This window comes from Lactuca saligna, chromosome 8, assembly GCF_052625555.1.
Source record: "Lactuca saligna cultivar CGN05327 chromosome 8, ASM5262555v1, whole genome shotgun sequence".
NCBI lineage: Eukaryota > Viridiplantae > Streptophyta > Magnoliopsida > Asterales > Asteraceae > Lactuca > Lactuca saligna.
The window spans coordinates 171,277,269-171,338,216 of NC_136424.1; the positions used below are offsets into that span (position 1 = coordinate 171,277,269).

The following is a 60,948-nucleotide window of genomic DNA, read 5'->3' on the forward strand; positions in this document are numbered from 1 at the left end:
AAATAGGATCTAATTTCACCTTATCTAGTGTATAGATCAAAAATGGTGAGAACAAGAAGTGGAGTTGGAAATGCTGATGAAAACAGGAATCAACCGCCTGTAATTCAACAAGTACCTGTTGTTGCTGCTGCACCTGAGCCGATAACAATGGCTGGTGTACAAATAATGATTCAAACGATGTTGGATTGTCAGATGGAAGAAACAAGACGCCTGCTTAGGCAGAATCGTGAAGAACCGTCAATTCAAGTGGAAGAGCCCGAGGAGAATGGACGGCAGTCTGAAGGAGAAAACTTTAGTGGGATCATTGGTCAAGACAACCCACCCGTGGTTAGGCGCAATAACCAGTAAGGAGGAAATGATGGGTGTCGGTGTAAGTACAAGGATTTCATCGCATCCAAACCACCATGTCTATCTGGAAGCACGACGCCGGTGCAAATTTGGGTCTCCGAAATGGAGACTATGTTTGAAAGTTGCAAATGCAGCAACAGGCAGAAAACCGCTCTTGCAATCCCTCTGCTAAAATCTGGGGTGTTGAGTTGGTGGAAGTTGTTAGCTGACTCTATGCCCAAGGGAGAAGCAAGCAAAATGTCTTGGGAAGACTTTGTGGAACAACTAAAAATGCAATACTGCTCCGAGCAGGACCTTCTGGAAATCAGTAATGAGTTTCAAAATTTGAAGAAAGGGAAATTGAGCGTTACTGAATACGCTGCAAGTTTCACAGAAAAGATGAAGTTTATCCCATATTTGGTACCTACAGAACTCTTTAAGGTCAACAAGTTTTCCCTTGGACTACTGGCAGACTATAGTCCAATGGTTAAGCAAGCAACCACATTGAAGGCCGCCATCTGGGCTGCTAGAAATGTTGAGACCCAGATCAGGGAAAAAGGTCTGGAAAGGTCAGAGGTGGGTGAAAAGAGGAAAATCGATGGATCTTCAGGGTCCAGCAATAAAAGTAAATTCTCGAAATTTGGTTCGATAGGAAGTGGAAGAAAGGTAGAGGCGAAATGGTGCGACAAGTGCAAGAAAAAGCATCATGGTAAGTGTGGCGGGGAAACCATGTGCTTCAAATGTGGAAAGCCAGGGCATTATGCCAACGACTGCACCCTCACCAATAATGTTTGTTATGGTTGTGGTGAGGAAGGGCACATCTCGAGAGATTGTCCAAAGAAGAAGGAGGCAGCAAAACCCAACATCCCGCCAAAGCCGAAGGCGAGAGCATTCCAAATGACACTAGAAGTTGCTAAAGATGAAGCTGATGTCGCTTCAGGTACCTTTCTCGTTAACAAATTTCCTGCCCAAATTTTATTTGATTCTGGAGCCAACTACTCCTATATATCGCATGAATTTGGTAGAAAACTAGCTTTGCCTGTTGTTAGACTAGATAATGCTTTATTAGTCGAAGTTGCTAGTGGCAAGTTTGTACTTGTTAGCCATCGTATGAAAAACATCTTAATTGATCTGCATGGGAATAAGTTCCATGAGGAATTATTGCCTATCGAACTTAATGGTTTCGACATCGTTTTGGGAATGGATTGGCTTAGCGCCAATGATGCCGAAATTTTATGCAAGAAGAAAATAGTGAAAGTGAACCCGCCTGGGAAGGAATCGTTTATGGTGTATGGAGATAAACGCAAAGTAAATTCTGGAATCATTTCTCTAATGAAAGCCAGAAAATGTTTGACCAAGGGGTGTACATCATACTTAGCATTTGTGATCGATGCTAAGAAGGAAAAGAATGTGATGCAGAATATTCCCATTGTGTGTGATTATCCGGAAGTATTTCCCGAAGATCTTCCTGGATTACCGCCCGATCGGCAAGTAGAATTTTGTATCGACTTGTTGCCCAGAACAACGCCAATTGCAAAAGCACCTTATCGATTAGCACCGACGGAGATGAAGGAGTTGATGATGCAACTTCAGGAGTTATTGGACAAAGGTTTCATTAGACCTAGTTCATCACCCTGGGGAGCTCCGGTGTTATTCCTAAAGAAGAAAGATGGAAGCATGAGGATGTGCATTGATTACCGAGAGCTGAATAAGACAACAATAAAGAATAGATATCCGTTGTCGAGGACTGATGACCTATTCGATCAACTACAAGGTTCAAGTTATTTTTCAAAGATCGACCTAAGGTCAGGATATCATCAGCTTAAGGTGAAAGAGCAGGATATAGAGAAGACTGCATTCAGAACGTGATATGGACACTATGAGTTCTTGGTTATGTCATTTGGACTGACTAATGATCCAGCAGCATTCATGGATTTAATGAACAGAGTTTGTAACCCGTCCCTTGATAAATCTGTGATAGTGTTCATAGATGACATTCTGATTTACTCAAAGATCCAAGAGGAGCATGGCAGACACTTGCGAGAAGTGTTGGAAGTCTTGAAGAAGGAGAAGGTGTATGCAAAGTTCTCCAAATGTGATCTTTGGATTCGTGAAGTCGAATTTTTGGGTCACGTGGTCAACCAAGAAGGGATAATGGTTGATCCAGCGAAGATCGAAGCTGTAATGAAGTGGGAACAACCGAAAAGTCCCACGGAGATCCGAAGCTTTTTAGGATTAGCCGGATATTACCGAAGGAGCTACTTATGCTTGGAGCTACTTTGATCCACAAAGGAGCTACTTATGCTTGGAGTGATAAGCATAAAGAAGCACTCGAGAAGCTAAAGAAGAAACTATGCGAGGCACCGATACTTTCTCTACCTGATGGAGTTGAAGATTTCACTGTTTATAGCGATGCGTCTGGTGTTGGATTGGGTTGCGTTTTGACCCAAAGAGATAAGGTGATCGCGTATGCGTCTCGACAGCTAAAAGAGCATGAAAAGAACTACCCGACTCATGATTTGGAGTTGGCAGCAGTAGTTTTCGCTCTGAAAATATGGACGCATTACCTCTATGGCACGAAGTGCAAACTTTTTATTGATCATAAGAGTCTCCAATATCTTTTTGGTCAGAAGGAATTGAATATGAGACAACGACGCTGGTTGGAATTACTTAAGGACTACGATTGTGAGATACTTTACCACCCTGGTAAAGCTAATGTTGTTGCTGATGCTCTCAGTCGGAAAGTCAATCTTGAAAGGAAAAGGCCAAGAGCGTTGAGAATTGAAGTTGTCTCGACAATTTTGGAAAGTATAAAGAAAGCTCAAAGCGAAGCTTCTGAGAAGAATGACCGAAAGGAGGAACGTTTGGGCAAAACGTTGGTGTTCGGTATAAACAGTCATGGACTGAAGGTGTTCCAAGATCGGATTTGGATACCTAAAACAGGAGGAGTCGGAGATCTTCTGATGGAAGAAGCTCACAAAACCATGTACTCGATTCATCCCGGTAGCACAAAAATGTATAGGGACCTGAAACCCTATTATTGGTGGCCGACGATGAAGCTCGACATTGCGAAGTATGTGGCCGAGTGTGTGACTTGTGCAAGAGTCAAGGCACAACATCAGAAACCGTACGGGAGTTTAGAACCTTTAACTGTACCTATGGGTAATTGGGAAGACATTGCTATGGATTTTGTCACTAAAATGCCCAGAACAAAAAGTGGTCATGACATGATTTGGGTGGTCGTTGATCGATTCACTAAGAGTGCGCATTTCATAGTAGCCAATGAGAAATGATGTATGGAAAAGCTTGTGAATTCTTACGTGAAGGAAATTGTGAGGCTTTATGGTATTCCGTTAACTATTGTATCGGATCGTGATAGCCGTTTCACCTCACATTTTTGGAATAGTCTACAAGAGGAATTAAGTACCAAGTTGTCTTTAAGTACAGCTTACCATCCGCAGACTGATGGTCTGAGTGAACGGATGATACAAACACTTGAAGATATGCTGAGAGCATGTACCCTGGAATTCCTAGGTAACTGGGATGAACATTTACCATTGGTATAATTTTCCCATAATAATAGTTTCCACTCGAGCATAAAGATGGCACTTTATCAAGCTTTGTATGGACATAAGTGTCGTACGCCGTCTTGTTGGCTTGAGGCTGGGGAAAAGCAGTTTATAGGACCGGAGATAGTCCATCAAACTGCTGAAAAGTTGAAAATAATTAGGGAAAGAATGTTAGCAGCTCAGGATCGTCAAAAGAGCTATGCTGACAAAAAGCGAAGACCGTCGACTTTTGAAGTTGGAGATTCGGTTTTGCTTAAAGTCTCGCCATGGAAGGGACTAATCAGATTTGGAAAAAGGGGAAAATTAAGTCCAAGGTTTATTGGACCGTTTAAAGTTCTTCAAAGAATTGGGAACCAAGCTTACAAGCTCGAACTACCAGAAGAACTGAATGGAATTCATAACACTTTTCATGTGTGTTATTTGAGGAAGTTCACGGGAGAAGTTCCTGACATGATTCCACTTTCGGAGTTAAGAATCGATGAGAAAAAAAGGTTGATTGAAGAACCAGAAGCAATCGTTGACCGAAAGACTAAAAAATTGCGACGTAAGATGGTTGAGTTCGTGCTTGTCCGATGGAAACACACGAATGGGCTGAATCTCACCTGGGAAACGGAGAGTGATATGATGAGTCGCTACCCGCATTTGTTTGCTGATGTGTGATTACGGGGACGAAATCATTCTAAGGTGGAGAGAATTGTAATGCCCGTGTTTCTGGGCTTGCCATTTTTAGCAATGTAATAGTCTAGGTTAACCTTTGTAACCCAATTTTGAAATAATAAAAATGTATTATTTGAGTATTATGTGTTTCGTGCTTAATTGCTTAATTATGTGATATGATTAATTAAGAATAAAATGAGCGTCAAAATTTAAGTGTAAAATAAACTTAATATCTTTGGATAATGTTGTAGTAGTTGAAACAAGGTTTCCGAATATATATATAAAACGCCCAAATCTGACTTCGTATGAGAAAGTTATGATTTTCTGAAGTTTCGACTTGGCAGTATGCAGCCCGAATACTCGATTTGAGATCGAGCGGTTTTTAGCCAAAACAATCTAAACGAGAATCGAAGATCTCGTTGTTAGTAGCGAAGCGATGAAAAGTTAGGCGAGAACGGACGTCAGACGAAGAAGTTATGAATTTATAACGAAATTTTTCTGTCTCGGCCTCCTAAAAATAATTAATAGAAACAAAGTCAAAATTAGCCGACGAAGTCTAAACGAAAGTCGTAGAGCGTAGTCTCCCTTACGTGTGGATATAAAGAACGTCGAAAACGGAGTTCGTATGAAGGATATATGAATTTTCAAAGTTTATTAAATATTTAGTATTTAAATTTTAATTCAAATTTTCGATATTATCCGAAGAGGAGTCAGCATACTCATCCGAAGTACGCCCAGCGTACCACTCGAGTGCTCCAGAGTCGTAAGCGATGACGTAGAGGGCCGGATGACACAAGGGATGACGGCAACAAAGGCATTACGCCCCGCGTAACCCCGAAGTTATGCCCAGCGTAACCCCGAGGATCAGCCTATAAAAGGGGATGCGAAGACAGCCGATTTTCTTTTACAAACCCTTCCATTTTCTCTCTACTTTATCCTAGTTTTACGTGCCATTTATACCCCGAAGCCCCGGTAATATTTCCGAGGCCCGAAGCAAGATCCGAAGCCCCGAGGATCCCGAAGAGCGTTATTCCCGAGCCAAATCCCTGCCTGCGAGGAGCCCGGTTTTTGTGAAGATCTTCCAGATCTACGGAGAAACACTACTTCTGCAAGCCGTAGTGCTGCCCAATCATCTTCTGATTAAGTGAGTGTGTAGTCATTTTCATTCCAACGCAACATATGAAGTATGTTACATAAAATACGTGTTACGTGTATACTTTGTTGATTATATGTTTGAATCTATATTCACTTTCTTCTATCTCATAGATCTGATTTATTCTCTATGAAATATGTGTTATGTGTGTGTGCCTCATCTGTTATGTCGAATATGTATTGATTAAAGCATGCTATACAGGTTTTTAAACTATGTATAAAAATATATATTTTTATCTACTAATATGTTGGGTAGAACATGGGTAGATAGTTGGTGTGTAATAAACAGATGAGAGGCCTCGGTGTTGTTGGTGTTATTCTAGTCATTCAGCAGAGTATGGATGACGACCACGGACTATTCTAGACTGTCCTGTGGAACACTAGCAGGCTCATAACCTGTAGGTGTTGTGAACGACGTGTTCACCGGTGTACTCTATCCCCTTCATGGTTGCCTTTAGCATATTTATTGCTAAGGAAGCCCCTTTGCAGTAATGTCCATCCCGATGAAAATCCTAGATTAGGTCCCTTATAATAGGTGTTGTTTTAGGGACATAAAGTGAGGATAACGGGAATGGGTAATCGGGTTTGTTGTTGATTGTTGAAATTAAATATAATTATTGTGGGTTGAAAACCCTATATGCTCACCAGGCCCCAAGCCTGACCCACTCAGTTTATTTGTATTATAGGAAGTAGCGCAAAAGCTTAAGATGGACGAATCATCAAGTTGTTTTGTTTACAAGTCTATATATGTATATATTGTTGAATGACTTGTAATGTTATCGTTTAAGCTTTATGATCTGTATCGGAACATGACATCTTGACTTTTGATTATGAAATGAAATCATATTTCTTTGTGAAATGTTTTGATAAATATCTATTTTATCATGTTTTGTTTTTGGGAACAAATCTCGCATCTTGTTTAAATTAAAAGGATTTACTCTGAAAATGTTTAAAAAGCATAAATGAAATCGGTCTTTTCTGGCCGAGATTTTGGGGATGTCACAGTTGGTATCAGAGCATTTGTTTAAGCGAACTAGGAATTTGTAGGATTTCTAGACTTAAACTTAGAATGCTAAGTGGAGATTGTGAGATGTGTGTCTGATAAATTTTAGACACGAGCACTAGTTTATTTTAGGAATGTTTCCTAAAATGCTTTTATGTGCTAAATGTTATATGTTGCCATATAGGATATTATTTGTTCGGATCTACGGTTTGTTGCCAACCGGATCTGAAGGTTTATGTGTTTAGGATTCTAAGCGTATGTATACGATATTAGAACTAGCATGTAATCGTTTCGGATTGATAAGGATGATCTGAATATCTATCGTGAAAGAGGATCTAATTTCACCTTATCTGGTGTATAGATCAAAAATGGTGAGAACAAGAAGCGGAGTTGGAAATGCTGATGAAAACAGGAATCAACCGCCTGTAATTCAACAAGTACCTGTTGTTGCTGCTGCACCTGAGCCGATAACAATGACTGGTGTACAAATGATGATTCAAACGATGTTGGATTGTCAGATGGAAGAAACAAGACGCCTGCTTAGGCAGAATCATGAAGAACCATCAATTCAAGTGGAACAGCCCGAGGAGATTGGAGGGCAGTCTGAAGGAGAAAACTTTAGTGGGATCCTTGGTCAAGACAACCCACCCGTGGTTAGGCGCAATAACCAGTAAGGATGAAATGATGGGTGTGGGTGTAAGAACAAGGATTTCATGGCGTCCAAACCACCATGTCTATCCATAAGCACGATGCCGGTGCAAATTTGGGTCTCCAAAATGGAGACTAGGTTTGAAAGTTGCGAATGCAGCAACAGACAGAAAACCGCTCTTGCAATCCCTCTGCTAAAATCTGGGGTGTTGAGTTGGTGGAAGTTGTTAGCTGACTCTATGCCCAAGGGAGAAGCAAGCAAAATGTCTTGGGAAGACTTTTTGGAAAAACTAAAAATGCAATACTGCTCCGAGAAGGACCTTTTGGAAATCAGTAATGAGTTTCAGAATTTGAAGAAAGGGAAATTGAGCGTTACTAAATACGCTGCAAGTTTCACAGAAAAGATGAATTTTATCCCATATTTGGTACCTACAGAACTCTTTAAGGTCAACAAGTTTGCCCTTGGACTACCGGTGGACTATAGTCCAAAGGTTAAGCAAGCAACCACATTGAAGGCCGCCATCTGGGCTGCTAGAAATGTTGAGACCCAGATCAGGGAAAAAGGTCTGGAAAGGTCAGAGGTGGGTGAAAAGAGGAAAATCGATGGATCTTCAGGGTCTATCAAGAAAAGTAAATTCTCGAAATCTGGTTCGAGAGGAAGTGAAAGAAAGGTAGAGGCAAAATGGTGCGACAAGTGGAAGAAAAAGCATCATGGTAAGTGTGGCGGGCAAAACCATGTTGTTGGGCTGAAGTTTATTTTGAAGATTGCATCTTTTGGGCTCGATAGTATAAGTCACTTTGTATTCCGGTTTGGGCCTGTCCAACCGAGAACCTTTTATGTTTTGTATATAAGTTTTCGCTTGCATGCATATTAGGTTAACGATTTAGAGATTAACGACATAGCGTTTCATCTAGAGAATAACAGGTTTCTTTAATCGTTCTTGTAACCTACCAATCCTCTACAGTTGATGTTCTTAATCGAGCTCTTCTGAGGATTTTGTTTAATCATTCGACACGTTTGATTCCATCTTGACTTGTTCTTATTATTGCGTTCATACAGTTTTATATTTACATACTTGTTCTAGATCTAATCGATCTTTGTAGATTAAAGGTTAGTTTAATCTCAACAATTGGTATCAGAGCAGGAGGCTGTGTAATCGATACACATCTTTTCTGTGAAAAAGATTTCCATTAGGGTTTTTCCGCAATTATCAATATTTATTGAGCCGTCATCTCTTTATTGACGTATCTTGATATTTATTGTTTTGCCCTAATCTGCTTTATTACAAGTCTGATCTTTGAACAAGTTTTTACGATCATAATGGACGCGACGCAATCAAACCCTATTAATATTTCCAACAGCATCGGTTCGACGACAAAGATTCCAATCTTATACACCCATGACTATGAAGTATGGGCACATCACTTTGAAGACTACGTCATTGGATCGGAGGATAATGGGTATCTAATATGGGAAGCCATCATCAATGGACCGTTTTCTCATTCTGCAACGTCCAGAATCATTAAGACACAAAAGGAGTATAATGATTTGCTAAACGACGTGAAGGATATTGCACAAGATGAAAAGGACAAATTCCAGTGCAATATTAAGGCGTTAAGGTTGATCAGATTCGCCCTTCAGTCCGACACATTCAGGTTGGTCAACTCATGCACGACGGCAAAGGAAGTTTGGGATAGACTTCGTGAACTGTATTCCACAGACGAGGATCTTGAACATTCTATTCAAACTTTTCTTTTATCTGAGTTTGGAGAATTCAGGCAAGGGGCCGAAGAAACGGTGACCCAGACGTTTGATCGCTTCAATCATCTTCTCATCAAGATGATCAAACATGATATTGAAAGGAAGCTTATCGAACAGAAGGTTACTTTCTTGAATGGACTGAGGTCTGAATGGAGAGCAGTGGTTTCCACAGTCAAAGCCCATGAGCAGTTTAAATCATACTCTTTGGCGAAACTGGTGGGCATTCTCAAGTCCCAAGAGAAGATTGTGTTGCAAGAAAAGAACGTCGTTTCTAGTCTTGGTTCGTTGGCCCTCCTATCTAAAAGTAAAGCTGTGATGGAGGATGAAGACCTCAACTTGGAGGAATATGATCTCACGTCTGAGGATTATGCCATGATGGTGTCCAATCCCAAGAGGTTCATAAAGAAGAGATTCCCCAGCAACAAAAACCGAAACTGGCAGGGGAGTTACAACTCTGAAAAAGTGAACAATGAACCGAAGGCTGAGGAGCCCAAGAAGGAACCGAAGGTGGATGACGATTCCGGAGTAAGCTGCTTCTACTGTGGTGGGAAAAACCATTATGCTAAGGACTGTGTCCTTAAGAAGATGGCTGAAAAGGATGATGGAAATGATGAGGAAGCCATGTTGCAAAAAAGACTGGACGAGTTGAGAAAGAAAAAGTCTACCGCTAACCCTTCTATTAATGCTCTCATTGTGCAGGGTTCGGTTAATGATGACGAGTTTGGTAGCACGGAAGTTTGGTCTACCGACTCAGAAGACGATGAAGTGAGGAAGCCTACCCATGGAAAGGCTTGTGTGGCTAAGGAGGAAAGCAGTGGAGGAAGATGCTTCATGGTGACTGGCGTATCTCAAATGAGGGGACACAACACTGATGGAGGAAGCGATGGACCGAAGGTACAGGAGGACATGTGCTTTACGGCCAAACCACTCAGCCAGCAGTTCAATGAGCTCGATGAACTGATAAAGAAGGTACAATCTGTTTTTATTTCATCCAAAGTACCACCATCCTCATATGAGAAAGAACTAAAAAATGTTAATACAAGAATTTCTCATCTAGATAGTAGCTTAACTTAAAATCGAGTCACCAATTCTAACCTAACTGATCAATTAAGCAGGGGTGGCGTCAAAGAGTGAGGAGCGGAGAATGTGGATCGAGTTAAAGGAGTCGGAATTAGTTCAAGTTAAAGATGAAAACATTTATTTGCAAAGAGACAATTTAAAATTGTTAAAACAGCAGAATGTTTTTTGTTTAATTGCTAAACGTTTGTATTCTAATATTACTCAGCTTCACTTGGATTGTGAAATAGGCCATAAGATCCATCGCATGATTTTGCCCTTCCTAGAGTTTAAGGAGGATGAAATCGATGCCGAAGCCTACAATTGTGAAAGTGTGATATCGTCTGATGATGTCAATCCGACCTACATGTATGGACTGGACAAAATTGAGTCCTTCATTAAATCCAAGGACCACAAGGACATGCTTAAAAACCTTTTGGATGAAAATGACAGACTTAAACTGAGAACCGAAACCATGCAAAAATTTGACTCTTTAAACGCCAACGTAAGCTCAGAAAACAAAATTGATGTTGAAAATGCATCTGAGCTTAACGAGGACGAAAACATGAGTGAAATTTCTGTAGAGGACACGGTTGACTGCTCATAATTTATTAAAAACGAACCTGAAAACCACAAGAATCTTATTTCTGAAAATTCAGTCGAGTTCGCTCGATTGTCCCAACAAAAGTCCCCAATATTAGTTGAGAAAGCAGTTGTGTATCAAAAGGTCAGGACCACTCCGAATCAAGTATACAAGGTGACAGGAGTAACCGAACATCAAACAGCTGAACTCACAGCTATTGTAAACAAAGACAATGTTGATGGCTGCGATGAGTACTTCTGGGAAGCTCCAATAGATAATGCAAACGAAACCATTGGTTTATCTGAAAGAACCTCCTGGAAGAGCAAAGGAAGATACATACCTGAACCCTTGAATAAGCCGGACAATTTCGATGAGCCAAGCACCAGTGGTACGAAAGATATTCCTCAGGAGGATGATCGTTCGGCAAAAGAAGACATTCCCTCTGCTCCTTCGGCTAAAAGTAAAACTCCTGAAGTTCAAAAGGAACCAGCCAAGGAGACACCGAAAACGAAAGCGAATGTTCATCATCAACCTAAACAGATGAGGAATAGGAAGAGAGAAAGGAACCATAGATACAGGAAGAATTATAATCCTGTAGGAAAGCCTGAAAGTCACAACAACCGAAAGCCAAGGTTCGGTTCACGAGAAAATATCAACCGAAGGCAAAGGTTCGGTTCTGAAAAAGACTTCAACCGAAACCAAAGGTTCGGTTCCAAGGACAGCTCCAACCGAACGCAAAGGTTCGGTTCTGAAGTCAAAAGAGAACAAGACTCTAAGGTCAGTCCCTCCAACGATCAAAAGCAAAAGGGTCACCTAAAGTCTCCAGCCAGGAAGTTCTCTCAATCCAAACCCTCTCATTCTAATTCTTCTCGTTCTTCTAATTCTTCTACTTCCACCGATTCATCTCCATCTTGCTCTAAAGCTAATTCCGCTTTTTCTCAAAAATCTCATTCAACAGCTGAACAAAAGGGAAAGCAGAAGGTCAACGAATCCAAACCAGAGTCCAAACCGAGCACACCCAATTCTAACAAAATAAAAGTTTTTACCATTAAAAAGAAAGATCAAACAACTCTTATAAAACGAACATATCTAGTTGACATCTCTCTTACTATTCCCGTTCCCATGAAAAGCTCATGTGGACCCAAGAAACTTTGGGTTCCTAAATCTGCCTAATTTTTGCAGGTTATAAGTGACGAGCAGTTCGACGAAGAATGGTACATCGATAGTGGCTGCTCACGTCACATGACAGGGAGGAAAGAGGAGCTTAGGGAATACAGATCTCTTGCAAATGGTGGCAACGTCAAGTTTGGAAATAATTCTTTCGGCACCATAAAGGGATACGGGATGATAACAAATGGGGACTTTACTATAAGGAAGGTGGCTTATGTGGAAGGACTCCAACACAACCTCATTAGTGTATCTCAGCTTGTTGGAGGTACAGGTCTCAAAGTCTCATTCGATGATGAAGGTTCTGAAATCATAGAGAAAAAGACAAAGAAAGTGATTCTCAAGTCAGAGCAAAAGGGTGAAATGTTTCCCTTAAACCTTAAACCCATCAAAGGAAACCCAGCTATATGCTTGTTATCAAAAGCTCAATCCGACGAAAGTTGGTTGTGGCACCGAAGATTCTCTCATCTCAATTTTAAAGATATCAACCGACTTGTCACTGGAGGTCATGTTAGGGGTCTTCCATTGCTCAAGTTCGACAGAGATCATTTGTGTGCTGCATGCGAAATGGGGAAGCAGAGTCGTCAAAGTCACCCATCTATAATCAACACAAAAGTTGTTGAACCACTCGAATTACTTCATATCGATTTGTGTGGTCCTTCATCTATCGAAAGCATCGGTGGTAGCAAGTATATTCTTGTTATTATTGATGACCTTTCACGATTTACATGGGTATTCTTTCTAAAGCTCAAATCTAAAGCGACTCAAAAGCTGAAAGTGTTTATCAAGCAAATTCAAGTACAGCTCAAGAAGGTTGTTCGCAACATCAGGAGCGACAATGGTCTTGAATTCAACAACAGGGAGTTTGAAGAGTTTCTTGCAGAAAAGGGAATTAGTCACAATTTCTCAGCTCCCTACACACCGCAACAGAACGGAATAGTCGAAAGACGAAACCGATCTTTGTGTGAAGCTGCCCGAACTATGCTAAGTTTCGCTTCCTTACCTCTTTATTTTTGGGCTGACGCTATTTCGGCTGCTTGTTTTACACAGAACAGGTCCTATCTCAACAACCGATTCATGCTCACACCATATGAGATACTAAACAACAGAAAGCCCAATGTGAAATTTTTCCATGTGTTCGGCTCAAGGTGTTTCATCTTTAACTCTAAAGAACACCGCATCAAGTTTGATGTCAAAGCCGACGAGGGAATTTTTCTGGGTTACTCGCTCACATCCAAGGTGTACAGGGTCCTAAACAAGCGTTCGAGAAGGATTGAAGAGACATACTATGTGACCTTTGACGATAGCTATGTCAAGAAGCTACAGGCCAAAGAAGACACCGCTGGGGAAATCTTTCCTCTGACTGGCCAAGTCACAGTCTCGGTCGCCAATTTATACGAGAAATTTTTGGAGCTCTTTGACGAACCAGAGAAAGCTTCACTCTCCGAAGCAGGTGCAGCAGACAACAAAGTTGATAATATGAAGCAGATTGTCGAAGATGCTGCAAGAAGAATGCATGAAGGAGAATCGACCACTAATGACTCTCCATCCAACAACGTTTTAGTCCAGGGGGAGCCAAGCTCTCATGTCGAGGGGGAGCCAAACTCTCATGTCGAAGGGGAGCCAAACTCTCATGTCGAAGGGGAGCCAAGCTCACAAGTCCAGGGGGAGCCAAGTTCTACAACTTCAACCGAAGGTCCTTCACCAACCGAAGGTGCTTCTCCAACCAAAGATACCTCTCCAACCGAAGGTGCTTCAACGCCTAGAAGCTCAGTACCACAAGAAACACCTGAACCTCATGTTTCTCAAAGCTCATCAATTGAGGGGGAACATGATAATATGACGCTCAGTTACGATAGCCAATCTGAGCCAGAAGAAATGATTAATGCTGAACTAGACCCAACCTTTGATCTGAATTATACTCCTCTTATCAAATGGACCAGAGATCATCCTATCACTCAAGTAGTTGGTGATGTATCTGAAAAGGTTCTGACCCGATCACAACTGAAGGCAAAACAGACATCCTTATTTTTAAAGGTTGAGTTTTGTATGTTTAACTCATTCGTATCAAAAGTTGAACCGAAGACAGTTAACACTGCCCTAGATCACTCTGATTGGGTTCAAGCAATGCAGGATGAACTGAACGAATTTGAAAGGAACAAAGTTTGGCGCCTCATTCCAACTCCTCCAGATGCTTCGGTTGTTGGTCTCAAATGGGTTTTTAGGAACAAAATGGACAAGGAAGGTAATGTTATCAGGAACAAGGCTCGTCTGGTGGTAAAGGGATACTGTCAGGAGGAAGGGATAGACTATGAAGAGACTTTCACTCCAGTAGCTAGGCTAGAATCTGTTAGAATATTTCTGGCTTATGTTACTTACAAAAACTTTGAGGTCTTCCAAATGGACGTCAAGTGTGCATTTCTCAATGGAGAACTCGAAGAAACTGTGTATGTGGAGCAACCTTCTGGGTTCGTGAACGAAAAGCATCCAAATCATTGCTATATTCTGGATAAAGCTGTGTACGGCCTCAAACAAGCTCCGAGAGCCTGGTATGAAACGCTTACAAAATTTTTAAAGATGTCTAAATTTAAACAAGGTTCGGTTGACCCAACCTTCTTTCGCAAAAAGGAAGGTAACCACCTTATGATAGTTCAAATTTATGTCGATGACATCATCTTTGGCTCCACGAATCCCAGCTTAACAGCTGAATTCAGAAAGCTGATGGAGACTAAGTTTGAAATGAGCTCAATGGGTCCTATTAACTTTTTCCTTGGTTTAAACATAAGACAGGGACCCGAAGGCATCTTTATTAATCAGGAAGCTTATACGAAGACTCTCCTAGCAAAGTTTGGCATGATGGGAGACTCAAAATTCAAAGTCCCAATGGCATTCGGCACCAAGCTTACCCCATCTCTAGACAAACCGGCTGTCGATATCACGCTCTATCGTCAAATGATAGGCTCACTGATGTATCTAACTGCTAGCAGACCTGATATCATGTTTTCTGTGTGTTATTGTGCTCGATTTCAGGCAAACCCACGCGAACCTCACATGCTTGCAGTGAAGAACATCTTACGCTATCTCAAGCAAACCACCTCCTTAGGTCTATGGTATCCATCCAACTCAGGCTTCTTCGTTCAAGCCTATTCTGATGCTGACCTTGGAGGATGTGGACTTGATCGTAAAAGCACAACTGGTGGTTGTCAATTCCTTGACGGGAAGTTGGTCAGCTGGCAATCCAAGAAACAAACGTGTGTGTCGTTGTCTACTGCCGAAGCGGAATACATTGCAGCTGCTTCCTGCACATCACAAGTGATTTGGATCCAAAGTCAACTTCGAGACTATGGACTCAATATGAAGAAGATCCCACTGTATTGTGACTCTGAAAGTGCAATTAGGATCTATCATAACCCAGTGCAACACTCTAAAACCAAACACATAGCACTGAGGTATCACTTCATCAAAGATCACGTGGAAGATGGAAACGTCGAAGTTCACTTCGTAAGAACCACTGATCAACTGGCTGACGTCTTTACCAAAGCTCTTCCTGAGGCATCATTCAATAAAATATTGCAAGGACTAGGTATGATGGAATCGGAGTCAGTACCTCATACTACCTCTCAACCTCAAACGTAAGAAGCGAAACCAACCGAATGTTCGGGTTCGGTTCAACTATCTGACTCGCTCATTACTTCAAAGGTAGTCTTTCTCTGTTGTATATTTCTTGTACAATTTTGTTTTTCCTTGTGTTAAAAATATTTTTCCTTGCATGTCTAAATTCCTTGGTTTCTCAAAATTTCTTCAAAACCAAAACCTACCGAAGGTTCGGGTTAGGTTTTTCAAAATTTTGTTGAACCGAAACCAACCGAAGGTTCGGGTTCGGTTTTTCAAAATTTTCCTAAACCGAAACCAACCGAAGGTTCGGGTTCGGTTTTTCAAAATTTTCTTGAACCGAAACCAACCAAACGTTCGGGTTCGGTTTTTCATATTCTCTCCAAAGTTTTTTTTAAGTTTTATTCTTTTTCTTTTTTTTTTCTTTTTTTTTTTTGAATCTCAAAAACTCCAAAAATATTTTTTTAATTTCTTGTGTGGTCGTGTTCGTTTATGGGGATAAATTTGATGAATTACCTAAGTGTCCCTAGAAGCATGCTGCTGTATGTGTCTCAAGCCTCATAAGATTTTGAATAATGGCCTTTATGACCTGGTATACACAAACCTTGTCTTCCCAATAAGGCTAACTCATTTATTCTAATCGTGAGCTACCTCACTCTTTTCTCACATGAGTTAAGAGTTTCCTGCTTGGTCCTTATTTTCGCAGCAGAGGTACTACGTTCTCTTACACCATCTCCATTTTACTTCTCCACTACACTCGTTCCATCATAGTAACCCTTGAGACTCTCAGAAATTACCGCTGAGGTTTATGGTTACACAACATCTGTGTTTATGATCTTAGTCTCGTGTCACTACGAGCTAAGTGAAACCCAAAATTCAACACCTAATGAATTGACGGTGAACAATTAAGTTGCTCAAGTTTTCACTAAAGGATTGACGAATGTACCCTACTAAAATCTCAAATTTTATTTTGTGTGATTCCTATGAAATTGTTAAACACCATAACATTTCTTCCCTTGGGATCCAGTTTTTAATTTTTTTTTCTGAGATTTTATATTTTTCCAAGCCACCCTTATCTAGCCTAATTAAAAGAAGCCTTTCAACATTTCTTAATAAATTTTTGATCGTAATTTAACGTGAATCCACACTAAAACCTTAAGGTCTCTCTTGACTTGTGGCATTAAATGCGCGTGTGGAAATGGTAACGGCTTTTCTCTCTGAAACGGCGCTTGTTGGGCGGCGTGATCCTAGGAACCTGACACTCTCTCTCCTACGTGATCATCGCACGCCTCAACTGTCATCCATCTGTCACTCAAGAACCCGGTTCATATTTCCATAAGAGATTTGAAACGATTTTTCTCTCTCCTCTCACCCACTATAAAAAGCCCTCTACACCACCTTTTACCTCTTTACTGCCTCCAAAATTTCCAAAGAGCAAATACTCCCAAACAGTTTCCTGTTCATCATCTTCTTCATACCTGCAAAAATGGCTGACTCATCTTCCGTTCATGCTACCTCACAGATCCTTCCCATCCGCCCACAACAATGTCTGGTTATTGATCTTAACCCACTGGCGTACGACTCCTATATGTCGCCGGTCATAGAATGTTTGAAGTATTCCCAACTTGCTCCGGCTCTCTCAAGAATTGAATCTGTGTCAATGGTGGCCCTATTGTAGGTTTACGCGACTGCCTACTACGACAAGGCCGTCGACCGGGTGTTTTTCGAGCTTGCAGAACACAAGACCTCCGTCTCTCGCCAACGCTTCTGCACCTTGCTAGGGTTTGCTGTTGACCCTTCAAGAGTTCATCCGGAGACGATTCAGATTGGTCATCTGTATAACATGTTTTACAACATGGGATACACAGAGGTTCTCACCTCTGTCGCTAAGTTTAAAAAGTCTTGCCTGCCGCCACAGTGGAATGGCCTATTTACAGTCCTTTTCAAGGGCTTGTCGGAAAGGAGCTCAGGATCCGACGGTGCAAGTCGTCTCTTCCTGTCAATAATGTACGGGGTTTACAACGGGATTAACCTGGACTATGGGTTTGTCCTATGGCAACAGCTTATCCAGAGCCTCTCCTCATCATCCTGACACTCTGAGGTGTCGTTGGGCCCGGTTCTGGATCTTGATTACACGATGGGCCATGGATAAATTTGATGTTCCTACTGCTGACGGTGCATCGATGTCTTCTGTCGGTACGTTCCACACCAAGAAGATCATCGTCTCAGATGCATCGAAATTTTCCTTCATTGGCTCCATCCCGGAGTCAATGTATGGCGACGTGCCATCTGACAGCAGGTTAATTCGGAAGATCAAGGAGCTTAGGCCAACTGGTCCAAGGGAACTGACACCGGATATGCTCAGGTCGATTCACGATGCAAACAAACCGGTGAGCAGGGGCAAAAAGGCAGAAAAAGGGAAGCATGCGTCCAAAGCTCCAAAGGGACCTTCTCCCAAAAAGAGGAAACAACCGAAGGCTGCACAATCCCCACAGCCGAAGAGGAGGAAGACTCAACAGAAGCGAAAGCTTGTAATTCCCTCTTCTTCGAGTGACTCTGAGGGTGAGAGTTCGGGCTCTGACGACTCTCAAGGAGACGAATCTCCTCAACGAGGCAACACACCACCTCAGTCCCTTACCCCAGAGATGGAACTTCACAATTCCCCAGTTCCTTCACCTCCACCAATCTTTACCACTACAACTGAAACACCACCAGTAACTGACCTACCTCCCGTAACCGAACCACCACAAACCGAAACCCATACAACCGAAACTACCCATACTCAACCACCACCCAAAATTATACCAAAACCCACTCAACCTGATCCTTCCAAACCCACAACACGCCCAACTTCACCACCCCCTTCATCTCCTGAAAATGCCTCTGATGGCGAAAACCCTTACCTTGGTGGTGAACACATGATCTTTGATTCGGTCTACTATAGTCCGTTTCAAGTTCAGAGTGACGGGGAGGATGATGCTCCAGTGACAAAGAAGCATCTCAAAGAGCTTAACGAGAAGGTTGACCTACTTCTCGCCTCCTCTTCCAACCAGCAGTCCTCTCTTTCTGAAGCTGCCCTTCAGAAAATTGTTGATGCCTTCTCCAGGGCTCAACATGATTCGGTGGACTCAGAAACTGCTGCGATTGATGCCTCCACCAGAGCCTGTGAGGCTGCGACCGAAAAAGTCGATAAACTATTCTCCGACGCTTCTGTCCTGCTGAAGTCCTTGCAGGAAAGCGCCCATGCCACCAAGACATCTTTGGAACCAATTGTTCAGCAATTGGCCAACTTTGTCTCAACGGAGTTGACTTCGTTCGCTACTCTTCGCCAAAACCTAAGCGACGACAACTCGGCACTTCGTGCCTCCATCGATGCTCGCCTCGCTAAGCTACAAGAGGATCTTACAGCTGAGCATTCTTTGATGGACGTTCTGGCGGGCAAAACAACCACCCTCGAAGTCAAGAGCATACAACTCTCCAACTCCCAACAACAACTGGATGATCTTCGATCTGAAAGGGAGGTGATCAAAACGTGTGTTTCGGATGTCCACGCCGCATTATCCAACATCCTGGAAGCACACGATCCCATTCTAAACTTTTCGGTGAGGCGTACCCTTGCTGAAAAACTCTCTCCGGCCATCGATCTTCTCAACAAAATCGAAGGACTACCGAGTTTCGTGTCCATTCCGAAACAAGGGGGAGATGAGAAGACTGGATCGAAACCACCTCCTTCCTCTAAAGCTACTCACACGACCGAATCTCCTCTGGCTGGTCAAGCTTTGGGTTCGGGTGTGAAGAACAAAGGCAAAAACTTAGCTGAGCAAGAAGATGAAGAAGGAGACAAGGAGACCATTGCTGACATATTAAAAAGAAAGAACAGTCGCAAGGTTGACGATGATGCCAGTCGTGTGGCGCGAGAGGCTGAAGAAGCCGAACGCAAACAAAAGGAAGCCCACGATCTCCTTGAAAGCTGGAAGACTCTCTTCCCTGCCTGGACCAGGGAGCGTTTGATTAAAGAGGCCATAGAAACTCCTAGCATTTTATGGCTCGAGCCGGTTATCTCGTTCGACTGCAATAACACTATCGATTCGCAGTTCGACATGCCGCTGACTCGAAAGGCGTTCATCTTCCACGTCTTCTCAAACATTTTTGAAGTCCCTCACCCGAATGCTGAGCTTGACAGGGAGCTCATTGACTTTTATCTGGCGGCTGCTCGTCCTCAATACCTCACTTGGAGCGCCCAGAAGATTGTAAACGTTCGGGTGCTGAAACCTTATACCGAAGGTCGTTTTATAAACGTTCGGTTCAAGTTGATTCGGGGATCTGCAAGAACTGCTCATATTATCTCCCTGGCAGATCTACCGAATCTAAATCCTCATGATTGGATTGTCCTGTATAATATCCTTTTGACTAATGAAGCCGAATATGGTCCCATTCTAGACCATGTCAAAAGGATGTTAGCCTGCTACATCATGGAGGTTGCCCTAATGGATCAGGAGGTCGCCACAGTCTTCAAGAAGAAACCAAAGATTGCTCCTGTGGGATCGGCCAGTGATCTCAACCAAATGCAATTGGGCAGGATCGACCCGAGACGCAACTCGGTTATGTTCACTAGAGCGGAAGGACAGAAATGTCTCTTCGCTTTAGCTGACAAGCACCTTTACACCACAACTTGTTTGGAGCATGTGTTATCAGTTATTAAACGGGGTAAAGAGAACTCGGCTGATGACATCAAGTACTTCAATGATATGATCAATTGGTACATCCGGTTTAGACAGACCATTCTCTCCATCACCAAATGTCTGTTTAGCACCGTGAAGAAGAAGGTACCTGCTTCAGCTGCTGGCCCAAGTAACTAGTGAAGGTCTCGCTCCAAATTGACGCAAAGGGGGAGATTGTTAGGCTGAAGTTTATTTTGAAGATTGCGTCTTTTGGGCTCGATAGTATAAGTCACTTTGTATTCCGGTTTGGGCCTGTCCAACCGAGAACCTTTTATGTTTTGTATATAAGTTTTCGCTTGCATGCATATTAGGTTAACGATTTAGAGATTAACGACATAGCGTTTCATCTAGAGAATAACAGGTTTCTTTAATCGTTCTTGTAACCTACCAATCCTCTACAGTTGATGTTCTTAATCGAGCTCTTCTGAGGATTTTGTTTAATCATTCGACACGTTTGATTCCATCTTGACTTGTTCTTATTATTGCGTTCATACAGTTTTATATTTACATACTTGTTCTAGATCTAATCGATCTTTGTAGATTAAAGGTTAGTTTAATCTCAACACATGTGCTTCAAATGTGGAAAGCCAGGGCATTATGCCAACGACTGCACCCTCATCAATAATGTTTCTTATGGTTGTGGTGAGGAAGGGCACATCTCGAGAGATTGTCCAAAGAAGAAGGAGGCAGCAAAACCCAACATTCCACCAAAGCCGAAGGCGAGAGCATTCCAGATGACACTAGAAGCTGCTAAAGATGAAGCTGATGTCGCTTCAGGTACCTTTCTCGTTAACAAATTTCCTGCCCAAATTTTATTTGATTCTGGAGCCAACTACTCCTATATATCGCATGAATTTGGTAGAAAACTAGCTTTGCCTATTGTTAGACTAGATAATGCTTTATTAGTCGAAGTTGCTAGTGGCAAGTTTGTACCTGTTAGCCATCGTATGAAAAACATCTTAATTGATCTGCATGGGAATAACTTCCATGAGGAATTATTGCCTATCGAACTTAATGGTTTCAATATCGTTTTGGGAATGGATTGGCTTAGCGCCAATGATGCCGAAATTTTATGCAAGAAGAAAATAGTGAAAGTGAACCCGCCTGGGAAGGAATCGTTTATGGTGTATGGAGATAAACGCAGAGTAAATTCTGGAATCATTTCTCTAATGAAAGCCAGAAAATGTTTGACCAAGGGGTGTACATCATACTTAGCATTCGTGATCGACGCTAAGAAGGAAAAGAAGGTGACGCAGAGTATTCCCGTTGTGTGTGATTATCCGGAAGTATTTCCCGAAGATCTTCCTGGATTACCGCCCGATCGGCAAGTAGAATTTTGTATCCACTTGTTGCCCAGAACAACGCCAATTGCAAAAGCACCTTATCGATTAGCACCGACGGAGATGAAGGAGTTGATGATGCAACTTCAGGTGTTATTGGACAAAGGTTTCATTAGACCTAGTTCATCACCCTGGGGAGCTCTGGTGTTATTCCTAAAGAAGAAAAAGATGGAAGCATGAGGATGTGCAGTGATTACCGAGAGCTGAATAAGACAACAATAAAGAATAGATATCCGTTGTCGAGGATTGATGACCTATTCAATCAACTACAAGGTTCAAGTTATTTTTCAAAGATCAACCTAAGGTCAGGATATCATCAGTTAAAGGAGAAAGAGCAGGATATAGACAAGATTGCATTCAAAACGCGATATGGACACTATGAGTTCTTGGTTATGTCATTTGGACTGACTAATGCTCCAGCAACATTCATGGATTTAATGAACAGAGTTTGTAACCCGTTCCTTGATAAATCTGTGACACTGTTCATAGATGACATTCTGATTTACTCAAAGAGCCAAGAGCAGCATGGCAGACACTTGCGAGAAGTGTTGGAAGTCTTGAAGAAGGAGAAGCTGTATACGAAGTTCTCCAAATGTGATTTTTGGATTCGTGAAGTCCAATTCTTGGGTCACGTGGTCAACCAAGAAGGGATAATGATTGATCCAGCAAAGATCGAAGCTGTAACGAAGCGGGAACAACCGAAAAGTCCCACGGAGATCCGAAGCTTTTTAGGATTAGCCGGATATTACCGAAGGTTTATCCAAGGCTTTTCTTTGATTGCTATTCCGTTAACAACTTTGATCCACAAAGGAGCTACTTATGCTTGGAGTGATAAGCATAAAGAAGCATTCGAGAAGCTAAAGAAGAAACTATGCGAGGCACCGATACTTTCTCTACCCGATGAAGTTGAAGACTTCGCTGTTTATAGCGATGCGTCTGGTGTTGGATTGGGTTGCGTTTTGACCCAAAGAGATAAGGTGATCGCGTATGCGTCTCGACAGCTAAAAGAGCATGAAAAGAACTACCCGACTCATGATTTGGAGTTGGCGGCAGTAGTTTTCGCTCTGAAAATATGGAGGCATTACCTCTATGGCACGAAGTGCAAACTTTTTACTGATCATAAGAGTCTCCAATATCTTTTTGGTCAGAAGGAATTGAATATGAGACAACGACGCTGGTTGGAATTACTTAAGGACTACGATTGTGAGATACTTTACCACCCCGGTAAAGCTAATGTTGTTGTTGATGCTCTCAGTCGGAAAGTCAATCTTGAAAGGAAAAGGCCAAGAGCGTTGAGAATTGAAGTTGTCTCGACAATTTTGGAAAGTATAAAGAAAGCTCAAAGCGAAGCTTCTGAGAAGAATGACCGAAAGGAGGAACGTTTGGGCAAAACGTTGGTGTTCAGTATAAACAGTCATGGACTGAAGGTGTTCCAAGATCGGATTTGGATACCTAAGACAGGAGGAGTCAGAGATCTTCTGATGGAAGATGCTCACAAAACCATGTACTCGATTCATCCCGGTAGCACAAAAATGTATAGGGACCTGAAACCCTATTAATGGTGGTCGACGATGAAGCTCGACATTGCGAAGTATGTGGCCGAGTGTGTGACTTGTGCAAGAGTCAAGGCACAACATCAGAAACCGTACAGGAGTTTAGAACCTTTACCTGTACCTATGGGTAATTGGGAAGACATTGCTATGGATTTTGTCACTAAACTGCCCAGAAAAAAAAGTGGTCACGACATGATTTGGGTGGTCGTTGATCGATTCACTAAGAGTGCGCATTTCATAGTAGCCAATGAGAAATGATCTATGGAAAAGCTTGTGCATTCTTACGTGAAGGAAATTGTGAGGCTTTATGGTATTCCGTTAACTATTGTATCGGATCGTGATAGCCGTTTCACCTCACATTTTTGGAAAAGTCTACAAGAGTAATTAGGTACCAAGTTGTCTTTAAGTACAGCTTACCATCCGCAGACTGATGGTCAGAGTGAACGGATGATACAAACACTTGAGGATATGCTGAGAGCATGTACCCTGGAATTCCTAGGTAACTGGGATGAACATTTACCATTGGTAGAATTTTCCTATAATAATAGTTTCCACTCGAGCAAAAAGATGGCACCTTATCAAGCTTTGTACGGACAGAAGTGTTGTACGCCGTCTTGTTGGCTTGAGGCTGGGGAAAAGCAGTTTATGGGACTGGAGATAGTCCATCAAACTGCTGAAAAGTTGAAAATAATTAGGGAAAGAATGTTAGCATCTCAGGATCGTCAAAAGAGCTATGCTGACAAAAAGCGAAGACCGATGACTTTTGAAGTTGGAGATTCGGTTTTGCTTAAAGTCTCGCTGTGGAAGGGACTAATCAGATTTGGAAAAAGGGGAAAATTAAGTCCAAGGTTTATTGGACCGTTTAAAGTTCTTCAAAGAATTGGGAACCAAGCTTACAAGCTCGAACTACCAGAAGAACTGAATGGAATTCATAACACTTTTCATGTGTGTTATTTGAGGAAGTTCACGGTAGAAGTTCCCAACATGATTCCACTTTCGGAGTTAAGAATCGATGAGAACAAAAGGTTGATTGAAGAACCAGAAGCAATCGTTGACCGAAAGACTAAAAAATTGCGACGTAAGATGGTTGAGTTAGTGCTTGTCCGATGGAAACACACGAATGGGCCGAATCTCACCTGGGAAACGGAGAGTGATATGATGAGTCGCTACCCGCATTTGTTTGTTGATGTGTGGTTCCGGGGACGAAATCATTCTAAGGTGGAGAGAATTGCAACGCCCGTGTTTCTGGGCTTGCCATTTTTAGCAATGTAATAGTCTAGGTTAACCTTTGTAACCCAATTTTGAAATAATAAAAATGTATTATTTGAGTATTATGTGTTTCGTGCTTAATTGCTTAATTATGTGATATGATTAATTTAGAATAAAATGAGCGTCAAAATTTATGTGTAAAATAAACTTAATATCTTTGGATAATGTTGTAGTAGTTGAAACAAGGTTTCCGAATAGATATAGAACGCCCAAATCTGACTTCGTATGAGAACGTTATGATTTTCTGAAGTTTCAACTTGGCAGTATGCAGCCCGAATACTCGATTTGAGATCGAGCGGTTTTTAGCCGAAACAATATAAACGAGAATCGAAGATCTCGTTGTTAGTAGCGAAGCGATGAAAATTTAGGCGAGAACGGACGTCAGACGAAGAAGTTATGAATTTATAACGAAGTTTTTCTGTCCCGGCCTCCTAAAAATAATTAATAGGAATAAAGTCAAAATTAGCCGACGAAGTCTAAACGAAAGTTGTAGAGCGTAGTCTCACCTACGCGTGGATATAAAGAACGTCGAAAACGGAGTTCATATGAAGGAGATATGAATTTTCAAAGTTTATTAAATATTTAATATTTAAATTTTAATTCAAATTTTCGATATTATCCGAAGAGGAGTCAGCAGACTCATCCGAAGTACGCCCAGCGTACTGGTCTACGCCCAGCGTACCACTCGAGTGCTCCGAAGTCGTAAGCGATGACGTAGAGGGCCGGATGACGCAAGGGATGATGGAAACCAAGGCATTACGCCCCTCGTAACCCCAAAGTTACGCCCAACGTAACCCCGAGGATCAGCCTATAAAAGGGATGCGAAGACAGCCGATTTTCTTTTACAAACCCTTCCATTTTCTCTCTAGTTTTCCTCGTTTTACGTGCCATTTATACCCCGAAGCCCCGGTAATATTTCCGAGCCCCGAAGCAAGATCCGAAGCCCCGAGGATCCCGAAGAGCGTTATTCCCGAGCCGAAGCCCTGCCCGCGAGGAGCCCGATTTTTGTGAAGATCTTCCAGATCTACGGAGTAACACTACTTCTGCAAGTCATAGTGCTGCCCAATCATCTTCTGATCAAGTGAGTGTGTATTCATTTTCATTCCAACGCAATATTGTGAAGTATGTTACATAAAATACGTGTTACGTGTATACTTTGTTGATTATATGTGTGAATCTATATTCAATTTCTTCTATCTCATAGATCTGATTTTTCTCTATGAAATATGTGTTATGTGTGTGTGCCTCATCTGTTATGTGGGATATGTATTGATTAAAGCATGTTATACAGGTTTTTAAACTATGTATAAAAATGTATATTTTTATCTACTAATATGTTGGGTAGAACATGGGTAGATAGTTGTTATGTAATAAACAGATGAGAGGCCTCGGTGTTGTTGGTGTTATTCTAGTCATTCAGCAAAGTATGGATGACGACCACGGACTATTCTAGACTGTCTTGTGGAACACTAGCAGGCTCATAACCTATAGGTGTTGTGAACGACGTGTTCACCGGTGTACTCTATCCCCCTCATGGTTGCCTTTAGGATATTTATTGCTAAGGAAGCCCCTTTGCAGTAATGTCCGTCCCGATGAAAATCCTAGATTAGGTCCCTTATAATAGGTGTTGTTTTTGGGACATATAGTGAGGATAACGGGAATGGGTAATCGGGTGTTGTTTTTGAAAACCCTATATACTCACCAGGGCCCAAGCCTGATCCACTCAGTTTATTTGTATTACAGGAAGTGGCGTAAGAGCTTAAGATGGACGAATCATCAAGTTTTTTTGTTTACAAGTTTGTATATGTATATATTGTTGAATGACTTGTAATGTTATCGTTTATGCTTTATGATATGTATCGGAACATGACATCCCGACTTTTGATTATGAAATGAAATCATATTTCTTTGTGAAATGTTTTGATAAATATCTATTTTATCATGTTTTGTTTTTGGGAACAAATTCCGCATCTCTTTTAAAATTAAAAGGATTTACTCTGATAATGTTTAAAAAGCATAAATGAAATCGGTCTTTTCTGACCGAGATTTTGCGGATGTCACACTCTCAGCAGTCCTTAGGAACCCTTGGAGTTTTCTTAGGGTGACCTCTTCATTGTTCATGTGGTAGGTCATCCTAAATTGGTTGTAGCATGATGGCAAGGAGTGAAGAACAATGTCGATAGCCAAATCCTCCCAAAGTTGGCATTCAATTTGCGAAGACGATCAACATACCTGTAACATCCTCCTCTAGCACGTATCACAATATTGTCCGCTTTGTATCACAATATTGTCCGCTTTGGGCCACTCGGCACGAGGACTTCCCGGGGGGTCACCCATCCTGGTACTACTCCCGCCCGAGCACGCTTAACTGCAGAGTTCTTATGGGATCTGCTACCCTCACGGCTTTAAAACGCATTGTGATAGGGAAGGTATCCACACCCCTTATAAGGAATGCTTAATTGTAACATCCCGAAATATCAAGAGTAGAGTTGAAGGGATAAAAGAGTAAATTGGGAAAGAGTGACTCGGCGAGTCCATGTGTGGACTCGGCGAGTAGAGTTGCGACTTGGTCGCGTGTTAAGTGGCTGACTCGGCGAGTCAGTGTATTGGACTCGGCGAGTAGGCGCTGAGTGGAGAAAACCCTAATTCTCGGGGTTGAGCCTTATATAAAGATCATTATGTTTTCCTCCCAGCCTCTTTATCACCCCTTGAGCCCCAGAAAACCCTAAATCGCGGAGAAGCACCATTGTTGAGTGGATTGGAGCTTGGAGAAGTAATTGTTGAAGGAATTTTGGGATATTGAAGGCTTGGAGCAAGGGGCTTTGCTTGGATTCGAATTACATTGCAGTTGGGGCATCTCTTAGAGGTAATATCTCGTTATTGGACTATTGTTATGTGGTTTCTTCATTTTGGGGTTGTGGGAATTTGTCTAGGGATGTAATGGGAAGTCTAGAGGCTAGATCTGAGGTTGCTACCTCATATCTGGAAGGGAGAAGAATCAGAGAGCATGAAAGTCCCTGTGTTGGAGTGTTTAGGGAAGCTTACATGTCCCAAACCCTAGCCCAATGTGCAAACGGCTTAGATCTCTTTGGATTCACGTAAAGTTTGCCACTTTACATGATGGATGAGTGGTAGGAGACTAGATCTATGCTTTGGAGTAGTTGCATGGCCTGGAATGCTTCTGAATGTATTCAGACCCGTGGTACTCGGCGAGTCACATGGGTGGACTCGACGAGTTGGATGAAGATGGCCTGGAACTCGGTGAGTTGTATGAACAACTCGGCGAGTAGGTTAAAGATAGCCGTAGACTCGGCGAGTCTGTTCTTGGACTCAACGAGTCTTGTCGAAGAGTCCCAAATATTTTCTGGTTGAGTTGAGAATCGGCGAGTCAAGGGATGACTCGGTGAGTTGTGTGCGAGTGGACTCAGAGTTGTGGGACTCGGCGAGTCTCGGGGTGACTCGGCGAGTTGAGTCGCGGATTGGGGAAGTTCTGAGCACGGGGACTCGACGAGTCGACGGGTTGACTCGGCGAGCAGGGTCAACCAGGAGGGTTGACTTTGACGGAGGACTTTGACTTGGACCAAGAGTTGACCGTTGACTTTTAGGGCTTGGTCAGCGATGTGGCCTTTGGGCCAAAAGAGGGGTAAAATAGTCTTTTACCCTTAAGAGGGTGCCATGATAGGGTTGATTCTAGTCTCGAGAGTTATATTCATGAGAGTATTTGCCTTACGTGTTAGGCGGTGGCGGGTTCGAGATTCAAGTGTGGGGATATCTGCTTTCTGTTTTCCAGGTGAGTCTTCTCACTATACTTTACCTTGAGTAGGTAACCAGAGTTATGTGATCAGAGTATTTGTATGCTATATGTACGTGATGTGTTGTACTGCATTATTTCTATGTGATTTATGTTGTGCATGTTTATAGAGTTGGAACCGGAAGGTTCCCAGAGTTAGAACCTGAGGGTTCACAGAGTTTGGGTGCACGGACCCATAGAGTTATAGCCTCGAGTGGCTAATATGTGTTATGTGTGGTATTTTGGGGAACTCACTAAGCTTCGTGCTTACAGTGTTTTGTGTTATGTTTCAGGTTTCTTTCAGGATCACGGGACGGCACCGGCTTGATTGTACACACCGGAGAAAGAGTCATGTTTTGAGGATCCTGGTTTAATATGCAAGTGAAAATGGAGTTATGTTTTGTAATTCGATTATGAATGATATTTTAAACAAGTGTTTCTAAGAATTAAACGATTATTTTAAATGAAAATTTTGTTTTGAAATTTACGGAGTTACAAGTTGGTATCAGAGCCTTGGTTTGAGGGATTCGGATGCGCCTTCGGGTAAATCTGGACTCAAACTGAGGAAGTAAGAAAAGTTTTAAGGAAATAATTTTCTAAAAATGAATAAGAGTTCAAAGAGAAAGCAAGAAGGAGCAGTGTGTACAATCAACCAGAGCCCGAACGGTGATTTCCCAAAATACCCTTATTTTTGTGTTATGAGATATGTATGATGCACTTTATGAGATATTATTGCATGCTAGAGACAGGCTAGGTATTTCATATGTTAGGACTAGAGTGGCCTGATTTGTGATGCCTTAGCCTAGGACTCGTTGTTATATGTGTTATGCTTTTGAGTATGTGATGAGTGAGAGTGTCCAGTTAGAACCCATGAGGGTAGAGTTACAGAGTTCGGTGGTACTTTCGACGATGAGTCGAGAAGGTGGAGTTATCACAGAGAGGGAGTCCTATGTATTCTTCGATGCTCGAATGCTGCTTGCTTTGTGCTTTGTGGAACTCTCGATGATGGGAGTCAGCTACCAAGTGAATATGACGATATTCAGGAGGTAGATGGTTGGCATCATTAGGAGCTCTTCAGCAGCTGATAGCAAAGAAGGGGGAGGACAACGGAAGAGCCTAGGGAGTAACCCTAGCCAGATGAGTGCGCTTGCAGAGTAGAGAATTTCGCTGGAGAGCGAGCGCGCGCGATGGGATTAGTGAAAGGGCAGGTCGAGCAGCTACTTAGAAGCTCTGGGATGGTCCGTGTGGAAAGTATGGGTAGATGTGGCAGGTAGTATGGGCCCGTACTACTAAAAGCAGAGGACCCATACTTGATACAGGGAGTATTTTGGAGGTTCTAAGGAGCGGATTGAGGAGTGATGTTATGGTTCGGGTACCATACATCAGAGCAGATTGAGGAGTGATGTTATGGTTCGAGTACCATACATCAGAGCAGATTGAGGAGTGATGTTATGGTTCGGGTACCATACATCAGAGCAGATTGAGGAGTGATGTTATGGTTCGGGTACCATACATCAGAGCAGATTGAGGAGTGATGTTATGGTTCGGGTACCATACATCAGAGCAGATTGAGGAGTGATGTTATGGTCCGGGTACCATACATCGGAGCGGATGGAGGAGTGATGTTATGGTTCGAGTACCATACATCGGAGCGGATTGAGGAGTGATGTTATGGTCCGGGTACCATACATCAGAGCGGATTGGGGAGTGATGTTATGGTTAGGGTACCATACACCGTGGCATATTGAGAAGAGATGTCATGGAATGAGTACCATGGTTCGTAGTGAAGGATGTTTGTGGTTCTCCGGTTATTCGGTCATGAGTAAGTTCGAAGAGGCGTCCCTTGAGAGGGAGATCGAGAGTCCCTCAGAGTATTTTTGTAAGGAGTCAGTGAGAAGGGAGAATTTCGATCTGAGTTGAGCAATCAGTCGATAAAGGAGATGTCACCTCCTATGATCTGGGAGGTACTGATTATGTACGTGTGAAAATATGAGAAGCATGATGTTTTGGTTTTAGGTTTAGGGGTAAACCCTGCAGGTCGTCGTTGATGATGATTTCCCACCAGAGTATCAGGTAGCATGTGTGCCGCGAGGCAGTGATTTATCATGAGCAGATAGTCAGTTTGGACTGAGATAGTCGAGGGCCACGCTACACCTATTTGAGTATAGTCGGGTGTATGGTAGTGGTATCAATGGGGAGTTCAGTCGAGTTTAGCGGTGCAGAGAGTTTTCTATCCATGGGGTATTGAATATGGGAGTGGGTCCTTGTTCTTGGGATGATCCCGGTGTTGGAGCGTTGGTTGATGAGTTGAGGTGAGGGGTACGATGATTTTATGGTTCAGTCTATGAGCCAGGGATGTTATTGAGCAGTTGAGTTGTTTGGTACTAGATTGGTACGAGATTTGGAACGACTAGAGGCAGACGTGACGAGAAGTTCTTGAGGAGTTCATCAGAGGTTCAGAGTATATGAGGTCGATTCATTTCCTTAAGGGGATTATCGGGCGTTGTGTAGCACTTTCCGGGGGCAGGTGCGATTTTGCTGGAGAAAATAGTTATGGGTTGGTTGTGTGCTATTTGGTGATGGTTCGAACCCTAAGTGGGGGAGAACCGGGTGCCGTATGTAAGAAAGCAGAGATTTGTCAAGAGCAGTTATAAGTGGAGTATAGAGATATGCAGTAAGAAATCCTGAGACCAAGGGGTCAGAGTGAGTTAATGCAGGAAGTACTTGTTTGAGAAGGATGAATGTCTCCACGACAGGTGTTTATTGGTCAGGAATCTGGTGTTGGTCAGTGTTGGGGTAAGTAGATAGAGAATGATTGGGCAGCCAACTCCCGGGTGGGTATGCGTACCTTTGTTTGGATTTTGTGCGGCGGGAAAAAGGGTTTCGGAGAATTATCAGCGTATTTCGTAACGTTTGCGTTTCTTCGTATTGCAATTGAGAAATTGGATACACCAAAGTTGCAACTTGGGGAAAAAATGGAGATCTAGTTATGGGGTTCAGAGGGAATGTATTATTGCATCTATATGGTGCTTGGGGCAGGAGATCAGTGGTTGTGGCAGGATCTTGTGATGTTCGGTGGGGGTGTTCCGAGGTATCCGGGTATTGATATCTTTATTTCGAAGTTACTCGTGAATCTTGAGTTGAGATGACTTGTGGTATATCAGGTATCTATGGATCTAGTGAGAGCCCTTCGAGTATGGGCATCCAGGGAGATTATTTGAGAGAGTGGATCTTCGCAACGGTGGGCATCTGTTATGTCAATTGCCTCCAGAGTCTGTGATGAATATTCGAGATGAGTATGGGTAGCCGCCTATGATAGTCTGTGGAGCACGAGCTAGTGGGGTCAGGGGGTGTTGTGATACTGCGGGGAGCCGTAGTACTCACTAGTCAGAGGGTGTTGTGATACTGCGGGGAGCCGTAGTACTCACTAGTCAGAGGGTGTTGTGATACTGCGGGGAGCCGTAGTACTCACTAGTCAGAGGGTGTTGCGATACCGCGGGGAGCCGTAGTACTCACTAGATGGCAAGGGAGTGTGATGATGGAATGTTCTCCGATTAGTGTATGATGTGGAAGAGTTTTGGGCTTGAGTAGCCCTAGTATTGAGTTTTTGGAGCCTGGATGTTGGACCGGGGGCGAGACTGGGGTCCCCGTCTCTGTCGGGGAATGTGGTGAGATGCGCAAGGGATATGCGCAGCAGAAACCAGAGATCAGAGTGGAGACGATCCTCGGTTGGATTGTATTTTCTTGCATAAGGAAAAGAGAATTTCGTGACTTGCGTGTCACGGGGCCGGGATAGTGGTCACGGGGAGGAAGTTAGTGGGATATTGGGATCATGATATGGGTGACCTTTGGAGGCTCAGCTGTGGAGTCAAAAGCTGACCTGGTGCTCAGTCTCGAAGAGGGATATGAGATGAGCTAGAGCTTATCATGATGATGTCTGAGGACACCTCAGAGGGAGCGAACGATTCAGACGCTCAAAGACATGCTTCGGGCATGTGTATTAGATTTCGGAGGGAGTTGCGGCGTAATTATCCTTGGTTGAGTTATCTTATATCAACAGCCATCATTAGTGCATTGGTATGCCGCCCTTTGAGCTGTTGTATGGGAGGAGGTGTCAGACCCTCATTTGCTGGGGAAAGTGTTATTTCGCGGAAGTGGAAGTAGTAGTGAGAATGGATGATTTGGAGTATGGTGGTCGAACACTGTGTCTGTGACAATGGTATGGAATGACATCATGATGGGATGTCTGCTGAGGACGCGGAAGGGATTCCGCGGGTGTAGAGCCAAGAGTCTCAGGATGGATGCAGGGATGGAGTCTGGGACTCCCACCTTGATTCTGATCAAGGGTTGTGTGCATAGTGGTGGTTTCTCCCAGGAATGTTAGAGATGTCGTCAGTGTGACGGGTTTTCCTAACCCGAGAGTGCGAAGGTTGGTGCGGCATGGGTGTGTGATTGCAAGAAGAGGACTCATGGGAGTTACTCTGGGATTGAAGAGTGGGTCTTTCCGTCGTCACGGATTGGATAGAATGGGATTCGGATCGGGGATCCGATGGTTCATGGCTTCTAACCCTTATGGGTCGAGTGATTGTTAAGATTTGGGCAGTGATGCTTCATGGGTAATTCTCGGATCGTTGAGTGTGGTTATCAGAGGGTACCTCCGGTGCCCTGTTCGAGACAGTGGTCAGGACACCGTAAGGAAAGGGAAAGTGTGTTCGAGTTTCGATGGGTATGCCTTGTGAGACCTAGTCCGATTAAGGCCAGGTGGCACGTTGTGGGAGTATTTCCGGAGTTGAGTTGTTGTAGGCTTCGAGGACGAAGCCTAATTTAAGTGGGGGAGAATTGTAACATCCAGAAATATCAAGAGTAGAGTTGAAGGGCTAAAAGAGTAAATTGGGAAAGAGTGACTCGGCGAGTCCATGTGTGGACTCGGCGAGTAGAGTTGCGACTTGGTCGCGTGTTAAGTGGCCGACTCGGCGAGTCAGTGTAATGGACTCGGCGAGTAGGCGCTGAGTGGAGAAAACCCTAATTCTCGGGGTTGAGCCTTATATAAAGATCATTATGTTTTCCTCCCAGCCTCTTTATCACCCCTTGAGCCCCAGAAAACCCTAAATCGCGGAGAAGCACCATTGTTGAGTGGATTGGAGCTTGGAGAAGTAATTGTTGAAGGAATTTTGGGAGATTGAAGGCTTGGAGCAAGGGCTTTGCTTGGATTCGAATTACATTGCAGTTGGGGCATCTCTTAGAGGTAATATCTCGTTATTGGACTGTTGTTATGTGTTTTCTTCATTTTGGGGTTGTGGGAATTTGTCTAGGGATGTAATGGGAAGTCTAGAGGCTAGATCTGAGGTTGCTACCTCATATCTGGAAGGGAGAAGAATCAGAGAGCATGAAAGTCCCTGTGTTGGAGTGTTTAGGGAAGCTTACATGTCCCAAACCCTAGCCCAATGTGCAAACAGCTTAGATCTCTTTGGATTCACGTAAAGTTTGCCACTTTACGTGATGGATGAGTGGTAGGAGACTAGATCTATGCTTTGGAGCAGTTGCATGGCCTGGAATGCTTCTGAATGTATTCAGACCCGTGGTACTCGGCGAGTCATATGGGTGGACTCGACGAGTTGGATGAAGATGGCCTGGAACTCGGGGAGTTGTATGAACAACTCGGCGAGTCTGTTCTTGGACTCGACGAGTCTTGTCGAAGAGTCCCAAATATTTTCTGGTTGAGTCGAGAATCGGCGAGTCAAGGGATGACTCGGTGAGTTGTGTGCGAGTGGACTCAGAGTTGTGGGACTCGGCGAGTCTCGGGGTGACTCGGCGAGTTGAGTTGCGGATTGGGGAAGTTCTGAGCACGGGGACTCGACGAGTCGACAGGTTGACTCGGCGAGCAGGGTCAACCAGGAGGGTTGACTTTGACGAAGGACTTTGACTTGGACCAAGAGTTGACCGTTGACTTTTAGGGCTTGGTCAGCGATGTGGCCTTTGGGCCAAGAGAGGGATAAAATAGTCTTTTACCCTTAAGAGGGTGCCATGATAGGGTTGATTCTAGACTCGAGAGTTATATTCATGAGAGTATTTGCCTTACGTGTTAGGCGGTGGCGGGTTCGAGATTCAAGTGTGGGGATATCTGCTTTCTGTTTTCCAGGTGAGTCTTCTCACTATACTTTACCTTGAGTAGGTAACCAGAGTTATGTGATCAGAGTATTTGTATGCTATATGTACGTGATGTGTTGTACTGCATTATTTCTATGTGATTTATGCTGTGCATGTTTATAGAGTTGGAACCGGAAGGTTCCCAGAGTTAGAACCTGAGGGTTCACAGAGTTTGGGTGCACGGACCCATAGAGTTATAGCCTCGAGTGGCTAATATGTGTTATGTGTGGTATTTTGGGGAACTCACTAAGCTTCGTGCTTACAGTGTTTTGTGTTATGTTTCAGGTTTCTTTCAGGATTACAGGACGACACCGGCTTGATTGTACACACCGGAGAAAGAGTCATGTTTTGAGGATCCTGGTTTAATATGCAAGTGAAAATGGAGTTATGTTTTGTAATTCGATTATGAATGAGATTTTAAACAAGTGTTTCTAAGAATTAAACGATTATTTTAAATGAAAATTTTGTTTTGAAATTTACGGTGTTACATTACCTTTGCATCTTTTGCAAGTGCATGGTTAGAGACTCTCCACTTCCTATTTTAGCATTGATCATATTTGTTATGATCTCATAGCGCTCTTGCCTCGCGCTTTGGTGATATCTCTCCATCAAGTCTAGATGCATCTCTTAAGGATACATGTCCTCATAGGACTTTTGGAATTCGGAGTTCATCGTGGCTATCATGATGCAATGGACTTTCGTTTGCATCACGCTCATGGGTCTCAAACACAGCCATTTCTTCGGGAGTAGCAGTTTCTGGATTGATCTTCTCAAGCTTCTCATCGAGAACATACTCTTTGTCCTCGTAATGCGTGATTGTCCGAATGTATCTTATCCGTTCGCTAAAGTTCGATCCATCGAAAGTCACTTTTTGACAAAGGCTCATTAGCGTGAAAGAGCTAGCAGCAGCGTTGTTTGCGTTAGACATCTACAAATAGAAAGGAACAAAGTTGATTAGAGTTAAGTCCCTAATGAACACCCAAAATGAAAAATTAGGGCTAGGACCCAACAACATTATTTACACATATGAAAAGGGATGCCGTAATCCAACATGCAAATAATTTGGAGGTAAGTGAATGACGATTCACTAATTCTTCACCAAGAAAAACATAAGCTTAAGTTTTAAATGTATTGAGAATTCCTAGATTTCTTTGAGATTCATTGAACCTTTTCAATGGCATGTTTAAATCTCGATATGCCCCTCTAGTTTGCGACTGGGATACCGAGGATCATAAAGCGGGTGTGAATAACCATGCAAATCTACATGGTGCCTTCATTGTTACAATCACCTATTCGATGTGCTGGTAAACCACACACGCTGCATCGAACTATGACAAACAATGAATCACCCTTTGCCACCTTTGCTTAGAACCAATTAGTGTGCCGGTTAACCACACATGCTCCACTAACTTCTTAGAAAGGGTGCAAAGTGTAATTTCATGGGATTGCATCAATTCACTTTTCCTAAAGTAACTAAGATTGGGAATTTTATGAAACACGTTTAGTTACTTTATATAGATTCATTATACTTATTAATGAGAAGAGGTTTGTCCTATCCTACCCGTTCGGATAACGACCCTCCACCAGTCAAGCAAGCGGTGGATGTGAGTGTGCACCCATTAAGCGCCATTTTATAGGCAACAACCTTATACCCACCATATAGATTGGCTTCGTGAATGAGACCTACTAACGGTAAGACTAGCATTTTTAAATTATATATATATATATATATATATATATATATATATATATATATATATATATATATATATATATATATATATATATATATATATATATATATATATAAAGCTTGTAATAATATATTAGTATAGTGTTGAATTTTTAAACTTGTAAAATTCTAGGGTTTGAAATTTAAATTATTCAAATTAAACTTCTAATCACAAAACTTAAATTTCAAAAACTTGAGGACAAGTTTTAAACTTTTTCAAAACATAAGGATCAAATAGCAAATAATATAAATCAACTAATTATCTTATCTCAATTTGATCTTATTCAATATTACTTGCAAGACAATTCACCAATTCAATTCAAATAATCAATTATTATCATATAAGGAAATTATTATTCAACTAATTGATAATTATCTTTTGTTTGGTCAAGAATATACTCATATATATGGTTAAATCGGATTTTAATGACCCAAAACAGTTAAGGCAAGTATCCTCAAGTAAAACAGAAAGAAATCCCAAAACTACCTCCTTCTGACGCTCGAACTCGCCGAGTTACCCTATAGACTTGCCGAGTTGGAGCTACTCGCCGAGTTCATCAGGCAGAAACACAAAAATCGAATTTTTCAAGCAACAAGCAATCAACCAATGCATCAATTCAATAGAAATCAATCAAAGCTCTGATACCACTGATGGGTTTGAGTCATAAGAACTTTCCTATGTGCACATGCAAACCCTAATGCTTAGATCTAGGTTTCTCTAATTGAACATGCATTATATCCAAGGCTTACAATTCTAGATCTAGCATAAACAATTGAATCTTATCATATGAAATCGGATCTAGAACAATACCTTGAGTTACTTGCTTGAAACTTCTTCTCCTTGGAGCTTAAAGTCACAATTGTCACTCCTCTAATGGCTTACAAACACCAACTAGCAAGAGGATGATCTTGAGAGAGAGAGAGGAGGGGTGAGAAATCGACTCTAGGGTTTCTTGCCTTGCATGAGTGCCGATTTCCCTAACCCAAGAGATCTATTTATACTATGAGCTACTAGGGTTTCACCCTTAACCCTAATTGAATAACTTAGGCTCTAAGCAATCCAAAGATCCTCCTAGATATTAGGCATGGATGATTTTAAGGTCTCCTAACCCTAAAATCCGTCCACCCTTATATCCATAAGGATGCATAGCCCAAAACACAACTATCACACATTTGACAGTTTATGCCCCTTTATTCAATTAACCTCTTTAAGTCACCAAATTAATTCTCAATTAATATATGACTTATATTAATCAAATAATATTATCATTCTTTTAATATATTATTCTCATAATATATTAACAATAATATATCTTCTCTCTTAACAAATCATCTTGTCAAGTTGCTATAGTGAAGGCAACCCAAAAGGACCATGCATAATCGGGTCAAGTACTTACCAAATATAGTTACAGCCTTAGACACTAATCCAACACTTAATACTTGAATAAAAACAATAGTCATGCCATGTACCAAGTATGCACACCATGTTTACCTATGTTCCTTTCTTTTGTGAAATAGATCAATTGAACACGACCCCAATGATGTTCATTTCACAATCAAAATCCTTTTTGTGAATATAAGAATACCAAACTCCTGCCATTTACTGTAATCTGTTAGATTCTAAACTTATATGCAATGATTCACTTGTAATGACTATGCACAAAAGTCACAAAGACTTGGCAACAGACATTACAAAGAATTCCAATGGAGAGCAATTCCATAGAACTGAAGTCTCAAAGTCAAAGTTCATTCCTTTGAACATCCTTTTTGCATTAAGCTTTCTAATCTTACACACATTCAAAGAATAACTTCCGCCTATGGAAATAATTCCATATTACCATTTTGATTATCACTTATGAACAAGAGTTGCCTCTTTTTAAAAATATATCAATATGGTCCTTTCCAAGGTGTACATTGTACTTCCAATTGTCCACGAACAACCAATCTTTGGTAAACCTCAGATTGTCCTCGACAATTGCTTAATCATTTTAGTCATATCCGGTTCTATTTCTTTTTCCCTCTTAATGCCCTAAGCATTTGGAAAATTTAGAATGGATGTAATCGATCCTAAACCCGAAGTATATGGGACACGATTCATGCTACAAAATTTTTATTTGCCATGTTCTCACAATTCGAACTATGAAGAGGGATGTCGTAATCATAATCAAATTTTAAGAATGCAACATATATAGAATTTCCTTATGTTGAACCATTCCAACATAACATTCATATATATCTTTGCCTAAAGTTGATTAAAATCTCAATCTAAGCTTATAGAATTGGAATGAAGTATAAAATCTTCTCCCTTAATTATAGCAAAACAACTTTTCAAAGTGAATTGAAACTTTTGTTTTCTATAATTAACATTGCTAACTTGCAAGACGTAACATAATAATCATGCTCCCACTAACATGATAATTTAACTAGCATAATACTTTATGCTCCCACTAGCTTTGACATGTACCCAGAAATCAGTTGGACTTCTAGAAATCAATACTTTATTGACTTTCCTACCAAAGTTCAGTTTTCTGATACAAGATAATTTGATAAGACTTTATCAAAATCATACACCTTTCCTTAGATATCTCACATGTGTGTCTAAAAAATTTTAGAACTATGAAAAGGAATGTCGTAATCATAGTCTCAATTGTTTAGACCTTTGCCATTTCTCACAAGTCTATATTAGTGAGTCGGTTAACCACACGCGTTCCACTAATAACTTTGAGAATGCAAATATCATAATTGCTATCTACTGAAAAATCTACTTAGTGAAAGAGTTTCCTCATCATCATTTTCATAAATCGGAGAGAAACCTTATGACACTTAGATTTTCTATGGCGTAAGTATTCCTATCCATGCGATAGTTCTAGTAAAAAACGATCAGCTTAGTGGCAAATATAAAGGATTCTGACATATTGTGAAGAGTTTGTTGCAGGTGACTATTGGATAGTGGCGTTGGGTGAAACAGGTTGGTAGTGTTTTCTTCGGACCTCCGATGAAGCTGATTAGTGGTGGTCCCGACTATTTTCGACAATGGGATGCGGTGCTTTTGCGTATTCCAAAGACTTTGTGGTAGAACCAATAAATTAAAAAGAATTAATATTATACATTTAAAAAAAAATTAATGATCCACTAAAATATTATTTATTATATATAGAATATAATAAATTAAATGTAATAATTCAATAAAAAAATCCAACAATTTATAAAAAAAAAATCCAATAAAAAATTTTAAAATAGTGAAAAGAAAATAATAATATAATATTTATTAATATATAAATATTATGTATTAAAAATAAAATTAATTGATATATAATAATCAAATAAAAAAATTAATCTAACAAAAATAAAATTAAAAATAGTTCAATAAAATTAAAAAGAAAAAAGGATTAATATATAATAATTCAATAAATTTAAAAAGAAGAATTACATAAATGATCCTTGTAATTTGGTAAAAAAAAAAAAAAAAAAGATAACTATAAAAATGGTCCATAAAGATAAAATTAATATTTTAAAAAAATTAACAAAGTTAACGAAATATAGACAAAAACCAGAGCTTAACAATCAAATAAGAACCTTACCAAATTAACAAACCTTACCAAATTGGCAAACCACATGACCATTTATGCAATTTTTTCTAAAATAAAAGACCATGAGACTATGAGTCACTAAAGTACTAAACATTTTTGGAGCTCTTTTTCTTGTTTGACCAAAATCTGGGGACACCCTCCGAGCCTATAGCGGGTGATCTGATGCATTACAATTTTTAAATGCAATTTTAAAATATATAATGTCGACCGAATTTGAAGTTAAGCGTAGAGATCTATAAAAAAAAAGTAAAATTGCATTAGTTTCGAACATAGTGGGTGAACAACTACACGGTCAACGATGCCAACTTGTGAATAATAATTGTCGACGGTATCATTTTGTTTACAATCACTCTTATCTTACTCTTCTTTTGATAGCAATCTCTCATCTTAACCGCTTTCTTCATTCTAGCTTCATCATGATTTTCTTTTGTTAGCCAAAGAAAAACTCTTCTCTTTCCTTTGTGCGGTTCGTAATCACGGCCTTAGGTTTTATGCATGATCCTTTTCTCATATCTAAAGAAAGACTATATATCTTCCTTAATTTGATTGCAATTGGCAATTACTATATTAAAATTCATACTTGGTTGTCTACTGCATATATAAGCGTTTCTTGTTTCAAGATCTGCTGTATTGTCGACTACTTTGCCATCCAAACCATCAGAAAAGAAAAGTAACCTAGCTACAATGGCGGATCCGGTCACTAATACTGTGGTTGAGAAAATAGTGGACTCGTTGTTTAGTGCGGCTAAACGAGAGATTGATTACATCCGAAATTAGACTAAAAATGTTGACAAGTTGGAGAGTGAAGCTCAAAAGCTCAAGAATATGAGGGATAGAATTCAACAACAAATCGATTTAGCTAAAATAAATGGAGATGCTCTCTTAGTTGGTGTTCAAGAATGGATGAACAAGGCAGACATTGAAATATCCAAAGTGGAAGAGTTTGTTGAAGAAGAAACGCAAGCCAAGAAGACGTGCTTCAACTTACGACCTTGTGTAAATTTCAGCACCCTCTACCATTACAGTAAGATGGCGATAAAAAAAAAACCACTTTACTTCTGCAACATCAAGAAGATGGGAAAACTCATGAATCTTGTGCCTCCATTCCCGCTCCTGCCCCAGGATTGGTAGACCTTTACCAAAGAAAGAATCTTGATGATATTGATACCCACAAGTTGGCGTTGGGGAAAATCATTGAAGCTATCAAAGATGAGAGCATACAAATGGTTGGAATTTATGGATCAGGAGGTGTAGGGAAAACAACATTAGCCAACGAAGCTGCTGCTGAAGTGAAGAATCTATTTGCAGAAATAGTGTTTATAACTGTCTCACATAATGTAGACGTTAAAAACATTCAAAAGAATGTTGAAAAGTCCGCAAAGCGAATAATCAATGGGGAGAAGATACTAATCATTTTAGATGACATATGGAAAAAGCTAGTCTTCCATGTGGGGATGGCCACATGAATTGCAAGATTTTGTTGACGTCTAGAAGAGGAAATATATTTGAAGCGATGAACGTTAATAGGAATATCTATGTTGACATTTTGACAGAGAAAGAAGCATGGGTCCTTTTCACACGTATTGTGGGTGAAAAGTTAGTGAATGACGTTAGACTGGAGAAAATGGCAAGAGAGGTGACTAAAAAATGTGGTGAATTGCCACTCATCATTCAAGCCGTGGGAAATGCTTTAAAAAATAAACCAATTCATATATATATGGGAGGCAGCCCTTAACCAACTACAAAAGCATGCACCTCTAGATATCGATCCAGAGATAAGCAACGCGTTTATTCAGTTGAAGCTGAGCTATGACTTACTTGAAAGAAAAGAAGCTAAATCGTGCTTCTTACTGTGTAGTTTGTTCAGAGAAGATGAACTCATACATATGTTGCGTTTAGTAGAATATGGGGTGGGTCTACAGATATTTGAAAATATGGATAGCATTTATGATGCCAAAACAAAAGTCCAAATGGCACTTAACACCCTCATATCCTCTGGCCTGTTATTGTCCGAGAGAGGTCATGTAAAAATGCACGACATTGTTCGTGACGTGGCATTGTTGATAACTTCTTCTCAAGGCGATGAGAAGTTTCAAGAGAAGTTTTTAGTGAAGGCTGGAAGAGATTTGACGGAATGGCAAATAAGAAACAAAACCTCAGACAGATACACCAAGATCTCACTCATGAATAATAGAATTCGTACGCTTCCAGATCATCAGCTTCATTTCCCAATACTTGATACTTTCCTTATACGAAGCAATGACCTTTCCATTATTCCTGATGAATTCTTTGGAGGCATGAAGGAAGTTAAAGTTTTAGATATGTCTTACAATAAAATCACATCCCTCCCACAATCGCTGAAGCTGCTCACAAAACTCATCACGCTCGATATAAGTTACAATAAGAATCTCATTGAAATTTGTATAGTTGGGGAGCTAAAAGACCTTGAGATTCTAAAGGTTAGAAAAACCGGAATTAAAGTGATTCCTGAAGAGATCGGTCAATTGACCAACTTAAGGCTGTTGGTGTCATATCGAAGCTCACTTGGTTGGAAGAGTTATATATTGGAACCCTTCACAGGGACTCGTCTCGCTTTGGTCTTATGGAAATAAGTAAACTGAAATCATTCAGAGCTCTGCATTTATCAATGAATTCAGATGGTTGTCATCTTTTTCCTGAAGGTGCCTACTTGGAAACGTTGCAAGAATTCTATTTTCAATTTTATATCCAGATCACAAATCTATTTGAAAAACTCCATTTTCAATTGATGTTGAAGCACTCTCCAGTATCATATTTAAAACGTCGAGTACACATTGAAAATTCTAACGTCCCATTCAAGATGCCAATCAAGAAATTGTTTCAGGTAAGTGATGGTATAAAACTAGAGTCCATAAAAGATTTGGATAACATCATACCGGAGCTTTATGGAGAGAGTGTCGATGAATTAAAGTCTATTGAATTGGCTTGACGTTACAGACTTTCATGCTTGGTGAAGACAACAAATGAGGATGCAACGCAAACAACAAAGGAAAAGTATTTCTCCCAAGTGGAAGACATCCATCTGGATCACCTTGATAACCTGAAGCTTCTTTTTGATTGCTCATTTGAATGTATAAGCCTGCGTAATCTACAAGTCATTAAAATTATAAATTGTCGTTCCTTGTTGATGGTATTCCCGTTAAGTGTAGCGCAAGGGCTTTCCAATCTGAGACGTTTAAAGATTTCGAGTTGTGACAGTTTGATGGTTGTGATTTCTGGTGGAGACGAGCAATTGCAAGCAACTGGTAGTGACGAAATTGAGCAAACAGAGGATAGTGAAACCGAAGTGGGCATACATGATGATGCAAATATTGTGTTCCCCAGACTTATCCGTATTTCCCTTTCGGGTTTGCCCAAACTAAAGAGCTTCTACTCAGGGGATTCTACAGTCAAATATCCTTCTTTGGAGTTTATCAAGGTGAAAATTTGTAGTAGCATGAAGAGATGGGGTTCCGGAGTCCACGATATGCCCAACGTAAAATTTGGTGATCATAACGAGATGCTTAATTTGTTCCATTAATGATCATATTGCAGTACACGTACCAAGAGAGGTGTGAAAAGACGAATATCCTAATATACATCTATTATATTTTTTTTTTTAAATCACACATATATATACATATATAAACATTTGAATACCATAAATTACAATCCTTTTAATTATATTGCTATCTGATCATATATATCAACTGATTTTTTTTTTGATAAATTTAACTCCATTTTTTTCTTTTTTAACTATCTTCCAGCTATATGAAAATAATGAAGAATGCGTTGGTGCAAGAAGAAGAAACTTCTTATGTATGTTCACCAAACTCCTTTATTTTTTTTAAAGATACTTGTAGAATATTAGTAAATTCTATGTTTCAAATGCAATACGTACATGCGAGTGAATTCAAAGTTTTGTACAAGATAGATCCTCATACAATCAGTAGCTAGCGGATTGCAATATTTGGAAAGGCTCTCTTTTTCATTTTCAAGTGTTATTGCTTTTTGAATTCATTAAGCATTGGTTGTAATTTGTCCATCTCAGGTCTCACTAGCTTCTCGTTAGTGTGGTCTGTGTTTCTTTAATAAAATTGTGCTGTTAAAAAAAAGCATTGTGCTAATAACTATTTATACAAGCACTTGGATGAACTGTTCAGTATAGAATGTTCAGTCTAGAAGGCATAAATTAATTAATCGCATTTTAGCCATCATTTTTTCTTTTAATTATAAAGTTTGATTTCATTATTATTTTCTTTGTTTATCATCAAATGTACTTTGGCATTTAAACGAGAGTATGTGTATGAATTTATAGAAACTGGGAATGAATTAAAGATGATTATTGACATCCTACATTTTGTGTTTATGTGTATAAGGTTATAGTTAGTTTAGTTTGTGTATGTGAATGAAAGAGGATTGGGTTGCTAGTATATGTAGTTAAGTGGAATTAAGGAGTAGAATAGTTTTCTGTTAAAAAAAAATTTAGTTAAGTTTAGTAATATGTACGTATTATCATTTTAAAATTTGAACAAAAAGATAAATGGTAGTAATTTTTAACATTTAGTACAATCTCTAACCAAACAACATGTTTTCATTCGGATGCATGTTAACTCAGAGCCTATCAACCATTCATGCATCTAAATAAAACAAATCTAAACTGTCAAACAATCCCTTAGATCATAACTCATAATAAGCAAGCTATAAATCAAGGATTTCAAATCGTACCAACGATCTCTAGGTATGAAGACATCAATCCCTTCCCTATACTTATCAAAATAAGGGGGAAAAATTGTTAGTAACCAAAAACAAATTTAAGAAGATAAAAAAAATTACCATAATCTAGTGTTTCTATAAATCGGAAGAGAAGGAGAGACACGTTACAACTATTGAGAAAAAAAATACCTTTTTACTTTCTTTTTGTATGCAAGATGATATGATCTGATTCACAGTTGAAATATGTAATGACCCAAATTATCGTCCGTTAACTTGTTTAGCTTTCATTCGTTCTTGAAATTCAGAATGTAAAAAATAGAAAATAAAAGACCATGGTGTTTATTAATGATAAATATTTATGTGAATAATAATTAATCTATACATATATATATATATATATATATATATATATATATATATATATATATATATATATATATATATATATATATATATATAGTGAATTTGCATAAGAATTATTATAAATATTCACATTTACATGTAAGAGAAAATGACTTATAAGGGTAAATATGTTTTAAAATTGTTCAAAAAACACTTGGCTTGTACAAAAAACTCCATCTAAGTAAGGTCTTTATACAAAAAAAATACCACCAAACTATCATTTTCTTCAAATCTCAACTTGAAGTAACCAGCACTTTCAGGTGATCGAGCAGATGAGTTGGCATATTTTGCTGATTTGGCATATTTAGATGGTGAGTCGGTAAATCTACTCAACAAACTAAGAAATTCACATCAATAAATAGATTTAGGGCACAAGCTCACAACTGATGAATACGACTCCTTTGCATAAACTCTTGTTGATCGAATTCTTCAAACTTTCAAGGCTTTTCCTGTAAATCGTTAAACTCCATCTCAAGCTCACCTATTTCCAAAAAAAGAGCAAAATTGATCATGCAAATCCTTGTTGTTGGGGTGCCCTTCTCGAATATGGATTTCATGGTGCCTTATATTGCACAAGCAAGGTTCTGTTATGGTGTTGGACAATTTTGCCCCTCATTGTGCATTTCTATTCTTAGCTTCCCTTGCGTCTACAGTAGTGAAGTCCATGACATGTGGGCTTACAATATTTGGCACCAACATTGGTTAATTTCTTTCAAAAATGCAATGAGGACCTATATTGTTGGGTGAAGATATTTGAAGGATGACTTAAAAGAATACATGAAAGGCAATGTATCTCATATATAAAATTGATGTTTCTTTAAAATAGTTGACTGATAAGACTTGAATTAAGAATTTTTTTAGGATACATTACAGTGAAAGGGATACCTAATGTCCCTAAATTAGCAACTAAAGGTCCATCTTTCAAAAAAGAAATTTGGTCAACAGGGAAAATTTGGTCAACATCGATTTCAGCAAAGTTTATGATAGAGGAAGTTGTATATGACATGATTAAAAAAGGTTGATTAAGATGAAGGTCAAGATGGGAAATTTGGTCAACATCTATTGTAGCTTTTCATAAGGTTAACAACATATATCAATGAACTTTTGTTGCTAATACAAACCTAAATGCTCATCAAATGGGATAAAAGGAATAAAAGGGCATAATTGCCATTTACTTACTCTTATGCCCTTTATCTGTTTTTCATTTTTTTAATATTAAGCTGTTGTACTATGCACAATATATTCAATTATTGATGTACTCTCGAATTCTCAAATTACATTGAAGTGATAATAAGAAATGGAAGCAAGATGTAGTGGGAAGGTTGTTTAGCAGCAACATTAAGTGTCATTTTTTACTGTTATGTTTCTTCCTAAACATAAAGCAAAAAGGTTTCATTTCAACGGTGGTAGAAGCAACCACCTCAGCAGCTGAAGAGCGAATCAAGATAAACGAGGTCATTCCCAATTCATAGTCTGTGGACTCTACATTGAATAATTCACAAAATGAGGAGATTACATAAGTGAAAAGTACAGAAAATTCAGCGGAGTCTAGAAAAGACCAAATTAAGAAACAAATAGCTGAAAAACTCAATTGTTCATGTCATATTAAAAGGGTATTCTTGTCTTTTTTTTTCCTTTTGGAATCAACATTCTTTTTCATAAATGGTATAAAGAGTATAAAAGGAATTTTTTTCTATTTTTGGTTATAACATGCTAGAACCAGTGCTATGAGTGCTACAAAATGGCTTAATCAACTAATTTCAAGAATAGCAATGTACTCTCAATCTTAAGCTAAACAGATTAATCTGGGAATAGTTTAGAAGAAAAAAAAAAGCAAAGGGTTATGGTCAATTTGGTCAACAGGTGCAGTTATGTAATAGAGGAGGTTGTAGAAGGCTACAGGGGTAACTTGAGAATATATCAAATTCAATTCCCTTTTATCATATTCTAGCTAAGCAAAGGAAAAAAAAAACCACCAGTAATAAGATAATTATTACAAATATAGAGGAAATGTTTTGTATAGAATAGTTAAGGAAAATATCACTTCCATATAAACAAAGTTGGTACTTTGATTATCTTTAATACAGTTTAAGAAATCTCAACTTTTCAATACACAAGTGACTTACAATTCATGTTTCCTGTAAGTTATATCCATTCTCCAAATTATATGCACATGACACATCACTTTACCTAATTTTAGTTAACATATATGGCCAGTTTAATTTGCCATAAGTGCAACGCTTCAACAAGGGTATTTTTGTCACGTAGGAGGCTGTTATAATTGGTTCTATCAATAAATGGTACTTTCAATCTTAATGTCTTAAACTAAACAAATTGATCTAGGAATATTTAAGAAAAAAAGCACACGGTAAACAGGGGTAATTTGGTCAACATGTGAAATTATGTTACCCTGAGGTTGCAGGGACAATCGATCGGTTGTAAAAATCAATTTGAAGTCTTTAATCAACTGAGGAGGAAAGGAAGATCGATCGGCTGGGGAGGAATGGAAAATCGATCGAGTGTAAAAATGGATTTGAGAAGAGGAAGGTTGATCGATCGAACCCAATATCAAATCCTAGAGAGCTTGTGTCGCTTGTGGCCTTCACTCCCCCCTTAAGCCAATTAAGCAAATGGTTCCTTTCCCTTAATCCACGTAATAACTACATGTCAACTTTTATTTTACTTGATTATTTTTTACCACTAATAAATTTTTCTTTACCTACAGATGTCAGTTAGTAGTGGGTGGAATTTGAACAAAATATAAATTACGTTGGTGTTTTTATACAAAGTCCTTAGTTGGATGGTAATTTTTAAACAGCCCAAACTTCCATGGTGGTTTTTGAATGTTTTTGAAACATGCTTACCTCTATAAGTCATTCCCTACGTGTAAACATCTAAGTAAATTCTTTTGATTTGTTTATTAGTATTTCAAACTTTTGATCGTACACAAATGAGTTTTTTAAGATTTACATGTAAATTATCAAAAATAGGTGTAATTGTCACTTTTATGTAAATTAATATGTATAAATGTAGAAACAATTCAAATTCAAACACGAATCTATAAGTTTGATACAAAACTATGTTTATAAGCTTCATATAGTTTAAGTTCACGATGTGAATTTAAACGAGCTGAAACTAATTTTTTTATAAACTAAGAATCTAAATGAGATAAAAGTAAAATAAAAAAATTATGTATCAACATTATTGTGTGCCATAGATAAAAAAAAAAAAAAAAAATTTGAAATATTTAGTTTCTTTTATAAAAATAAACTTTAAAAATAGAAAGAAAAATTAAAAACAAAATTATTTTTTCCAATAATCGTGTCCAACCAAAAAATATGTATCATTGTTTTCTACTGTTATATAATATCTTAAAAGAAAATTATAATGAAATTTAAAAAATATAATAATTGACCTAATTTGTACTTTAGCGTTGTAGTGAACTTGTGATCTGTAAAAAAGCAACTATCATCTTTTGCGTACAGTGACTCTTATCTTATCTTCTTTTGTAAGCCAATCAAACATCCGGATCTTCGTTTTGCTCTTATCTTCACAGCTTTAATTTCTTCATTCAGCTTTAATTTGTTTTGTAAGCCAATCAAACAAACACCATTATCTTTCTTTTTTTACAATTCATAATCAGCCAATCAGGGCCGTCGGTTTTTGGTTTGTCATACTCTTGTTTTCCTATCTAAGGATAGACTATATATGTTACTTTATTTTGCATAAACGTTTTTTATTTCAAGATCTGTTATATTGTCGACTACTTTGCCATCCAAACCATCAGAAAAGAAAATTAACAAGCTACAATGGCGGAGGTCACTAATACTGTGGCTGGGAAAATAGTGGACTTGTTGTTTAGTGCGGCTAAACGGGAGATTGATTACATCCGAAATTACACTAAAAATGTTAACAAGTTGGAGAGTGAAGCTCAAAAGCTAAAGGTTATGAGGGGTAGGATTCAACAACGAATCGATGCGGCTTAGCTGGTGTGCAAGAGTGGATGGACAAGGCAGAAATTGAACTATCCAAGGTGGAAGAGTTTCTTGAAGAAGTAGCCAACGCCAAGAAGACGTGCTTTAACTTACGACCTTGCGTCGATTTGGGCACCCTCTACCATTACAGTAAGATGGCGATAAACAATACCTCTTTTCTTCTGGATCAACAAAAAGATGGTGAAACTCTTGAACATTGCGTCTCCATTCCCGCTCCCACCCCAAGATTGGTAGACCTTTACCAACCAAAAAATCTTGATGATATTGATACCCACAAGTTGGCGTTGAGGGAAATCATTGAAGCGATCAAAGATGAGAGCATACAGATGGTTGGAATCTATGGAACTGGAGGTGTAGGGAAAACTACATTAGCCAAGGAAGTTGCTGCAGAATTGAGGAATCTATTTGCAGACATTGTGTTTATAACTGTCTCACGTACTGTAGACGTTGAAAAGATTAAAAAGAACGTTGAAGTAGCTGCGAAACGGATAATCAAAGAGGAGAAGGTTCTAATCATTTTAGATGACATATGGGAACCACTGGTCCTCTCTGATCTTGGCATACCATGTGGGAATGACCACATGAATTGCAAGCTTTTGTTGACTTCTAGAAGGATGGATGTGAAAATTTTAGTGGTTTTAAAGTTACGTTTCATTCAACTATCAAATGGTTTATATACAACGAGTTCTTGATCAACAATAAGATAAAGATAACAACTAGCTAATGGATAAATTAGATATTCCAGGAGACGATAACTCTTCAAATTCCTTTACTCCCCCTCAAGTTGGAGCATGTAAGTTCCGAATGCCCAACTTGCTAAGCAAAAAATGAAGACGTTGGGAACCTAAAGCCTTAGTAAATAAATCAGCAACCTGATGTGAAGTGTGAACATGCATCGGACAAACCTCTTTGGACTCAACTCGTTCACGGACAAAATAACAATCCATTTCAACATGCTTAGTTCGTTCATGGAACACAGGATTATTAGCTATGTGCCTTGCTGCTTGATTGTCACAAAACAAAGGTGTGGGACCGACAGGAGGAGCTCCCAAGTGTTTCAATAACCAACGTAGCCACAAAGTCTCACTAACAGACGTTGCCATGGCTCGATACTCTGCCTCTGCTGAAGAACGCGAAACAACGGACTGCTTTTTGGTTTTCCAGGAGATGGGCGCACCTCCAAGTAGAATCAAATACCCGGTACGAGAACGCCTGGTGGCAGGACAACCAAGCCAATCTGCATCACAATAAGTCGCAAGATTCATTCCTCCACCTTTTGGAAAAAATATTCCCTGACCTGGTGTTGCCTTTAAATATCGTAAAATTCGGTGCACTGAGTTCAAGTGTGTTTGCCTTGGATCGGAAACAAATTGACTCAGAATGTTTACTGGATAAGCTATGTCCGGCCGAGTTGCTTGTAAATAAAGTAGTCTTCCAATTAAACGTCGGTATTGACTAGCATCAACAGCAGGACTATCCTTGCATTGATCTAGTTTCAGATTTTGCTCCATCGGAAAGCTACAAGGTCGACAACCTTGCATCCCACTGTCTTTAAGAATATCTAAAGTATACTTACGTTGACTCAAAACCAAACCATCCGTAGTCCGAGCAACCTCTAGTCCAAGAAAATACTTCAATGGGCCTAGATCTTTGATGCTAAACATTTTGTCTAGATACAATTTTGTTTCTTGTATCTTAGAAGCATCATTCCCAACAATAACGACATCGTCCACATATATAAGAGCTGCAACAAAACTTCCCTGTTGCTTGTATATGAAAAGTGAATGATCCGCATGCGATTGTTTGAAGTTAATTGCGAGCAAAGCCGTTGTGAATTTGTGATACCAATTACGTGATGCTTGCCTGAGACCATAAAGAGATTTACGTAACCGGCATACTCTAGTATCACCTTCTTTGCTAAAACCTTGGGGTATCCTCATGTACACCTCCTCATCTAGATCTCCATGCAGAAATGCATTGTTGACATCAAGTTGATGCATGATCCAGTCTCTTTTTACAGCTACATCAAGTAAAGTTCGGACAGTAACAAGTTTCGCCACCGGAGCAAAAGTGTCATGAAAGTCTACCCCTTCTAACTGAGTGAAGCCTTTTGCAACAAGTCGTGCCTTGTATCTCTCAACTTCGCCATTTGGTTTGTATTTAATCTTATAGACCCATTTGGAGTCTATAGCACGCTTTCCTTTTGGTAACTCCTCAAGTGACCAAGTTCCATTTTCTTCAAGAGCGTTTACCTCTTTTTGCATTGCTTCTCTCCACTTAACATCCTGCACGGCTTGATTAAAATGTTTCGGCTCATGGTTTGAGCTAATTGAAGTTAAAAAGGCTTTGTGCGAATCGCTAAACTGATCATAAGACAAAAAATTAACTATGGGATGTACCGTCGAAGATTGTTGACTGGCGGTGGGTGCTGCATGGTCTACCGAAGATGGCAAGTCCACAATGAAGTCATCGAGATATTTGGGTCTAGACCTGCTTCTTTTATCTCTGTGTTCTTCAGTGGGTTGCATTTGATCAACTGTGTCTTCTGTAACATGATCTGCCTGATCTTCAGACGGGTTTAGATCAATGGCGGTCTCGTTCTCATTACATGTACCCGAGTCTAAATCAGGTTCATTTAGTAAACCTTGATCAGCCTCTCTTCGTGTTATTTCATCACTTTCTTCGACAGTGTTGCTTAGAAAATCATCGAGCCCTGCTTCACCATTGTTCCTTTCTATATTATCAGAGAAAGGAAAAACATTTTCTACAAACTTAATGTCTCTAGAGACAATGATCTTCTTATCGGTAAGGTCAAATATTCGATATCCTTTTTGCCTTGTGGATATCCTATGAACATGCCTGGTCTCCCCCTCACTTCAAACTTATCTCCCTTGGTTTCCGTGTTTCTTGCATAAACTAAACATCCGAAGACTTTCATGTGGTCATAATTAGGTTTTTGTCCAAACAGGACTTCATATGGGGTCTTATGTTTAATGACCTTTGAGGGTAATCTATTGATAATGTACGTGGCTGTGAGAACACACTCTCCCCAAAACTTGATTGGCACATTGGCCTCAAACTTCAACGCTCTTGCGATCTCAAGAATGTGTCTATGCTTTCGTTCCACAACCCCGTTTTGTTGTGGGGTATGTGGACATGTGGTTTCCAATATGATTCCTTCCTTGGCATAAAAATCTCTCATGGAGCCTGATATGAATTCACCACCATTATCTGCTCTTATTCGCTTGGTTTGTTTTTCAAATTGCGTTTTCACCATGTTGTGAAAATCAATTAAATAGCTGCTTGCTTCATTCTTGTGTTTAAGAAGATAAACCCAAACAGCCCTACTGAAATCGTCTACGATGGTAAGGAAATAAGAAGCACCAGAAATCGAAGGAGTACGATACTTACCCCAAACATCAACATGTAACAAATCAAAACAACTATTTGTTTTTATTGAACTAAGAGTAAATGGAAGCCTAGTATGTTTAGCTTTTACACAAGAATCACAAACTCTTTCCTTTAATTTCCTAGAATGATTTTCCAAAAAATCGACTTGGCTCAACTTTGATTCGGAGGCATGACCCAATCTCTTATGCCACAGCTCAACATCAACAGTTGTCATCATAGCACTCTTCCTTTCTGTTGCCAAGCCCATTCGGTAAAGACCACCTTTGCACTCACCCGCGCCAATCAAGTTCTTCGAGTGTAAGTCCTGCATGTAGCACAAATCAGGAAGAAAGGTTATGGCACATTGTAAATCTCTAGTCAGTCGACTAACTGATAATAAATTGCAATTGAATTGTGGAATGTGCAAGACTCCTTCAATTTTGATTCCATTCTGTAAAGTGCAATTTCCTTTTCCATCAACGGAAACAAGATCTCCATTGGGTATTGTAACTGATGGTTCCAATGGATTTCTTGTTTTGTTTTCTAGCAAATCTTGTTTATATGTTATATGTTCAGTAGCACCAGAGTCAACGACCCATGAATCATCAATCTCAACCTTACCAGCCATGTTTACTGTGGGTGTGGTGTTGCTGTTTGACCCATCTTTAGAGAAATGTTTGATCAGGTTCTGGTATTGCCCATTCGATAGACCTGGAATAGGACTAATTCCTGAATCAACGAACGCTGCCTTCGTTTTATTCTTTTCTTGTTTCGCCTTATTTGGCCACCAATCGGGATACCCGATTCTTTTGAAACATCCGTCTCTGTTGTGACCATTCTTACCACAGTGGTTGCAGTGCTCTACCTCTTCTCCTGTGACCTTCTTGATGTCTTTTGATGCAGACTTCTTCCTTTGTTGGCTGAAATCTGCAGTGATTTCTTTCTTTCCTGGAGTGTAGGTCTGAAAAGCTGCAGCCTCTGTGCTTGTCTTCTTGGATGCCGAGACTGCCCTTTGTTGTTCGTCCTCAGCCACCAAGTGATATACGGTTCCTAAAGAGGGTGTGGGTTTCATGGCAAGGATTTGTGTTTTGATTGTAGAGTACTCACTGTCAAGGCCCATGAGAAACTCGTAGAGCTTTTCTTTTTCTTTGAACTCATTAAGCCTTTTGCCAATATCACAGGTACAGTTGGAGCATGAACAGCGTGGCAAAGGTGATATGGTCTGGATCTCATCCCACAGTCCCCGCAGCTTGGTGTAGTAAGCTGAAACCGATGTTCCTTCTTGTCTTGTGATGGTGAGTGACTGCTTCAACTCATATGCTCTTGGAGCACTTTCTTTTCCAAACCTCTCCTCCAGGTCATCCCATATTTCCTTCGATGTGTCTGCATATTTGACGCTTGTTCTGATGTCCTTCTCCATGGCTGTAGTTAGCCATCCCTTGATCATCGCATCTGCACGCATCCAAGGCATATATACGGCTGAATCTTCTCCTGGTTTCTTAATTGATCCAGTTATGAATCCAACCTTGTTCTTGGCGAAAAGGAAGTTCTTCATCTCTTGGGCCCAGTCATTATAGTTGTTGTCGGTTAGGACGTCGTTAACTTGCATTTGCCTAGGGTACTCTGATGCATGGATGTAGTAGGGAGAATTGGAATCGATGGGAGTTCCATCGAGTTCCTTTGAGGATTCTGGTCTCTCACCGGTCATCTCCGGTTAGGTTCGTCGCAAGCCTGTGGAGCCTGCTCTGATACCATGAAAATTTTAGTGGTTTTAAAGTTACGTTTCATTCAACTATCAAATGGTTTATATACAACGAGTTCTTGATCAACAATAAGATAAAGATAACAACTAGCTAATGGATAAATTAGATATTCCAGGAGACGATAACTCTTCAAATTCCTTTAGGATGTATGTGAAGGGATGAACGTTGATAGGAATATCTGTGTAAATACTTTGACGAAGGAAGAAGCGTGGGTCCTCTTCAAGCGTATTGTTGGTGATGAAAAGTTAGCGAATGACTCGAGTCTGGAGAAAATTGCAAAAGAGGTGACTGAAGAATGTGGTGGATTGCCACTCATCATTCAAGCCGTGGGAAATGCTTTAAAAAATAAAAAAATTGATATATGGGAGGCGGCACTTGACCGACTAAGAAAGCATGCCCCTCTAGAGATTGCTCCAGAGATAAGGAAAGCATTTACTCATTTGAAGCTGAGCTATGACTTGCTTGACAGCAAAGCTAAATTATGCTTCTTACTGTGTAGTTTGTTCAAGGAAGATGAAATCCTAGATACTTTACGTTTAGCAGAATATGCGGTGGGTCTGCAGATATTTGATAATCTGGATAGCATTAACGACGCGGAAAAAAGAGTCCGAATGGCAGTTGACACCCTCACATCCTCTTCCTTGTTATTGCCTGAGCCGGGAGACAAAGTAAAAATGCACGATGTTGTTCGTGATGTGGCTTTGTTAATAACTTCGTCTTCTGAAGGTGAAGAGAAAGAGAAGTTTTTAGTGGAGGCTGGAAAATGTATGACAGAATGGCAACCAAGAAACAGAACCTCAGAAAGCTACACCAAGATCTCACTCATGGATAATAGAATTGAAAAGCTTCCACATCATCAGCTTCATTTCCCACTCCTTGATACTTTCCTTATACGAAGAAATTATTTGTCTGTTATTCCTGATGAATTCTTTAGAGGCATGAAAGAAGTTAAAGTTTTAGATTTGTCTTTTAATAAGATCACATCCCTCCCACAATCACTGAAGCTACTCACAAAACTCATCACTCTTGATCTAAGTTTCAATATATATCTCAATGAGATTTCTATACTCGGGGAGCTAAAAGACCTGGAGATTCTAAAAGTTAGAGCTACCGGAATCAAAGTGATTCCTGAAGAGATAGGTGAATTGACAAACTTGAGGTTGTTGGATGCGGGGGAATGTGATGATTTATCTCATGTAGCGCCTGGTGTCATATCAAAGCTCACTTGGTTGGAAGAGTTGTATTTTGGAACCGTTTACAAGAACGCAGTGTCACACCTTGGTCTTGTGGAAATAAGTAAGTTTGAAACGTTCAGAGCTCTGCACTTAAAAATGGATTCAGATGATTGTCATCTTTTTCCTGAAGGCACCTACTTCGAAACGTTGCAAGAATTCTTTTTTCAATTTATCCAAAGGAATATTGATTTGGAAAGAATCTTTTCTAAATTTCTTAACCAAAGGATTAATATTGATATGGAGCGATCAAAATCATATTTAAAACGCCGGCTATACATTTCAGATTCTAACTTCCCATTCAAGATGCCAATCAAGAAACTGTTTCAGGTAAGTGATGGTATAAAACTAAATGTGATAAAAGATTTGGATAACATCATACCAGACCTTTATGGAGAGAGTGTCGATGAATTAAAGTCTATTGAATTAGTTTGTTGTGACAATGTTTCATGCTTGGTGAAGACAACGGATGAGGTTGCAACTCAAAGGAAAACAAAGAAAAAGTTTTTCTCCCAAGTGGAACAAATCCATCTAAGTGACCTTGATAAACTGAAGCTTCTTTTTGATTGTTCATTACAATATATAAGCTTGCGTAATCTACAAGTTATTAAAATTTCACGTTGTTCATACTTGTTGAGCCTATTCCCTTTAAGTGTAGCACAAGGGCTTTCCAATCTGAGAAGTATATCGATTTGGTGGTGTGACAGTTTGATGGTAGTGATTTCTGGTAGAGATGAGCGAACAACTGGTGGTGACATGATTGAGGAAACAGAGGATAGTGAAACCGAAGTGGGCATACATGATGATGCAAATATTGAGTTCCCTAGACTTACCCATATTGACCTTATCGATTTGCCTAGACTAAAGACCTTCTATTCTGGAGATTCTACAATCAAATATCCTTCCTTGGAGTTTATCCAGGTGAAAAATTGTCCTAGCATGAAGAGATGGGGAGACGGAGTCCACGAGATGCCTGACCACAACTTTTGTGATGAATGGAACCTTAATTTGTTTCATTAATTATCTTATCGCATTTTACCATGAGGTATGAAAAGACGACTATCCCAATATACAGCTACAGCTACTGATAGTACATTTTTTTTTTAAATCGCACATATACATATAAACATTTCAATACCATAAATTACTATCCTTTTTATTATATAGCCATATAATCATTGTAGGAGATGAAGCTTCTTCCTTTGAATAAAAACAACTCTTCAAATAAGAAAAAAGGTGAACCGTGATTTTCAGAGAAATTAAAAAGAAAAAGAAAGAAATATGGAAAGAGTGCAGGTTGCTTTATTCATCATCCAAAAGTACCTTAAGTAGGCTAAACATCCAACCAAAGTACACTCTATAGTCTATATACATCCAACCAAAGTAAACAATACTAAGTCACCCAACACTCTATATTTCGCGGTAAAAGGAAAAACAAACAGTTCATCCCAACTTTAAATCTAATTAATTTGTTGAAAATAACTAAACCCATTAAACCCAACAATCATACTTTAAACCATACCGACTGATTTTTTAATGAATTTAACTTCATTTTTTTTTTAAGTTTTTCCTAGATGAAAAAGATGAAAAATAATGAAGAATGTGTTGGTGCAAAAAGAAGACAGATCTTAGGTAAGTTGACAAAACTCCATTTTTTAAAGACACTTGTAGAACATATTGGTGTAGTTTTTGCTTTTTGAATTCATTAAAGCATTAGGTTAACACTGCCAAACATACATTTTGGTTTTATTTCATATTCTCCTATTACATTTTTTTAGTAAATTACATGAATGGTCCCTATGATTTGGGGTAATTTGCGAGTTTGGTCCCTAACTTATTTTTTTAACTTGGAAGGTTCCTACTGTTTGTTTTTGTTACGCATTTGGTCCCTACTGTTTTTTTGTTACACGTTTGGTCTCTGTCTTACCTAAAAAGATTATTATTTAAATAGAGAAAAAATGATAGGGTACGTACGGTAAGGTGAGGGGGTGGGGTTGGGGGTGTGTTTATTTAAATAAATAAATAGCAAAATAGTCTTTTTAGGTAAGACATAGACCAAGCACGTAACAAAAACAAACAAGTAAAAACCATCAGAGTTAAAATAATAAGTTAAGGATCAAACATGCAAATTACCATAAACCATAGGGACCATTTGTGTAATTTCCTCCTGGCCCTAACCCTTTTCCTCTCAGTCGCTTGTCTCTTATTCAAACTTCACCAATGTTGACCCCTTTTTCCTCCCTTGAAACTTATTTACCTATGGCTACCCTCCTCCACATGCTCACCATAAAATTAATCCAGTCAAATTATTTATCATGGCGTAATCAAGCTCTATCTCTTTTGACCCATCAAAATTGGTTCCACTTTGATGATGGGTCGTATCCAGCTCCATCGCCAACCATCATTGTTGCAGACAAAACCAACCCTAATTCGGAATACACCTCCTAGCTTGCTACAGATCAAAAGGTGCTGCTTCTCCTACAATCATCTCTCACTGAAGACTCACCACTTCTCAATCCTTATGGTGTGCACCGAAAGCCACTTACATCCACTCGTCTTCTAAGAGGGCTCAAAACCTCAAGGATTCTCTCTAACATCTAAGAAAATACTCTCTCTGTCTCTAAGTACGACAGGAAATTCAAATCTATTTGTTACCATCTCACTGCGATTGGTCATTTTGTGTTTGATGATGATAAGACCCACTGATTCATGCGTGGATTAGGACCGACTTCTGAGACTTTCTCAACAGCCCACAGAGCCGTTCAACGTCGTCCTCGTTATTATGATTTGCTAGTCCTTGCGGAAGGTCATGAGTTGTTCATCGCATCCTTACACTGACTATAGTCGCCTCCTGCTGTTTTCAATGCCACTCATCATCCTACTAATCACTCATCTACTTCTCGTGGACGTGGTAAGTCTGGACGTTTTTCTGGTACCAATTCTTCAGGAGGTCGATGCCCTCCCCATTGCCAATTATGTAGGCATGATGGTCGCTATGCTAATGTGTGTCCCGAATTACCAAATTATGGTCTCTAATCCTCTTGTTCTACATCAAATCTCGCCCAAACTTTTCAATCGGACTGTCACTTAACAAATTCCACACCGACTCGCATGTAGACTCAGGTGCTACAACCCATATGGCTCTTTCGTTGACTCATGTGGACTCCTCCACACCCTATCATGGTCTAGAACATGTTGCCTTCGGTAATGGTACTATTCTTCCTGTCTCTCGAGTTGGTACTACATCACTTTCTTCCAGATTGCCTTTACATGATGTTCTTATAGTACCACATCTAAAAAAGAATCTACTTTCCGTGAGTAAACTAGACTTACCGGTTGATGTCATTTTTTCCCGTTATCACTTTGCTATTCAAGACACCCAAACCAAGAAAATTTTGGCAAAAGGCAAGCATAAGGATGGGCTTTACATCTTAAGTTCGGAGCATCAAGCTTTTTTGGCTTCTACTATTCCCTTTTCTAAAGCATCGTTCGAGACATGGCATCAACGTTTGGGTCATGTAGCATTTGACATTATTTCTCATTTAAATAAAAACAGTTGTTTAGTTATTACTTCACTTTTACCTAAACCTATGATTTGTTCTTCATGCCAACTTTCTAAACAACACTGTTTACCTTTCAATTTAAATGAAAAGCATGCTTTGAAAGTTCTTGATTTAGTTCATTGTGATTTATGGGGACCCGCCCCGATAACCTCTATGGAAGGATTTAGATGCTATGCCATTTTTATAGATGATTTATCTCGTTTCACATGGTTTTATCCTTTGAGGCCCAAATCTGAATTTTTTGGGATATTAAAAATTTTCCTTGCATTTGTTCAAACGCAATTCTCTTGCAAACCGGAGGTTTTTCAAAGCGATGGTGGCACCAAGTTTGTTACTCATCAAGTAAATCAAATCCTCTTAGAAAAAGGTACTCACCACCAACTTTCTTATCCCAACACCCCGCACCAAAATGGTCACGCCAAGAGAAAGCATCACCATATAACTGAAACTAGCTTAGCACTTCTGTTTGGTGCCAATGTTCCTGCTAAATAAATTTTAGGTGGATACTTTTTCTTCCGCTGCATACATCATCAATCATTCTCCAAGTCCAGTCTTAGCCAATAGATCTTCGTTCAAGCTTTTATATCACGCTACTCCAAACTACACTAATTTTCATGGATTTGGATGTCGAGTTCTATACTTGAGGCCTTATTCATCTCATAAGCTTGAACCAAGAAGTATTGAATATATTTTTATTGGCTACAATGCTCACTATAAAGGTTACACGTGTTTAGATCCAACAACAAGTCGTGTGTAGATCACTCATCATGCATGTTTTGATGAAGAAAATTTTCCCTTTTCTGGTAAGGCTCCAAATTATGTTGAATACAGTGATGGAACACCACAACCCATACAACCTTCAATCCCAACACCATCTAAATTACCTCGTAACTACCCCCAACAACTTGTGTCTTACATTTTTGGTCCCATGTGATAAAACCACCTCGCCTTCTCCAGCACCCAGTCCCTTAGCAACTACGTCTAGTGAGTATGATACTTCTGATCCTTATGTTAAGTCTGATGCTTCTTCTTTAGGCCTGAACACATCTCCTGTGGGTTCAACCACTTCATCGCCAACATCGCTCCAATGAGAACTCATGGTAAGGCATGAATATTCAAACCCAAGCATATATTTAATCTTCTTGCGGTAACCACAAATCGATTGCATTCAACCTTATTTGCAGAAAAAATTCCTAAAGGGTTTAAATCTGCTTTAAAATACCAATGCTGGAAGGATGCTATGTCAGATGAAATATTGGCTCTTCATCAAAATAAAACATGGACACTTGTTCCAAAACCGAAAGGCTTAAATGTGGTTGGCTCCAAATGCATATTTCGAACCAAATTTCATTCTAATGGATATCTTGATCGTCATAAGGTTAGACTTGTGGCAAAGGGTTTTACTCAAATACCTGGATTTGACTTTTCTAATACTTTTAGTCCCGTGATCAAGCTACTACGGTTCGGGTCGTTATATTTTTTGCAGTTACAAATCATTGGGTTCTTCATCAACTAGATGTGAAGAATGTTTTCTTAAATGTCTATTTATCCGAAACCGTCTTCATGGAACAACCACCTAGTTTTGTTGATCCACGACATCTAGATTATGTATGGCCTAAAACAAGCTCCAAGAGCTTGGTTTCAACGCCTAAGCTCGTTTTTGCTCAAGCAAGGTTTTCAATCTGGTCAAGTCGACACCTCTTTGTTTGTTTCTCAACAAGGATCTTGTCTTTTATATCTTCTCGTCTATGTTGACGACATCATTCTTACCGGGAGTGACGAGACTTATATTTCTCATTTCATTGAAAGGCTACATCGGGAGTTTGCAATCAAAGACCTTGGCGAGCTAAACTACTTTTTGGGTCTTGAAGTCACCTATAATTCTAATGGATTGTTTCTAAATCAATCTAAATATGCTCATAACGTTCTTACCCATTCCACTCTCCATGATGTGTTCCAAATCAATCTAAATATGCTCATGACGTTCTTACCCTTGTCACACTCCTTGATGCTAAGTCTGTAGCTACTCGTCTTGCTATACATGATGTTTTTTGAGCACCAGCACACCTTATGCAGATCCTACGCATTATCAATCCTTAATCGGGGCACTACAGTACCTTACCATCACTCGACCAGATTTATCCTATGATGTAAACCAAGCTAGCCATTTCCTTCATGCTCCAATAGTTGA

General features: G+C 39.8%; 2 pseudogenes across 1 annotated transcript; both read left to right on the top strand.

The window, feature by feature from the left end:
* Positions 1-40,503: 40,503 nt before the first annotated feature.
* Positions 40,504-43,877, top strand: LOC145010305 (disease resistance protein At4g27190-like; annotated as a pseudogene). Its single transcript, XR_013663868.1, has 3 exons — positions 40,504-40,567; positions 40,708-43,268; positions 43,464-43,877. The product of XR_013663868.1 is annotated as a disease resistance protein At4g27190-like (transcript).
* Positions 43,878-48,361: 4,484 nt separating this feature from the next.
* Positions 48,362-56,393, top strand: LOC145009060 (disease resistance protein At4g27190-like; annotated as a pseudogene).
* Positions 56,394-60,948: the final 4,555 nt, after the last annotated feature.